This window comes from Siphateles boraxobius, unplaced genomic scaffold, assembly GCF_051911475.1.
Source record: "Siphateles boraxobius isolate OS27281-9 unplaced genomic scaffold, OSU_SipBor_1 18, whole genome shotgun sequence".
Lineage (NCBI taxonomy): Eukaryota > Metazoa > Chordata > Actinopteri > Cypriniformes > Leuciscidae > Siphateles > Siphateles boraxobius.
The window spans coordinates 8465038-8525985 of record NW_027508788.1 but is presented as its reverse complement, the minus strand read 5'-3'; the positions used below and the strand labels follow the sequence as shown (position 1 = coordinate 8525985).

The window sequence follows — 60948 nt, the reverse complement described above, 5'->3', positions numbered from 1 at the left end:
TTGATATCTGTAATTGTATTTTCACTAGTGAAATGTCACCATAGGCTGCCATTCAAAATTAATTGTTGATATCAACAATTGATTTCTTACTAGTAGAAATATAATTTTTCATATCAATAATTACATTGTTACTAGTAAGAATGTGAATTCCTGATATCAATAATTCAATTGTCACTAGTTGAAATGTCTATTCTTGATATCAACAATTTAATTGCTACTAGTAAAAACTTTCATTTTTGATATCTGAAAATGTATTTCTGATATCAATATTATTTCTGATATCTAAAATGGCTTTCTTACTAGTAACAATCACATTCATGTTATCAGAAATTAACATAGTCACTAGTGAAAATGGAATTATTGATATCAAAAATGAACATTGTTACTAGTAGCAATTCAATTGTTGATATCAAGAATAGACATTTCAACTAGTGACAATTGAATTCTTGATATCAAAAATAAAGGTTTTTACTAGTAAGAATTGTATTTCTGATATGTGAAATTGGAATTGCAACTAGTAAGAAATCAATTATTGATATCAACAATTGATTTTGAATGGCAGCCTATGGTGACATTTCACTAGTGAAAATACAATTACAGATATCAAGAATTATAGTTTTTACTAGTTGAAATACAATTCTTGATATCTAGAATGAGCATTTTAACTAGTAAAAATGTGATTGTTGATATCAAGAATTATCATTGTTACTAGTGGAAATGTAATTTCTGATATCAAAAATTGCCATTGTTACTAGTATAAATCTAATTCCTGATATCAATAACTATAATTTTAACTAGTTAAAATTGAATTGTTGATATCAAGAATTCATATCCTGGAAATGAATAAAAGTTAAAACGGCTTGCCATAATCCACGGGTTATTTAGTGCTGCAACACACACAGACAAGTTTGCCTTGTCAGAGTTTTTCAGTATACAAGTAATTCGGGTTTAAAGGGATAGTTCACCCAAAAATGAAAATTATGTCATTAATGACTCACCCTCATGTCGTTCCAAGCCTGTAAGACCTCCGTTCATCTTCGGAACACAGTTTAAGATATTTTAGATTTAGTCCGAGAGCTTTCTGTCCCTCCATTGAAAATCTATGTGCGGTATACTCTCCTTGTCCAGAAAGGAAATAAAGACATCATCAAAGTAGTCCACGTGACATCAGTGGGTTAGTTAGAATTTTTTGAAGCATCGAAAATACATTTTGTTCCAAAAATAACAAAAACTACGACTTTATTCAGCATTGTATTGTCTTCCGGTTCTGTTGTCAATCCGTAACACTTGTTACTTTCGTCCTGCTGCTAATGAGGTGATTTTCTCTGTGTTGCAGAGTGTATTAAAAAATGTTTATGTCATATTATACCAACAGAATATGCCAAGAGTGAGGGTCAGAAAGACAGACAGAGGTCTAATTCAGCTCTGGTCACATGAAGCATGCACTGAGGGTGCAGAACATTATATCTGTCACAACTGTGACCATGAGTAGACCTAGGCTAATGCCTTTTTTATGTTCTTTTTTGTTTGGTTAGTTATGGTGTTATTTCTTTGCTGGTTTTGTTTCTAGGTTTCACTTGAGGAACGTTGAGGAACAGCTGATTTCGGTATGTCACCCTCACATTTAGGTTAGCCATACATACCTTACATACAGACCAAATCTTTTCCACCTCCACCAATGAATTTGCAGTGATTCCATCCAGATGTTTTTATGCATAGTTTGATTTTGATTATTTTATGCTAATTTCGTTAAATTTTCATATTGTTCATACGGTTGAATGTTTTATAAAATGGTTTGACATTGCCAATAAAAAGATATTCTAATCAAATCAAGTTTGTACTGTCTTATTTTTGAAACATTTGATGAAACTGAAAATTAAAATGAAAATGTAATTTAAATTTTTTTTTTGTTGCAAAGATAAAGGACAAAATATGTTTGCAGTTACATATTAACAAAGTCATAGTCAGGTTTATTTGATGAAAACAAGAGTAACACAAAAAAAATCTAGCTTGTATTGTTCTGTTACTTTTGACCCACCTGTGTGTTACTTTCGTCCCTATCTTACGGGGTCGAAAGTAACAATATGCAACTTATGTTCTAAGTGAAATTATACTTAAGTCAGCCGACATTTGTACAAAATACCACCTGGTATTGATAGACCATACTTGTGAGTTATTGACCACAGCAAAAATATAGCTCTGTCTAAAACAATATATTTTAAAAAGTATATATACTAAAAACTTTTTTCTGAAAAATGGTACTTTCGCCCCCGCTCTCCCTATAGTAAGAAAGCCATTTTAGATATCTGAAATAATATTGAGATCAGAAATACTTTTTCAGATATCAAAAATGAAATTTTTTACTAGTAGCAATTAAATTGTTGATATCAAGAATAGACATTTCAACTAGTGACAATTGAATTACTGATATCAGGAATTCACATTCTTACTAGTAACAATGTAATTATTGATATCAAAAATTATATTTCTACTAGTAATAAATCATTTGTTGATATCAACAATTAATTTTGAATGGCAGCCTATGGTGACATTTCACTAGTGAAAACAATTATAGATATCAAGAATTCAATTGTTGATATCAAAAATGTAATTGTTGATATCAACAATTGAATTCTTGATATCAAGAATTCATATCCTGGAAATGAATAAAAGTTAAAACGTCTTGCCATAATTATGCGCCCAATATGCTTCCACAAGTCCACTATGAAACCCACCCTATGGGGCTTGAACCCTATGGCGTAAGAAGCAAGAGCCAAATTCATGAGGTCGCTGAGGCAAAGACTTGAGATGTACAGCACATGTAGGTCTACAAAGAGTTAATTTCTCAAATAAACAGCCTAATATTCTTCTTAAATGTTATTTGATTAGGAAAAAGTAAATTAAAATACCATCATTTTCGTTTTACAACCTCATTAAGGTGCGATATTATCTGTAGACAGAATTAAAAGAGATATTTAGCTGCATAATGTAGCCTAGTTTATTACTCCCTCTTCTGGCAGTGACTGGAACTTTTTCATATTGTCAAAGACTCTGTACTTTAAACTCAAGAGAAACCATTGAAGCATTGGATATCGCTGATAAACATAAGTTTGAGATAAATGGTCTCAGATAAAAATTGGATTTTTATGTTTTGGTCTCCTTTGTTTTTTCAAACACAAAGCACAGATATAACCAGGAATCATCGGGGCCTTAAGCACCATGTGGATGATTAGCGATTAAATTGAAATGCATCTTATGATGGGGTTTCTACAGCAAAGTCAATCTTAAATATGTTGATAGTTAGGGTTTGATGAAACAGCTTAGAGCATCACAAAAGCGGCAACTAAGGGGCCATTTACACGACACCATTATCAACAAAAAAAGGTAAAACTTTTTTATGCGTTTTTTTGGCCATTAACGACAATGGCGTTTTAGGGAGCCTGAAAATGCAAACATTTTAAACGGTATTCAAAATGAAAGTTTTTGAAAAATAATACCTTTATCATCTCTGTGTAAACTGTGACGTCACGCGCATGCATATTACGTAGGCCTCTTCATAAAACGTAGTTTTTCTTTACAAAGTGACATCGCCAACTACTGGCCTGGTAAGCATAATACAGTGTTTTTAATCGTTTGCGTGGATCCGTGTGAACTGTGAATGGGTATTAGTTTGACAATGATTTTGGCTGTGTGCAAAAAATACAAAGGAAAAACTTTTCTGTTTTTTAATGTCATTTAAATACCCTAACTTTCAAAAGAAATCTTACTGTTAAATTCACCAAACAAAAAAACAACAACATAAAAATCATAATGTATGTGGTGTATTTTATAGATAAACCTAATATGATATATAGCCTACACTTAAAACAAGGATTTTTACTCTATCACACATGGTTGTGGAGTTCTTAGCAAAAACATCAATTTGCTTATTATAACGCCACCTTGTGGGCGATTTTTTTTCAAAAATTGGTACACATACATAATTTTCACAAGATATTTGAATATATTAACTTTCATAACAGTAGTTCATTTTGAATTGATGTTATTAGACCCTGAAATTTGATTGGCTGCTGGGGGTCATGTTTTTATGTAGCCATATTAGAGGATATGTTAGGATGTTTATAAAAGAAGACGCATACCCATTTTCAACATCACAGAAGATACGGTTATGGCATTATAAGGATTTCCAGTTGTAGCGCCCCCTATAGATTCAACTTCGATGCGACTTGGCATATGTGTATCAAATTTCATTAAGTTTAGACAATACTTTTTGCCACCACTGCCCCTAGCTGCTGTGTGCAAAACTTGGTGAAGACCAGACCAACAGCCAAGGAGGAGACCGAAAATATAGGTTTACAGTAAATTCAAAAAGGCCCGTAGGATTCCAGGGTTCAGAACCAAAGAGCAAATTGCCTAATTATAGCGCCACCTAGTGCCACACAGACGTTTCTTTCTTTGCGACTGAGTGGCGGCGCACAATTGGGACATCCTGCCGTGTTTGGAGGTGAGAAAAAATAAGAACATCAAACACAATAGAGTTCCAGTACCCCATAACTTTTAAATGCATCTTTGCAGTTTATTTGTTCATCACTTTACAATTCACTGCACATGAGCTTTCTGTACGTCCTATTCATATGGACAATCTGTGTCTGAATCCATGGCACGCATCATTAAAGGGATAGTTCACCCAAAAATGAAAATTCTGTCAGCATTTACTCACCCTCATGTTGTTCCAACCCCGTAAGACCTTCGTTCGTCTTCGGAAAACGAATTAAGATATTTTTTAAGAAATCTGAGAGCTGGATCACTCCTCCATACTAGTCCATAGGCTTCTTCACGGATTGAAATTTGCCAGCGCCGAAAAGTTATTAAAGACATTGTTAAAATAGTCCAAGTGACTACAGTCAGTTAACATAGTGTAATAGCGTAGAGCTACGTCACACGTAGCCTCACTATTGGCCGACGCTGGTCATGTGTGTGATGAGTGTGACGTATAACAACAGAAGTTAACGCTATTACACTAGTGAACTGACTAGAGGCCCACAGAGAAGGAAATTAATAGTTGAAATAAAGTCGTTATTTATGTTTGTTTTTGCGCACAAAAAGTATTCTCGTCGCTTGATAAACTAAAGATTGAGCCACTGTAGTCACTTGGACTATTTTAAAGATGTCTTTAATAATTTTTCGAGGCCGGCAAGTTTCAATCCCTGAAGAAGCCTATGGACTAGTATGGAGAAGTGATCCAGCTCTCAGATTTCATCAAAATATCTTAATTCGTGTTCCGAAGATGAACGAAGGTCTTACTGGGTTGGAACAACATGAGGGTGAGTAAATACTGACAGAATTTTCATTTTTGGGTGAACTATCCTTTTAAAGCCAGCTTGAGCTCTGAAAGGAAATCAAAGCCATCCATGTTGATTGTGACATTGTGAAATTAATGCCAAAACAAATTCTTTATGTGGTGCAGCTGGATAAAGACAAACAGAAACAAATAAAAATCAAAAAGATAAACCAGGCACTTAGTGGCATTCATTAAAACATGAACAATTGCCTTGTGAAGTCACTCTCTCTTAAGACATCTCAAGCTAGTGTGCACAGTCATGCTGACGTTAACAGGAATGTCTACCACTATTTAACTACGACTTAGCAACGCATGTAGTGTATTTGCAAAAGATATTGCTCCATAATCCATTTTAATGCATGTATTTTGCTGGTCTCTTATTGATGCAAAAATATCATGCTGATAAATATACAATCAGCTGTAACATAATGGGGCATTACAAGCTAAAAACTCCACTATCATAACAACTCATCCCTTTATATACCTGCGCATAGGTAAATTTGTCTCAAACCAACATTTCTGCAACAAATTCACTGTCTTTATACTCAAGAGCATTCAAAACATTCAAAAAATGAGTGCAAAATTTATGTGTCCTGTATAATTGCATACACGGAATTTTGAAACAAAGGACATTTTGACATTCTCAAAACAAATCCTCGTAATATTTGAAGGGGGAAAAAACAAGATCTGAAATGTTACTCCGATGTAAATGTGCATGTCAACATGGCTCACAACCATAACAAGTTCAGTTGATTTAGGAACAGAAAACAGTAGATAAACCAATAAATCTGCCTGTGTATCACTATATCACAAACTGTCACAGATTTAAAAAAACACTCAGAGTGCGAGTCTCCTGCCAAAATGGATGAGCACAGCACATTTCTAAACAGAGAGGCCATCAATCTACCTCTGTTCCTGAATATGATACAAGTAGTTACAGCTGACACGCTCACCAAGCAAGTTATATGACCGTATAACCCATTACGGCAGATAGAGTGCATGGGTAGAGAATCATCCAGCCCAATGAGTAGTGCAAGCCTTTTCAAAAGGCACTGGAGTGTACTGGAAAATATAAATCATCCAAATGTTCAAAAACACACACAAAAAAAGAGAACAATCCAAAGTTCAAACATGCAATTACTTAGAAATCTATTGAAATTTACTGATATTGTAGTTAAAGCCACTATCTGTAGCATGTGTAAAAGGCACCTAGTGTTAAACTGATGAAGCATCCCATAGGAAAAGAATAGAAAGATAATGTAATAGTGATGCTTTTTAAGTCCTTGTATTTCTGGTGGCATTACAACCTTATTACATGCTCATCATTTCATTATTTAATAATTCTGAAGGCACCATCTGTATCTGAAATATCCCTTAATACCTTGCATTTCTGGCACATATTTTTGGCATGTGAACAAACAAACACAGTGTCATGTGCTTGAAAGAGCCAAACAATGTGTGGTATTAGTAAACACGATTTGAGGTGTACACAAAGTCAAACTGGCTGATTCAAAAACAAGAAAGAAATATATTAATTTTAGAAGCACACTATATGAGGTTTGGTGTACATGCATGCTTCAGTGAGAGCTGCAAACTGTTCGTCCAGATCCTCCTGCTCCTGAAACAGAGGCTGGATTGTTCTTTCACACTTCCTCGTAGAAGGCCATCTGAGCCATGTAGGCAGAATTTCTCTGCAACAGACACGACAGAATAAAAACATTGTTACATTCTTTTGGGGAATGTGAACTATTTCATGAAAAGAATTAGGGAAAAGCAGTCATTACTCCAATCACATGATCCTTCAGAAATCATTACAATATGCTGATTTAGTGCTCAAGTAACATTTCTTATTATCATCATCAATGTTGATAACAGCTGTGATGCTGAATATTTACTTTTCAGGATTGTTTGAGGAATAGAATGAAGTTAAAAAGTACATCATTTATTGGAAATAGAAATTTGACATTTTGTAACATTAAGTCTTTACTGACACTTTTGTTCAATTTAATATGCATTTGTTGAAAAACTTTTGAACTGTTTAACTAGTTTATGTTTGGTATATTACATAACTATGTAACAATGTCTATTTTCCAACAAATTATTTCCAATGAATACCAGTATGCGTGAGAGTTTCTTACATTGCTGTGGGGAATATAAGGAGGTTCTGCGTAACTCCTGAGGTTGTAGATTCCAGCCTGTTGCTGCTCTTCCAGCTTAAGGGATTCAATCTCTGATTTGAGCTCCTTCAGCTGGTCTTGAAGATGTTTGCTCTTCTCCATGTACTCAAGCCTGAGACACACACACAAGGAGACAGCAGCTTGAACCCACCTTCGTTTTTCAATAGTTTTTCAGAAATAACATGATAAAAGTGTGTACCTTTCTCTCTCAATCTCCATCGAAAGTCTCTTCATATCAGAGTCTTTGAAGTCCATTCGGATGGAGCCGCCCATGTCTACAGCCAAATCTGGATTCTCTTGTCCAGTGGGTGGAGGAGGGCTAGAGTATGCTGCTATTAACTGAGCACATGACACAAATGACATGTTTTAAAAGCATTATGTGGACAATGAACAGCAGAATACTATTGATACACGTTGTAGCATAATTACAGGATATGTTGTTTTGGTGATTTCCACGAGTTTCTGCTTTGCCCTCCGTTCTGCGTCTTTAGCTTCATTCAGATCCTGTTTCAGGTGGTCTGCCTCCTTCAGTCTGAACGCCACAAAAACAAGACGAGAATTAAACTTCTTTCATTAAAAGGCTCTCTGTGAAACTGGATTCTGATCTGTCAATCATGGCACAGAGGTCAAATATTTTAGTATAATAACTGAGCATTTTTCAAATGTATTTTCTTTTGTGTAAAACTTTTTTTAATGAAGAAAAATTGAGAGCAACTAAAATATAACATTTCTTTATTTACTAGAATAATTAATTGAAAACTTGAAACAATGTTAATTAACAGAGAATAACTGAAACCATTGTTTTCATTTATTTTGTTAATATGGTTGCACTTATGTGTACTTACCTAAGAAAGTACTGAGTAACTACATGGGTTAAGGTTAGGTTTAGGGGTAGGTTCAGGGTTAGTACATAGTTATTACCCAGTTATTGTAATTACTATAATAAATACATAGTATGTACATGGGGAAAATAACTCTATAAAATAAAGTGCTACCGTTAATATTTATATTAATATTAAACTTTTGAATTAAAAATTGTGTTCATTAACATAATTTTTGCTGTGAAGTAAGTATCCAGAATGATGAAATTTCACTGGTACTAGTATTGGTATCAACGACTGACAACTGTAATGGCCCACCTCCTCTCTGATTGCTCAACAAGCTTAACCGCCAGTTGTTCTGCTTCTCTCATCTTCTGCTCCATCAGTCTCTTCTCTTCTTTGGTTTTAAGGGCTGTGACCTCCAGCCTCTGCCTGTCCTGTTCTGCCTCAGCTGCTTTGTGGGCCAGTAGTTTGGCCTCCTCCTCTGCGATCTGGGCTTTCTCCGCCAGAAGGTCGGCCGTCTCCTCGGAGCGCAGCTGCAGAGAGGGAGACCAATAAGAGAGGCTTACGGGATCAAGCTCAGGGAGTCTCAGTCAGAGCATGAATAGAATTCTAATGGGGGTCCTGGACAATGGTTTACACCTTAATAGCTCTGCAGTTCATATCAAATTTACATCTGGACCACATACTTTTATACTGCTGGGGCTCTGAGGACATATATTACAAGCTGGCAGGGAAAAGAGACATCACTGACATCATTGACATAACTCAATTTCAAGCTTAGCAAAACCCTCACTAGAGCTTCATTGGCCATTCGAGCCTCGTCCTGTAGCTGGAACAGACGACGCTCCATCTCTTCTTTCGCCCGCTCCGCTTCCTCCCTCATCTGCTTCTCCCGCGCAAGAATCTGACGCTCAACCTAAATTTACACACACATAATAAGCCAATGGCAGAGATCAGGCACAAGATAATACAAGATGAGGTAAACATTTTAATATAGATTAAAAATGACATACATATATATATATATATATATTTAAACTGTTTAATTCATGTACACTACCAATCAAAAGTTTGGTGTCGGCAAGTTTTTTGTTTTTTATTAAAATTTAAATGTAATTTATTCCTGTGAAAGCTTAATTTTCAGCCTCATTACTCCAGTCTTCAGTGTCACATGATCCTTCAGAAATCATTATAATATGCTGGTTAGGAGCTCTAGATACATCTCTTATTATAAATACTTGAAACAGATTGCGATGCTTAATGTTTTTGCAGAAAACATAAAAAATTTCAGGATTTTTTGCTTTATAAAAACAAAAATCTTACTGACCCCAAACTTTTGAACGGTAATGTACTTTATCCTGCCCATACTGAAGCTAAACATGTATTGCATAGGTTAGTTTATTAAGCCTCTGTTGTATTAATGTTTATAGCTGTAATGTTCATTATATTTAATGAATCTTTGATTAGCATCATAGAAATTAAACGAATAAAGATTCATAAGAAATGCAATACCACACAGTTCTATTGTTAATGAAGAAGGTTAATGATAATAAACATTAAACTAATGAATGGAAGTAAAATGACCGACCTTTTTCCTGGCCTTCTCCTCTTTGGCCTGAGCCTTCATCTGTTGCACCTCTATGGAATCCACCTTCCTCCTCCTCATGAACAGGTCATGGTTCCCAATACACAACTGTAATATCTAATATATACAAATGACATGAGCAACTTCTTTGATAGGCTATTACAGAAACACTCATAAAAGCAACTCACCAGTTTGTTAACTCTAAGCTGAGACGAGTAGAATTTAAAAACTTCCTTTTTCTTGTCCAATGGTTTGATTGTAAACTGAAAAGAGACATAAGGTATGTTTGAACAATAATTTTGTAACAATTTTGGATTTTAAATTATGTTTTTGGCTCTCCCAACCTCCTTCTCGCTGTACGAGATGTTTCGGATTCCACTCCATGGGAAGGATTTGTTGGGGCTGAGCTTGCTGTTGGGACAGTAGATGTGAAGACCCTGAGCATCAACTCCAAGAAGCAGCTCTGTGTCCCTCTTATTTTGCTGTGTAACACCAAAGTGGCAGAGATTTAAAGGGATAGTTCACCCAAAAATGAAAATGATCCCATTATTCACTCACCCTCAAGCCATCCTAGGTGTATATGACTTTTCTTCTTTCAGCCAAACACAATCGGAGTTATATTAAATACTATCCTGGCTCTAACCAGGTTTGTCATGGCACTGAATAGTGAATGAGTTTTTGAAGCTCCAAAAAGCGCATCCACGGGGTGGACAAAATCTTGTTTCATGATAAGATCAATTTTATTTCACGAAAAACGATATACATCACGATATAGCTATTTTTGTTATTTTATTTTATCTAGGACAATAGGACAAATACAGTAATGAAAATGTGAATTAAACTTTATAAGTTTTTCAGGTCCAATAGGTTTATTTAACATGTAGTTAGAAATAGTACAGAAATTGAATAATCATAATGTAAAAAACAAAATACTGCACAGTCTTCACTCTATGAATTATATATTATTTTTTTCTTCAGGAGCAGCAAGTTATTTTCCCTTTTGTTTGATTAACATTAATGGCACAGAGATCAGCAGGTTTATTAGGCTACTGTCAATTTAAGACTGAATGCACAGATCCAATAAACTGATACACATTCACACCTAACTGTTTACTTTCACATGAGACATAATCGACTGTTCACATAAAAACTCCACACGATGGGCATTTTGACATATTTGTGTGTATCTGTGTATCCATAATATTTGTAAAAAGATCTGAATTCGTGATCAGTGTGTCCGTAAGTGCGAGCACCGCATTGAGTTCTTTTTCACAGCTTATTGCACTTAACTCTTTTAACTTTAAGCACCTCCCAAATTTGTGATCGCATTCTGAGAGGCAGCTTTGCACACTAACAATGTATGAGAGAAGATAGTATTTAATACAACTCTGATTGTGTTCGGCTGAAAGAAGAAAGTCATATACTACACCTAGGAATGGGTAAATATGGGATCATTTTAATTTTCAGTGAACTAATCCTTTAACTGTACATCATCTAAAATTTAGTGGTAACTAACTACACACAATATCTACGAAAATATACCAAGAGGAAATTGTTCCTTCCAAGTGATCTCAAAGTCTCAGTTTTGAGAAGCATTCATTTTCAGTATTCAGTAGTGTGCACCACTGAACATTCAGTTAGTGAGAGGTCAGCTTTCTTTCAAGCAGTGTACAAATGGAGAAATCTTTTAATAAAGGGAAATAAAGAGACTTACTGTAATAGAAAAGTAGCTAACTCCATACATCTCTAGATCCTGCGCTATTTTAAGATATTCCATCTCAGCCTCGTCCCTACAAAAACAAAACAAATGTAGCGTGTCTTTCATGTTGAAGAGAGTTTACATGGACGCAACAGGATATGCACAGTCTTACCTTGTGATGCTTCTGTGTTCAGCATACCAAGCGGTTATCTTCTCTTCCCACATGTCAGGTGTCATCTGATACTGCATCAGCACCTGGAAAATAAAACGCATAAATCAAATACACAAGTCATTTTAATGAATGCAAACGTTGGTTAATTCTCAAGTTGTACAGCCCTTACTCACTCTTTTAGGCAAGAGTTCATCTTGAGCTAAGAAACCTGGCTTGTGAAAGTTTGGATCGTAGTCCCCATACTACAGAAAAAAAGACAAAAAGGAAATATTTAATGAATACTATATAATTATATGCATTTTTGCACTAAACACTGATATGGAGACTTACCTTGGCTTGCACAGCATATGACGCCAAAAGAACAGAGGCTTCTGGAGAGCAAAAAATCTCCTCATCTAGTATCTGCTTTTTAACCTTTGTAAAGAAACAAATAGATACTTCATTTTAACTCTAGAAGAACTCTGCTCAAAGAAAACAAGATTAATTATTGCAAAACACCAAGAGGATTCTGTAGCAGGAAAGGAGAGAAATCATGCTCAATTCACAAGAACAACTCCCACATACTTGTAAGAAGAAGAGGTGCTGAGTAATTTCCTGAACAAGCTCATCCTCAACTTTCTCGGGGAAGAATTTGGCAAGAAAATGAAATGTTATCGGAGAGTCCTTTGGAACTTCTTGATCCAGAACCTAGATGGATTTAAAAATCCAACAAACTCATCAGAGTATTCCTATATTACTGTGAGAACAACATTATTCTCAGAACTTGTTCAGACTGCTCTGCCACCACATCTCACCCGTTTATCAGGCTTCAGCCAGGCATAAGTGTCTTTCACTGTGTATCGAAGGCCAAAAAACCACGTTTCCCTCAGACCGATGGTCCGGCACACCAGGTCAAACAAATCTTTCCCTTTCCATTTGACCTATAAGATGGAGATAAACATAAAAACGGTATGGTAACAAAATAGTAATACAGGCCAGAGAATTAAAAACACGCAAGTATGCATGTTCACATGTTTACCTCACAACTGAACTCCATTTCAGCATCCATAGTGCTGACTTTGACTTTAAAAGTCTTTGGTTGCTTCTTTTTTAGACCCAAAATCGACATTGTGACTTCTTAAGCACCTGCAAACATAAAGATCTACTGTAAAATAGTCAAGTAAAATATATCCCCCTGAGACCCAGTCATAGACAAGACCTTACAGCATGTTTAACAGGCATTTTGGGGAGACACAAGTAAATAGAGCAACAAATTAAATCAATATGTTCCTATGTAATATGAAAATGTTGCCAAGTTATAACTCCCATTAATACACTTCTTTTTTCATTATATGTTACCCCAAGAACAAATTAATATGCATAATTAGATAGTTACTATGCATAGATAACGTTGTATGGAACGGGTCTACCCATTTATGGCCATGTTTACACAAATAGGCAATTAAAAATAAATTAATAAATAAAAATATCACAACTTTTTTTGTTATGGTTCTCAGGAGAATTTTTTACATTTTGCAAATTTTAAAGTTAACATTTATTCATAAAGCACATTTAAAAACAACAGATGTACAGCTGAGGAAATATACAGGAGATAATATCTAAAACTTAAGAATAAATAAATGGAACAATTAATTTATATGTTAAAACTATATAGAAGTTATATATATATATATATATATATATATATATATATATATATATGTGTGTGTGTGTGTATTATTAATTAACTTATTGCATGCAGTATCATGAGTGCAGTGCTACTTTAAAATTGCAGATGCAAGAGACCGCAGGTAAGTCGCTAACACGCTATTAAACTGTTTGTTTACATACAATACTACGTAGATTAACTACTTCTATTCATTTTCACGGTACATATTATTATCATTCACCCTTTTTGAGTCAGATTTTACACAGTCTGCCATGTAATAGCGACCTAACATGAAGAATAGCCTACGACTTCACAGAACTTGAGTTCCTTTCTTAAATCCTGACATAAAAAGTACTCTTCTCCGTGTGCAGCTGCGCAATGGCACTTTAAACGGTAACGTTACAGAAGTCATTTGCGAGCATTTTTAAATATTTGGGAATGAAATCAGCTAAATAACAATCAGTTACCTTGAATAGGTTGTGTGTTGAAACAGGCCCAATCCACGGCTTGGAGTTTCCAGTCTGCTAAACCACAACAATGCAAACCGTATTTGGTTCGTTCCCCTAACTTACATGGAAATCACTATAAACAGACAGTCGGAAAGTGTATACAACTCTTAAAAATCGTCCATTTTCTTATTGAATCATAAGGTGGGTGGTTGTGGAGTATAACTCTTGATGTTTTCTTGAGTAGAATATGTTGGATAGGGAGTTAGCACTTAGCAGCACTTTGTTGTTGATTCTTTTTGCCGCCCTCTACCGGTACTTAGAGTAACAGTTTATTACTACAGTGATTTGATTTCTGTCCACTCTCTCAATAAATAAAATGTATTTGAATGAATTTTTTTAGTTCATTAATTTGGTTTATTAAGAAATATCATTTTTAGGATCTGATTTATGATCAAATATTGTGTCAGAATCTCAGTTTGCATATGTAAATTGGTAAGTTAGGCCAATATGTAGATTACATATAATAATAACATTACAATTATGCATTTAAGAAGAAGATTTTATCCAAATGTAAAGAGACATTTAACCTTTATATAAATGTCTCATGAAATGTGTATAGTAGATTATCTCTTGCCTTGTAAAGATGTCAAAAATATTCTCTCCTTAGAAATTGCCCTAAAGAGTAGGCCTACCTGTATCTGTGTAATTTTCCCCAAAGGAATGGCGAACACCAGTCGGACCTTTTCTGATGTGAGGAATGTGATCCTCTCGGCTCATAAAAACACAGGGGCCCAGGATAAGGTTGGCTTCTATGATACCTGGGCTGAGAACTATGAGCAGGTAAACTTAAGGCATCAGGAATTTTCCTAGTATTTTTTTGAAAACAATTTAATCTGTAATAATGTTGCTTTCTCAGGATGTAGCGCTGCTGGATTACCGTGCCCCTTTGTTAGCGGCTGAGTGTGTGAGCTCATTTTTCACAGGTGACAGAGAGAAGGCCACTGTCCTGGATGTGGCCTGTGGAACAGGCCTGGTCTCTGCACATGTAAGCATTGCTTTACTCGAATGCTGGTGGGCACAAGAGAATGTGATAAGCTTGCTAATGCAAAGAGTGATGTCATTTATTTTCTTAATCCCATTTGTTTGAGATAAGTTAGAGAAAGTGGGGTTCCATCACTTTGTTGGAGTAGATGGATGTTTGACGATGCTGGAGTTGGCAAAGAAAACGGGACTTTATCAGCAACTTAAGCAGTGCCTGCTTGGTCATGATGAAATTTCAGTTGAAGCTGGTAATGAACCATACCACACTGTGAACTTTAATGTTTTGGGCTTTTACTGTCTAAATATAACTGATTCATTTGTATTTCCTCATTGGTAATGTCTGTTTTAATGTCATTTTTCAGTTTCAGACCTTTGTTAAAATAAAACAAAAAAACATTAGCCTACACATTAATGTATATGAATGTAATGTTGTATACTGTAATGTTATTAAAACCAGAACTTTACTTGTTGATATTAATCTGCTCATTATACTACTGGTTTAATCTATAGGACAATCTGCACATAAATAATCCACATTTTGATTTCCTAAGTTTTAGCTGTAACTAATCATCTGAATCATACAACATGCTTGAGTCTTTTGTTGATAATGATATTGATATTTAAATTGATTAGCACTGTTGCATTTTTGACTTGATTCTCTCCTTTGTCTCAGAAACATATGATATTGTTATAATTGTTGGAGCTCTAAGCGTTGGGCAAGTGCCTTTGACAGTCATCAGAGAGCTCTGGGATGCTACAAAACCAGGTAACTTGTGCATTTCACATTAATAACACGAAATACATGCATGTAGTTAAATGCATGTTTAGTGTTGTTGTTATTAAAGGAGATCAAAATCAAAAATGAACATTAACTCACCCAACCAAATTGAAGGTGACTTTTTTCTTCAGTAGAACAGTAAAGAAGATTTTTAGCTGAAACCGTGGTTCTTTGTGATTCATATAATGGAAGTCAATGGGTGTGAGATTCAAAGAAACATATGCAGAGAAAACTAAATTAATACCTGTGGCTTCTGACGATACATTGAGTTCTTAAGAAGCGAAACAATAGTTCTATGCAAGAAACTGAAAATTGTCTACAACATTTTTACATGTAATCTACAGCCTCTGCAAACGGTCCTGAGTGTGTTTATGGCGGTCTGGATCGCAAGCTTCATGCCGCATAATGACATATGCGTGGGAGCAAACGCACACGTGAGCTGACGTTGTGTTTGTTTTCAACAGAGAGGGAAGATACGTATGTTGTATTGTTCATCAAAATGGTACATACAGTAATTGTGCTTTTCCTGGATGCCGAAACCTATATGAAAAATTAAAGGTAGGGTAGGCAGTTTTCGGCTAGGCTTGACATAGTGAGCTACCTTTGAAATCATAAGATCCCACCTTCACTTCAGAGCGTCTCCAAAACCACACCTCCTCCAAAACGCATGAACTCGTACAGCAGGGAGCAAACAAAAATGTCACGAGAGACGGCGTTAAATTACCTAATATCTCAAAGCATTATAATAATAATGGCAGGTAGGACATTGGAACGAGGGCAATGATTAGACAAACATTTTATGGTCCTACACCTTCCACAGACGAAATATACATACATTTAGACCACTTAGCTGAATGATTGCTATCAGGATGTGGAGACTTAGCATAACAATAATGTTTCTGGAACAAATCCCCTACCGTGCCGTTTAGATTACATTCGCTTGCTCAATCTCAATCAGGAAGATTGAATGTTCACAGCTTCCCAACATTTCCCACATACGTCATTATGCGACAGGAAGCTGCCGCTCCAGGACCGTTTGTGCTCAGGACCATTTGCCGAGGCTGTGGTTGTAAAAATGTTGTAGATAATGTTCAGTTTCTTGCATACACTGATCATTTTACTTCTTAAGATCTCAATGTATCGTCAGGAGTCGCGGGTATTAATTTTGTTTTGTCTGCATATGTTTTTTTTTACTCCTAAAATGACGGCACCTATTTACTTCTGTAATATGAACCACAGAGGACCACGGTTTCAGCTAAAAATCTCATTTACTGTTCTACTGAAGAAAAAAGTTACCTACATCTTGGATGGCCTGAGGGTGAGTAAATGAACAGCAAATTTTCATTTTTGGTGAACTATCCCTTTAAGGAACTTTAATTACGTTTTTTAAGTCGGTCTAATTCAATACAATGGTTTAATTGATATGATGTCATTGTTGAAGATTTGGTATGCATATAAAACGTGTAAATTTCAGAGATTCTTCCTAAACTCCATCATTCTGTGTAACAGGCGGCTACGTGTGCATGACTACAAGAGGGAACGCTGATAACCGGGAGTACAAGGCTGAGCTGGAGAAAATGATTAAAACACTTGAGGAAGAGCAGAAATGGAGCCGTGTGACTGTTGTTGAGGTGGAGGAATGGGAGAGAGCTGTTTCAGAACAGGAAAGCGGGTACATTCCAGGTGCCATTTATCTGTATCAGAAAAGATTTTAGGACACAAGGGCAACCCAGTTCTAGACCAAATCTGCACAGTAATCCACACACACCTATTCTACAGAATTCTTATTCCACCAGCAGGTGGTAGCATTTTTTCATAAATCATAGTATCACCTGTTTAGAAACTACTTTAGTTCCCCAGAGAAGCATCTGGAAGAAGATAAATGCCAAAACATGATCCATCTATGTGTTTTGGCACTAAATTATTTCACCTGGAACTTGTACACAGTGCAGTCACTTTAAGGTTTTTGTTCAAGTAAAGTCCATGAACCTAAAGGATTTTGTGAGAAAATGTCTGAGGTGTATCGTTACAAATCTACCATTCCCCAGTTACATCTAACCTTTCAGTTTGCCACTCCTCGATACTCTGACCGCTAGACTTTTCAAGCTGCCATTTCCGTTGGTGCCGTGTTACATAAATAAAACACACAAACAATGTTCGGTTTAGATTTTTGAGTGTATCATACGAACATGAATATTTTACAGGACACATTCCAGTTTAAAAGGTTGTTGTTGAATTCCAATGTCATGATTTTTGGGAGTTTTGTTGTTGAAATTGCATTATTCTATATGTGCATATATCAATACCTAACAGAGATCATTAAAATACATATGATTTTATGTCATTTGGACAATATTTCAAGCACTGACAGAGATAAATGTAAGCAAATAAACAGATTACAAAATTCCACAGTTTATTTATTAGCTTGCATTTCCCTTTAGAAAAGTTTAGAACTGACTTAAATCACATGGGTTTGACTAAACAAATATTATAAGGGCATACGTGAAGGCATTCAGGAAGTGTTGACTTCATACTTCTTAACTTGTAACAACTAATTTAACTTAGGTTTTAAGCAAAACAGAAGAATATTGAGATTTTTGTTTGTTGTTTTTATATGGAAAGCGTCACTATAGCACACTCCACTGTCTTTTTAAACACTCTGTGTCCTGACAACATGCAAAGCATTTCCATGAGGTGATACTTTCTGTTGAACCGGTTTGGCCTAGATCTGCCGTTTCATTCAGGGCTTGAGCTGTCACAAGAATAGCTAACAATGAAGAGAGTGTTCTTTTCCCTCTCTTGTAACATATGAACCAAACCATTGTCCATCTCTGTAAGACCACCTGTGTGGCCAAGGTCATAGCAGGGCTTTTAAATGCAACCAAAAATATGTTCATTTTAGATTCTTAGCAGGTTAAAACACTCTGAATGAAACTGACAAATTTCCATATGTACGTTGAAGCTGCGTCATTTTTTTTACATTACAAATGAGAACAAACTTTACATTACAAATGAGAACAAACTGCTAACTACTGACAGCCATTATGTATGTAAATAACATGAGGGGAAAACATTTTACCACATACAATCAAGAATATACATTATTTAGTGCAAATATATACACATTAAAGACAAAATGTATCAAAGCTATTAAAATGAACTATAAAACAATAATAATCTTGACTGTTGAGGTCTGAGTGTGATCAGTGCAATTCTTCATCTCAATCAGCTGCACTTCCTAAAGTGCTCCAATTCTCTAAAAAAATCGAAATAAGCAACTGCCATCATTATCAATTTTACATAACAATATTCAGCCACTAAATTCATAATTTTATTTCTTCATTTGACCAGTAATTCACAGTGCTATGGGAGGTATGTGACTGTCCAAGTGCATGTAAGTCCACCAATCAACACAGATCTTGCATTTTCAGTGTCTTCTTAATCAAATGTATGACTTTGGAGCATTTTCAGATGTCTCACTAAGTTCAGAGGGGCCCACCATTTGATCCATACCATCATCAATCAGCTGGGACTTTGTCCACGCGCCCCTGCCCTGCTCAGACCCTGGCATTGATTCGGCTCTGGCAAGCTGTGACTTTGTAGTTGATGGCCAGCTCTGGTGGGAGTCTGCGGAGAGTGGTCTTCCCTGATTCAGTGGAGCTTTCTGACTCCATTGGGACCTCACAGATGGACTGGCACTCTGCCGCGACCTCACGGAGACGGGCCGCATCCTGTGCGAGCCCGCCCTGCTGGACCCTGCCTGCGAAGAGCGCACGATCAGGTACTTCACTGAAGGACCTCTGTCATCCTCTGTTTTGTCTTTGCAGATACTGGTGCACAACATTCCTCCACTCAACATGAGGACAACAGATGCACCCCAACCAACATAAATGGCGGCACCAATCTCCCTGCGCTGGGAATTGGTCACCAGCGGGTCGTAAAACGCTTGAACCACGATGCCAGCCGACCAGGAGACAGGGATGATGCAGAGAATTCCGGCGACGATCAACGTCACGCCGGCCGCTGTGGCAACTCTGGCTTTGGATCTTTTGGAACTGTTCATGAAGATGGTGCACTTTCCTCCGATAAAGGCCAAAACAAGACCCACTGCTCCTAAAAGGACAGACATCACCGTGATTGCCCGAGCGGCCTGCAGATCTGAGCCTAGTGCGAGCGTGGACTCGTACGGTTTGCACTGCATTTGGCCAGTGCTTTGTATAACGCAGCTCATCCAAATCCCTTCCCACATGATCTCTGAGGTGACAATGGTGGTTCCAATGAAGGCTGTCACACGCCACATTGGCATGATGCAGGACAGGAGGGCTCCCGTCCATCCCAGTAAGGCCAAGGCACTCGCCAACATGTGCATGCCAAGAGCAGCCATCTCGCTGGGGTTAAATTATACACGTCCACAGCTATTCTGAGGCTTCTTCGTTCCTCTCACCGGTTAAAGACTTTTTGAAGGCCTTTTTTCCTTCTTCACTCATTCCTGTCTGCAGCTCAGCTTTCACTCTGGTGACAGTGATGAGGTGTTTGTATGCTAAAAAGAGAGAATGACCGAGGAGGCGTGTGCAGTACAATAGACCATGCCTCCATTAGTCCGCTTGCTACCAGACTAACCAGATTCCTTGGACAATGGGCGGGTCATGTAAAAAGAGGAAGATGGGAAACTGTTTTGATGGAAATTTGCATTGGACTCCGAAAAGATGTCCGTGCGTCACTTGTGGACAGGGAACCAGATGCAGTTTCGATCTCACGCTTTTTGTGTTTTTTCTGACCACCGAGGCAGCCCCTATATCCCATAAAAAGTTCATAATTGATGCCATAATTACTCTTTTATGTTAAAAAGACCATGTCAAACCAAAAGTTCAGCCAAAAATGAAAATTATACAATCACTGCCATGTCCAACTCATGGCATCCCTTTGAACTTGAATTGCTTTTTTTCTTCTTCCATGGTACATAATAGAAAATAGAAGACATTTTAAGACTGTTCACTTGCATTGTATGGACAAAAAAAAAAAGATATATTTCTCAAAAAATGTTCATCAGAAGAAAGTCAGTCACATAAGTTTAAAACAACATGAGTAAATAATGACAGATTTTTGAACTATAGCCTTTAAGAATGATTGCACTGCTTTACTGCCATTTATGTATTTATATTGCACATAAAATGTAAGGCAAGTGTGGTTAATTTAAAGGACTAACAAGTAAGTTTATAAATTGTAAAAGTTAAATAGTTATACAGAATATGAATTATTTGAATGCCAAACAGGATTGTTGCCATATTCACAATCTTGCTGCTCACCTGTTTGCTTAGTGACAAATGACTTGACATGATGAGTCATTTATGTTTTTTGAAAACAGTTTTCCTAGAGGTCTTAAAACAACAACGTAGAGAATGCTAAAATCGCTCATTACATTTAGATGTTGCTGTCATCATACCTAAGAGTTGACAGTAGTTTTGAGTCATTTATTGTACCTTGGTGGCATTTTGTGGAAAATACCTACCGGAAGGAAATGTGAGGTTGGTCTCTTCCTGTTGCAAAAAACACCAGAAACTCAAGCATACATTTATATACAGAACATGTTTATGTTGGCAAAAACCTTTACTATTTACATTTATACATGTATTGATCATTTTTGAATATTTATAAAATGATATTTTATACCAATATATTGATATTTTATAACACTTAATAACTTTAGATTATAAAGTTAATATTGTGTTTAGGGAAATACACACTTAGTCACAATGTTTGCTTTCAGTAATAATTTTTATTAAGTACACATTGCTACATGTCATATGGATAATGGTTATCAACTATAATATGAGGTAAAACTATGAAAATAACTTTCTGGATAATTACGTAATTTGATGACTGCATATACGAACAGATTAGCTACAAAGCATGCTTGATATGCTTTAATATAGAATAATGAAATGAAAAATATATATTGATTATATTTTTACATTACTGTTCAAAAGTTTGGGATCAGTACAATGTTTTGATTAAGATGCATTAAATTGATCAAAAGTGACTGTAAAGACTTTCACATTGTTGCAAAAAAAAATCCATTTAAAATAAATGCTGTTCTTTTCAAATGCTGAAAAAAGCATTATTTTTTCCACAAAAATATTGAACACATCATCGGTTATTCTAAATACATTTAGAATAGAAAACGGTTATTTTAAAATGTAATGGTATTTCACAATACTACACGTCTTTACTGCATTTTTAAATAAATTCAATGGTGCGCATAACCCTAATCAACGTTTCAGTAGCCTTTGCACATCCATTTCTTTAATTAATATACAATGAAAAAATATAAACACGTATAATGCATTAATATTTTGTGGCAATGGACATTCCAATACTACATTAAGCTTCATTCATTTGAAGAAATTACATTTGAAATTTGTATGTAAATCAGTTCCTCTTCAACATTTTTTGTTTAGTTGATCTCACACTTTTTATACATAAGCTTTGCTGCTGTCCACAGACCTGGCTTGAGAATACTTCACATCACTGGGAACATCCTCACTCGGTGGGCAAGAGCTGCAGAGGAGACCTCCACCCAGGAAAAGCAAGCCGGCTGAAGCCCAGCCGATGTAAAGCGATTCCCCAAGCTCCCTCCTCTGGCTGTCAACCAACAAAGGGTTGTAGAAGTCCCTGATTATGGTATTCGCAGTCCAGCAGACGGGAATGAGGACAAGAATTCCGGCGATGACAAAGATAACACCGCTAGCGATAGCGACCTTCGCTTTAGACGCCTCGTCGTCCACGAAGTTGGTGCACTTTCCTCCCACGATGGACAGGAGGACTCCAAACACCCCAGCGATGATGGCGATGATCACCAAGGCTCTGGCGCCCTGCAGATCTTGAGGAAGTGCCAGCAGAGAATCATAGACCTTACACTGCATCTGTCCTGTGCTCTGAACCACACAGTTCATCCATAACCCTTCCCAGATGGTCTGCGCGGTCACAATGTTGGCTCCAATGAATGCTGTCACCTTCCAGTTGGGCAAGCCACAGATGACGATGCTTCCCAAGAAGCCGATCATGGCCAGGCATATTCCCAAGATTTGACTTCCTGCGGACACCATGTTTCTTTACCTCTCGCTTTGAAGGAATGAATGTCAATGAACCAGCCGTTAGATAAATATCTCTGTATTGTCATATGTAACACTCACTTATGTCTGGGGGACGGCTTAATGTCTTTCCAGCTAGACTTGTTTACTTCTACTGGTCATGGCGTTTGTTTAGAGAAAGCTGTCAAACCAGTTTTGTTCAAATGGACCCACATCAAATGTTGGAATTGTTTTGTTTTAAAACTTCTTTTTTTTTGAATGTCCCAAGCCTGTGTTAGGCCTATAGAAAAATAGAATATTTTATCATATTAATTGAAACATCTCTTTAAGTGTAAATTATAGTAAAGGTTGTCTACAAAAACAAATACTATTACAGATTTGAAAACTCAAGGCACCATTTACTGAAAAAAATGGATATCATACAGTGGCCAAGTGTTACCAGACTACCAGACTTTCCTAGTCATTCCATAAACAACAAACTCAAACATGTGCTTTGAAAACAAATATGTTTATTTCATTTTTTTCTAAAATCAACTCAAAATTTTATAAAAATGTTTTCTCATAGGTATGTGCCCTATGTGATTTATTGTGAATTCGGTCAACTCTAACTGGCCATAATCAGCAGACTGGTTCTGACTTTCGCCAACTAGCGTTGACTAGTCCAGACTGCAAATCGAGGAGAAAATCTGTTGTTTACTGTATTTTAGCCTTTAGGGTTGTTTATAAGATTTTATAATGGGATTGCAAGGTTTTCTAGGCCAAATGACATCACTTCCTCAGTTTAAAAAAAAAAGGATAAATACTAAACTATTTTGGTAATATTTCAAATTAAATATTTAATATTGTCTTCCTTTAATGTAAGACATAAAATAAACAAGACCAGTTTTTAAAAGCAGAAATGTGAATCTTTACATGATTAGTAAGCATTTTTATAGCACCTCAAACCAGAATGTATGGCCTTTTGTTTGAATAATATAGTTTGCAAAAAGAATGCCGTTTCTGCATCCACCTTCAAGAGTTTACTTTTTGCTCAGTGAAAGATGCTGTGTTATCAGCACACAAAGTACTTTGAATGTTTAAAATATACTACATTTGGTGAATATGATGTATTAAGACATAGGTGGCATTAAGGCATGCATCTATCATGTCCTGTGTGTGTTCATTAAATAACTTATCTTATGCGAAACCAAGCTTATGGTATATGTCTTACCACAAAAGATATAATCAGCTCAGTGGTAGAGAACTTCTAGGTTGCCATATTTGGTTGTGTAAATGTTTATTGGATAATACTGTGTATTACAGCCAGTGAGTTTTACCCACCATCATGGGATGTCATCTTTTGATTTTCTATACTTACTTAGTCAAATATTATTTCAAGTATTCTATCCAATAATCTCCTAAATATTATTTTGAATAATTATTCAGTTAAACTTGTTTCAAAAATTAGTTTGTATTCTCTTTGTGGTCTCTGCATCAGAAAAGTAAATCACAAATTAAAATATTGTACATAAAAAGAGCTCAGCAATCATATTCATTTTAATTATTTTATTTTACAAACTATTTATTTGACATTTTCACTTTTCTGGTCACATTTATATGAATTAAGATCAAACATTATAACACTAGTTGGTTACTTATGGTAATATCTTGAAATAAAAAAGGTAGATATGGAAAAACGAAAATTCTAAACATTGTAGCTTTATAACTATAAACATCTCTGAACAAAAAATGGAACACTGTAAATATATAGACATAAAACAGATTAAAATAGTGGCAGCTAAACACATCTTGAATTCTTCTTTCATTTGCATTTTCACATTTGCAAATGAATATAATTTATTTTTTCAGGATTATGACAAAATTAATAAAGTTATTATATTATTTTTAATATTCTAAGACACCAATCAAACAAGCTAATTTGTCATTAAACAAATTCATTTGTACACACAGTCAGATGTTCTTTAAGGGTGATTCCATTCCCCCCCAACAAACATATAACCAGTCCTTATATCTTGGCAGCTCTAAATAGAGCCAGTGAGACTTTTCATCTTCCAGGAAAGAGATCCATGTCACTTAACTTAAGGCTTAATACGCACATCTGGTCAACATCTGTTGGAGTATGTGCTGATGAGCAGCCCACCACCTACAATCAGCAGAACACCGGACACCCATCCGACATAGATGGAAGCTCCCAGCTCTCCTTTTCTCCCCGCTATTGCTATAGGATTATAGAAGTCCACAATGATGACATACGCCGACCAGCTGACAGCAACAAGGCAGGTTACACCTGCAACTATATAGACAGCACCAGCTGCTATTCCAATGTTGGTCTTTTTAAGCCGCTCTTCTCTATAGAAGGTTGTGCAATTGGCCCCAACAACCGACAGTCCAATGGCAACCAGACCGACAGCGATAGAGGCACAAATCAAAGCTCGAGCTGCCTGGAGATCTTGAGTCAGAGCCAGGACGGAGTCAAACGCTTTGCACTGCATGTGACCGGTGCTCTGCAGGACGCAGTCCATCCACAAGCCTGCCCAGAAAACCTGTGCTGTCACTATGTTTGCTCCCACGAAGGCCGTCACTTTCCACATAGGCAATGCACATACTAGGATAGTACCACATAGGCCTAACACAGCCAGACATACAGCCAAGATCTGTCGACTCCTCATCTTTTAGAGAACACAGGCGATTCATGTGCAATAAAAAGGAGGAAAGCGTCGTAGTTGTGAGAGCAAACGACTATTGACAAAGTGAATGCTCTTCCTTGTGCCGTAGGTATTGGTATATTTGAACAAAGAGAAAGCAAAGCAAGGGGAGGAAACCTGTATCGAGTTTCCTGCTTGACTTGATTCTTTTACTTAGTCCACATTCATGGAAAAAGAACACAATTAAACTAAGCAGTGGCTGCCCTTAACTCAAAATTCTGCAATTACTTACTGTTTATATCAAAGATATATTTCAACCAAAAATGAAAATTTCGTCTCTTTATTTTCTCATGATGTCATTCCAAACCTGATGCTGTTTATTTTATGTATTATTTCCATAAAACAACACTTGAAGGGATAGTTCACCCAAAAATGAAAATTACCCCATGATTTACTTACCCTCAAGCCATAGGTGTATCTGACATTCTTCTTTTGGACTAATACAATCGGAGTTATATTAAAAAATGTCCTGGCTCTTCCAAGCTTTATAATGGCAGTGAATGGCTGTTTCTGTTTCGAAGTCCATCAAAATGCATCCATCCATGATAAAAGTGCTTCACACGGCTCTGGGTTAATAAAGGCCGTTTGAAGTGAAACGATCCGTTCATCTAAGAAAAATATCCATATTTAAAACTCTACTGACTAAAATAACCAGCCTCCGGCAGACGGCCGTACGCATTTATTTAAGACGAAAGAGTAACACTTTGATCTGACGCATGACATATTGACGAACGCAGAAGCGCAGAGGATTGAGCAAAACAAAACACCGGTCACGAATTAGAAATCTACAACGAGAATTTTTAAAGTGAAATGTCAGAAGAGTTTGAGTTTGTTGACCAGCCCTGTTTGTTTGAACCGCGAGAGGCGTCAAAGCTTACACTACTCCTATTTCCTACGCCACTTGCGTACGGCCATCTGCCGGAAGCTAGTTCACGAGTTAACACTTACAAACAATTAGAGGGAGTAAAGTTTAATGCGTATTTGGTGTGTTGTCCAGGGGGAGGGCTCCGAGCTCTGGGTTCGGGCCGAACTCAGAGCTCGGAGCCTCCCGAACTTTGTTAATAAAACATAATTTATTTTAGTTGATAAAGTTTTAAATATGAATATTTTTCTTACACAAACGCATCGCTTCACTTCAGACGGCTTTTATTAACCCAGAGCCATGTGGATTACTTTTATCATGGATGGATGCACTTTATGGGCTTCAAAAATATGCAGCCATTCACTGCCATTATAAAGCTTGGAAGAGGCAGGACATTTTTTAATATAACTCCGATTGTATTCGTCTGAAAGAAGAATGTCATATATACCTAGGGTGATCAACCGTCTCGCTTTGCGTTGTACCGCACAGCATTTTCACCCCTTGTCCCGCACGTCGCATATTGAGAAAATGTCCTGCATTTTCATCAGCCTGTTGGTTTTTAATGATCATATTAAGAAAACATGCATGCTTTCTTTTGCCTTTTAAAAAAAACATTTTATTTATTCTTTTTGCGCCGTAGTTTTTCACCTATATTTAACAGCGCTTCGTCAGAAGTACAAATAAAACAGCTGTTTTTAAAATCCTATCCAACGGTTGAAACCAGAGGAGTAAACACGGTCTCTAGTAGGTTGTGACGGCCGTCAATCAAAATGCGGAGCGGTGATTCGTTCCATGTGTTTCTGTCAGAAAACAAATAGATAATTCGGTAAATTAAATTTTTAATTTAACAGAATTTATCAACTTGCCTGCTGTGGTTGTTTTAATTCACATTCTTTCTAAAAAAATATGAACGTTTTTGGTTTAATATATTCTTAATATATAAGACTGTCAATGATCTAAATTCATGTTGGCTTATATTTTATTTGTTCATTATTTATTTTGTTTTAGTTGGACTTGGTCAGAACTGTTTCAAAAATAGGGATCTGCATGATGCCCGCTGCCTTTGGGCTCAGTGATGTTGACTTTAAATGTCATGTAAAATAAATACATGTTATGTTACATTGTGATGTACTGTAATGGTGTTTTCTGGAAGGGACTAAAGAACAAAGAATTCTTATCAGCTGAAAGGTAGAATACAAATGTTTTTATTAAGTTAGATAAACATTATATAACAGTTTCAGGTTATGTTTTAGTGTTGGGTAACATGTCCCACATTGTCCCACACAAACTTATAATCGTCCCACATTTGGTTTGTGTGATGGTGGTCACCCTATATACACCTGCTGATTTGAAGGTGAGTAAATCATGGGCTAATTTTCATTTTTGGTTGAACTATCCCTTTAACAAGACTATGCTTAAAAAATGACAAATAAAAAGCTCCATGAAAGTATAAAACTCTTATACTTTCTAAGTTTTCTGAAGTGAATAAAAGTTGCTGGCTTAAATTATTACGTACAATTAACGTGAATGTTTAAGTCATTACAACTTAAATTTACTTGAAAATGAGTTGAATCTTGTAAAACTTATGGCTATTTAAAAATGTTTTAAAATTGCTTAACTTATTTTGATGAGTAAAAGCAGTGCAAAAACAGTTGTTGTTAGAGATACACCGATCGATTGGCTGATGACCGGAATTGGCCGATTTTCACGTGATCCCCATGATCGGCGACCGGCCGGTCAGTCTGACTTATGACGATTTTATGCCGGTCAAATACACTCGGGCGCCGCTGCCGCATGATTAACATCGCGCAACATCAGCATCACATGCAAAAATATTTATAGAAAATGTACCCATTTAAACTTGTTTTTATTATTTCCCAATCTTTCCTTGCACTTGCTCCACTTGCGCGAGCTTGGCGCTTGTTTTGCCTGGCTGGACATGTGGCAGACGAGAGAAAAAATGTTTGCCAAATAAAACTTGAAACTTGAAAAATGGTTCTTCCATACCATAACACTGCACTTAGATATGTGTGAATTTCCCACCCCAGGAGTAATAATTTATATGGTTCTATTTTATTTTATTTGTTCAAAACATGTTTATGTAAAATTTTCTATTAAAGAAAAGATAGAAAATAAATGTGTTTACTGTAAAGTGGTTAGAAAAAATGAAATCGGAATCGGTTAAAATCGGTATCGGCAGGCCAAACTCATGAAAAATCGGAATCGGCCTAGAAATTTGTAATCGGTGCATCTTCATATAATTTTTAAAGTGCGTTTATGAACAGACTACAATCATTATAGAGCGCTGCAATGAAAAGTTATTTGTAGGACAACCCGGAAGATGGCATCCCCCTGATCTCTCGACAAAAACCCAGCAGAATTTTTACTGGCTTTTGGATTAATCACAGAAAAATAAGCTGTGACCAACAAACATTTGATTCTTACAGAATTGGCAGATGTAAAAAGCTAACTGGGTGTTCATACTGAAACTTGTTTGTGATGGTCAGCAACAGTGGTAGGCTATATGTTTTACCACAAAAGATGTAATCAACGCAATATAAGGCCACCACACTTAACACCTTTCCATAAAATATGACCAACTAAAGTTTGATTCCTCACTTTGATAAACATCATAGACGTAAAAATTTTAGGAATTGAGACTGAATACAGTCGGCAGATATAAAAGCTAAAATGAAGCACCAGTGTTGCATGATTTCAACATCACCATTACACTTCTGAATATTTTCAGTCTCTATTTTGGAACAAAGATTAAATCTTTCTTTTAAAGATTAATTTAGAGTAGTTAGCAAGAACACAGTAATAAACAAAGCCATGAAAGCAGCAGACCAGCGATAGAAGGGTTTCTTTTTGGTGACCCTGAGCGAGCTCAACTGAGCATGCGCATAGGTCACATGTACAAATGGAGTCATTTAGACAGTGTAAAAATTTCATTTATTGCGTTAAAATAAAACAATGCAAGACCAGAAAGTAAAACTTCATCTCTCTTCCTTTACAAGCAGGAGAGTCATTAGTCCAGAAAGTCTGAGTTTCACACATAGGCCCCTGGAGCAGACCTCGGAGCGGAGTACTTGACGGAATAACCATTACCCTTACTCTTTGGGCACTGGCAACAGAGAAGCGCGCCCCCAATGAGCAGCAGACCAGACGCGCCCCATCCGATGAACAGCGACGCTCCCAGCTCCCGCTTCTGGGCCTCAGACAGAATGGGGTTGTAGAAGTCTCGGATGACGGTATGTGCACACCAGCAGACTGGGATCAGGCAGAGAACACCACCGACCAGGAAGAACACCCCAGCCGCGATCCCAACTTTGGCCTTTGCATCCCGGTCTTCAATGCAGTTGGTGCACTTGCCTCCAGCGACGGCCAGAAGAACTCCCAGGAAGGTCACGAGGATGGAGATGATAACCAGAGCTCGGGCAGCCTGGAGGTCTTGCGGTAGAGCCAGCATGGAGTCATAGACCTTGCACTGCATCTGTCCCGTGCTCTGCTGTACGCAGTTCATCCAAAGGCCTTCCCAGAAGATCTGTGCGGTCACGATGTTGTTGCCAATAAATGCAGTCACCTTCCACATTGGGAGCGCGCAGATAATGATTTCTCCCAACCAGCCGAAAACCGCGAGGGCAGTGGCCAAAATCTGAAGCCCAGCAGATGCCATTTGGTTCTTGTGTGTAAAGTTTCAGAGTCTATCACATGAATGAAAGATACAATTATTTATAGTGGCTTTTAGAGGCGCGGTTTCTAAACAATGTGATTTGATTCAGCTGGTGAGGATTTACCTCTTTCCTCCTAATTGCACAAGGCTCATTAGAACTAACAAGGACGTTGAACATGCTTCACTTGTGGGTGGGAGCCATTGAAAAATTTCTAACCTCAGGCCTACAGAAGGCATTTTCCTAACCCACTTCATAATTTAATTCAAATATAGGCTACATATAATAGCACCGGTCAGAACATCAGAGGATTGAGCAAAACAAAACACCAGTTACGAATTAGAAGTCTAAAACGAGAATTTTTAAAGTGAAATGTCGGAGTTTGAGTTTGTTTGAACTGCGAGAGGCATCAAAGCTTACACTACTCCTACATCCTAAGTCATACATCGTCATGTGTTACTCTTTTGGGGTAAGTCGACTTGCATACAGCCGTATGCCGGAGGCTAGTTATTTTAGTCAAAGTTTTAAATATGGATATTTTTCTTATTACACAAACGCATTGCTTCACTTCAGACGGCCTTTATTAAACCCAGGGCCGTGTGGATTACTTTTATCATAGATGGATGCACTTTATGGGCTTCAAAATATACAGCCATTCACTGCCTTTATAAAGCTTGGAAGAGCCGGGACATTTAATATAAGTCAGATAGTATTCTTCTAAAAGAAGAATGTCATACACCTGATGATTTGAAGGGGAGAAAATCGTGGGCTAATTTTCATTTTTGGGTGAACTAGCCCTTTAACAAGACTGCTTAAAAAAAATGACAAAAATCTCCAAGAAAGTACATAGGCCTACAAATCTTAAATGATTTTATTTAAAAAAAAAAAAAAGATGTTCACTATGATAATATTTACAAATAAACAACTTTTCTGAATTTTAAAGCCTAAATGCAACTGGTAGAAGTAAAAAGCTAACTGTGTTCATACTGAAACTTAGCTTGTGAAAGTCAGTAACAGCTGTAGGCTATACGTTTTACCATAAAAGATGTAATCAGCGCAATATGCTGACACCACACTTAACACCTTTCCCTAAAATAGCTATGACCAGCTAAAGTATGATTCCTCACTTTGGTAAACGTCACAGATGTAAAAATGTTATGAATTGAGACTGAAAACAGTCGGCAGAAATAAAAGCTAAAATGAACCACCCGTGTTGCATGATTTCAACATCATTATGAATACTTTCAGTCTTTTTTGGGAACCAAGATTAAATCTTTCAACTGAGCATGCGCATAGGTCACGTGTACAAATGGAGTCATTTAGACGGTGTAAAAAAAATTTTTTTATTGCATTAAAAAATAAACATGAAAGACCAGAAAGTAAAAGTTCATATATCTTCCTTAAACAGGGGAGTTATTAGTCCAGAAATTCTGAGTTTCACACATAGGCCCCTGGAGCAGACCTCGGAGCGGAGTACTTGACGGAATAACCATTACCCTTACTCTTTGGGCACTGGCAACAGAGAAGCGCGCCCCCAATGAGCAGCAGACCAGACGCGCCCCATCCGATGAACAGCGACGCTCCCAGCTCCCGCTTCTGGGCCTCAGACAGAATGGGGTTGTAGAAGTCTCGGATGACGGTATGTGCGCACCAGCAGACCGGTATCAGGCAGAGAACACCACCGACCAGGAAGAACACCCCAGCCGCGATCCCAACTTTGGCCTTTGCATCCCGGTCTTCAATGCAGTTGGTGCACTTGCCTCCAGCGAAGGCCAGAAGAACTCCCAGGAAGGTCACGAGGATGGAGATGATAACCAGAGCTCGGGCAGCCTGGAGGTCTTGCGGTAGAGCCAGCATGGAGTCATAAACCTTGCATTGCATCTGTCCCGTGCTCTGCTGTACGCAGTTCATCCAAAGGCCTTCCCAGAAGATCTGTGCGGTCACGATGTTGTTGCCAATAAATGCAGTCACCTTCCACATGGGGAGCGCGCAGATAATGATTTCTCCCAACCAGCCGATAACCGCAAGGGCAGTAGCCAAAATCTGAAGCCCAGCAGATGCCATTTCGTTCTTGTGTGTAAAGTTTCCGAATCTATCACATGAATGAAATATACAATTATTTATAGTGGCTTTTAGAGGCGCGGTTTCTAATGTGATTTGATTCAGCTGGTGAGGATTTAGCCTACCTCTTCCCTCCTAATTGCTTTCAGGCCAGGGGCGGAGCTGGGGGTTGATTTATAGTTGAAAAGTCATTGATTTATAGTTGACCGGGAAACGACGCAGTGTTGAAAAGTCATCGACATATAGTTGACCGGGAAATATGATTGAAAATGCATAGAGTTGACCGGGAAATATAATTGAAAATCAATAGATTTTTGGTTGCCCGGGAGATCAACGGGTGTTATACCAACGTACTGCACTGGATACAGCTCATTCTGGACCCTTGGCACAAGCGTAAAGGTAAGCTTGTTTAATGTTTGATGTGAATGCATTGTACCAAATCAAATACTGTTAGACTGATCGTTAACATGATGGTTAGTAACCGACTCAGTGCTGCAGGAAATAGATTTTTGTTTTACCGCTGTGTCAAAATCTGCCAAAAGTAGCCTAGGCCTACTTTGTAGTTCTCTTCTAGATTATAAAGTTAGCAAAATCTGCGAGTCCAGCCTATTTTTGTGACATTTACCTCAAAATACATGTCTGTAGCCTACCCATTGCTTGTGTCGTGAAATCTATTAACACAGCACCGCTATTTCTTCTGACCGCCGGAGAACACCAGCAGAACCAACGCTAGCAGTGCTCCACCTAGCGCTGCCCACAGAAGTGACCGCGGAAGACATGACTGACTTTACTTTATTCAATCCAGAACTGTCTCGAGTTGTAACTGGGAATGCCGATTAGACCATCTCGTCGTAATACAAATCCAAAATATGAATGTACTAGTGCTTATGCGATATCACGATTTTTGCGCGCACTGTTAGCGCCTGACAGCCATGCCTGGCGTCAAGGGGGGGCTTGGGAGGGCTTAGCCCCACGTTACATAAGCTAGGCCTACTTCATCTCGCGGCACGAATGTACCAATACAAATAAATATGATCTCCTGTTTAACTTAAATGCATTTTTTTTGCATTGTGATTTTTGTTTTTTCTGTTTTAGTTGCTTACTCAGCAGATGGGGACAGCCGTCACCCAATTCACATGTGACAGACCGGGCAGGAGGGACTGGACGACAAAATATTCAGGCGTCAGAGGACATTGAAGTGTAAATAAAGAGTAGCCTACAATTAATCAAATAAAGTCTAATAAAAATGAATTTGTTTGTGTGGGGTGTTCAGTGTTTTATACAAGATTTCAAATGTTCCGTTACTTTTTAACATCCTGGGTGTAGATAAAGCAGGCTATGTAATTTATGGCATTAAATTTAAAATTAACTTTTAAAAACGATTGAAATTCCATTGAAATCACGTTGATCCTTAGTTCAGTTGAAATTTACACATTGTTTCAATATTCCTGATATTTGAAATACCATTTAAATTCTGTTGATCCGTGGACAGGATTTCAGTTGTTTCAATATTAAAACAGGGTGCAAAATGATGTAGAATCAACATCAGAGTTCGGTGTTGATTCAATGACTTAATGTTGACAACGGAATGGTGATTTAACATAGTTTCAATGACTGTTTGCTGTCTGGGATACTTCCACTCACACACTTGACTACTGGTATATATGTTTGAATACAACAAGTGATATAGAAATCATTACTATAAAACTGTTTTAAAGCATATGAAAACAAACTGAGACTGGTTTTTGTTTTCTAGCACTTTCTCAGACAGTTCAGAAGACATAGCCTACTTTGAGAATGTAGAGGAGCCAACTAACCATACTGACCCAATTGGACCTCCAGGTAAACTACCTATCACACATATCTTGATTATAAGTGTGAAAGTCTTATTTTCAGGTTTATTAAAGAACCTCAGTCAAATGTTAGGTGTAAATGATGGGGAAAACAGTATAAAATTAAATTATTTTTCTTTCTTTATATTGCTAATTTTGGTTCTGTCATCCTTTTCTTTATTGTTCTAGACATTTCCACATCAAGAGCTAATGGTCCAGTCAAGCCACACCTAAAAGTCTTTCCCAGGACTCTCCAGGGTGACAGACGAAGAAACTTTCAAGCCTCATGGTACATTTTACATCCATGGATAGAATACTCCCAGTGCCAGGTCTCAGGGTATTGTTTCTCTTGTAGAAACTTTGGCCTTCTAAACACAGATTCAATCTTTACATCTGTTGTGGGATATAAGAATTGGAAAAAGGCAACATTTAGAGATGGTGGATTTGCTGCGGATGCAAAGTCTGAGGCACACATAAATGCAATGATTGCTTGGAAGGAATTTGAAAAAAAAAAAAAAGACTGATTCATCTTTAATGACTATTTTAAATAAAGAGCACAAAAATCAAATAGAGGAAAATCGTACATGCATAAAAACTGTAGCAGAAGTCTTGCTGTAAACTGCCACCCAGAATATATCCCAGAGGGGTCACAGGGAGACCGCTGATGCTGACAACAAGGGAAACATTTTAGAAATATTAAATGTCATTGGCAACCATGACCCAACTGTTAAGAAGAAATTGGCGGGGCCTCAAAACGCAAAATACACAAGTCAACATATTCAAAATGAAATTTTGGACACATTGGCAGAAATGGTGCGTGTCTCCATCATAAATGAAGTCAGGGAAAATAAGGTGTTTGCCATTATGGCTGATGAAACTAAAGATACCAAAAAAAAAAGAACAGATCTCTTTGGTGCTAAGATACTACTACCAAGGAGCAGTTAAGGAAAGCTTCTTACATTTTGAAGCTGCAGAGCGCCTTGATGCTGCAGGATTTACAGAAAAAATAATCCATATCCTTGAAAGATATGGCTTGGATTACAGGAGTAACCTGGTTGGGCAAGCCTATGATGGTGCCTCCGTAATGAGGGGCAAGCACTCCGGCGTTCAGTCTCGTATTAAGGAGGTGGCAAAGCAGGCGTTTTATGCACATTGCAATGCCCTTTGCCTTAATTTAGTGTTAGTTGAAACTGTGAAAGCAGTCCTCCAAGCTGAATGTTTCTTTACAATTTTGCAGAGACTGTATTCATTCCATAGATTCATTCATGTCAGGCTCCTATGTTCATATCAAATGGCTTAACATACAGAAATAAATGTATGATAGTGCACCCAGAGTGCTGCAAAAATTAAGTGACACAAGGTGGGCTTGTCAACATATGGCTTGCAATGCTGTACTCAAACGATTACATGCCGTAATTCCTGTGCTAGAGGAAATATCTTTAGAAAACAGTTGAGATAGAGCCATTGATGCACGTGGACTTCTTGCTCAAATGACCTGGAATTCATTGGTCTTTTAGGGACCTTCACTGAGCTATTTGGTGACACAAGATGTCATTTTGATATTCATCAATCACCAGCTCTTGATTTGGGTTCAGCCCTGGATCTAATTGAAGCTCTTATGCATCGTTTTCATTGTTACAGGGATGAATCCTACTTTGAAGGACTCTGGAAAGATGTTTTAAATGCTGCTGAACAATGCAACATTGAAACAGAGCCAGCTCCAAAAAGAAAGACTTAACAGAGCTCAAATCTCCATGGATATGTTACAATGTCCCAATAAGCTGGCCGTGCCAAAAGTCCTAAATACACTTTTCGGACCAGTATATTCTACCCCGTGCTTGACAATATGCTGAGTGAGTTACAAGGTAATTCTCGTAAACGAAAACTGGAACTAAGACTAAAACTATTGGTCAAACTGAAATGGCCGTAAAATTAATTAATTAATGAAATTAAAATTAATTAAATTTCAACAAAAATGAAAAACCCAAACTAAACGAAACTAACAACAGTTACTGAAAAACTAACGGAAATAAAATAATAATTAGCAAAAATAAATTATGGTTTTGTAATTAATAAGCTCTCATCCTGTACCGGACAATCACGTTTTTCCATTCCACTGCGCTACTTTATTTTTCAGTGTTTGGCCGTTGAGCTCGAGTCTCGCATTTTTTGCAGCGTATCGTGCATGACACAAGCGGCAACATTCTAATCTGAAAAATGAAGCCTACCCGGAAGTGCGGAACACTGCAATACATCAAAAATCCGCTAGGGGCAGGTCCCAAAAGGGAGCAAATGTCCATAGACCCCCATGTTAAAATATCCGTTTTCACAGTATAAATTCATGTTTTTATAGGTTGGTCCCATGGACTTTAATTGTATTTTTCGATAGGTTCCGAGTGCCTGACAACTGTGAGGGGGGTGGATTTTTTTCTAACTCGTTATTTTAGATCGTATTTAGATATAAAATGTATGACAAATAAGGGCGTGGTTAACTTTGATTGACAGCGTGATTGACAGCTGATAACGGGCTGCGCCGAGTGGGATTCCTGAAATTTGACGTCTCGGCCATGATTCAATTCAATTCAATTCAAATTTATTTGTATAGCGCTTTTCACAATACACATTGTCTCAAAGCAGCTTTACAGAAATTGCATTTCGGAAATGTACATAGAAAAATACAGTTAGTTAATCATGTATTAATTTATGGCATAACATATCGCTGGCTTTGAGTCGTCTCTTCACAGGCGTCGAGTCGTCTCTTCACAGGCGTTGGGGCATCTGAAGTCTCCGTGAGAGGCTGGATACAAACTGGAGCTGACGAACGCTATTTACCTCGGGACTAGCGTCCCGAGATAACAGCAGAAAGGCAGATGGGAAATAATTAGCATAGCTGATGTTCATAATGTTAATGCATTCGAACTGATTCAGCAGTAGTACCAAAGGTTAAGCATTAAGTGAATGCTTGGTTAAAGAGATGCGTCTTTAATCTAGTTTTAAACTGGGACAGCGAGTCTGAGTCTCGTACAATATCAGGAAGGCTATTCCAGAGTTTAGGAGCTAAATGCGAGAACGCCCTCCCTCCTTTAGTGGACTTAGATATCCTAGGAATGACCAGAAGCCTCGAATTTAGTGATCTTAAAGAGCGCGATGGATTGTATGGCGATAGAAGGTCTGTTAAATACACAGGAGCTAAACCATTTAGGGCTTTATAGGTCAGTAGGAATACTTTGTAATTGATACGTAACTTAATAGGTAACCAGAGTAGAGATGATAAAATAGGTGTTATATGATCATATTTTCTTGATCTAGTAAGAACTCTAGCAGCTGCATTTTGCACTAACTGTAGCTTGTTTATCGAGGATGCAGGACAACCAGCTAATAAAGCATTACAGTAATCTAGTCTCGAGGTCATGAATGCATGAACTAACTTTTCTGCATCAGAAACAGATAGCATGTTGCGTAGCTTAGCAATGTTTCTAAGGTGGAAAAAGGCTGTTCTTGTAATATATGAAATATGATTTTCGAAAGTCAAGTTGCGGTCTAGTATAACACCCAGGTCTTTTACTGTAGTGGATAAAGTAACAGGACATCCTTCTAAATTAAAGTTGTATTGTAAGGGATTTTGTGGGTAGTTTTTTGGACCAATAAGTAGTACCTCCGTTTTATCTGAATTTAATAGCAGGAAATTACACGTCATCCAGCATTTTATATCATTTAGACACTCTGTCAATTTAGATAAGTTATTGTTTTCATCTGGTCGTGATGAGATATATAATTGAGTGTCATCAGCATAACAGTGGAAATTAATTCCATGTTTTCTTATAATATTACCAAGTGGCAGCATGTATATTGAGAATAGCAGAGGGCCTAACACCGATCCTTGCGGCACTCCATAGTCTACTGGCGTTATCTTTGATTTTTCCCCATTTAAACAGACAAAATGGTAACGGTCTGATAAGTACGATCTAAACCAGCTTAATGCCTGTCCCTGAACACCAGTGTAGTTTTGTAGTCGATCCAAGAGTATTTTATGATCGATAGTATCGAACTCAGCACTAAGATCGAGTAGAACTGGTATTGAGATACAGCCTTGGTCAGAAGCTAAAAGTAAATCATTTGTAATTTTAACTAGCGCAGTTTCTGTGCTATGATGCGGTCTGAATCCCGACTGGAATTTTTCATAGATATCGTTTTCTTGTAAGAAAGAGCACAATTGAGCGGACACAATTTTTTTCTAGTATTTTAGACATAAATGGAAGATTTGAGATGGGTCTGTAATTTGCTAAGTTATTTGGATCTAATTGCGGTTTCTTAATGAGAGGTTGTATTACTGCCAGCTTGAATATTTTTGGAACATGACCTAAAAATAAAGACGAGTTAATAATATTAAGAAGAGGCTCTTCGACTACAGGTAACACTTCTTTCAGTAGTTTAGTGGGTATTGGATCTAATAAACATGTTGTTGGTTTAGATGCAATGATAAGTTTATTTAGCTCTTCCTGTCCTATAGTTGTAAAGCGGTGTAGTTGTTCTAGAGGGGCCATAATTGAGGCTGAATCATAAGACATCATAGAGGATTGTATATTTACAATTGTGTTTCGGATGCTTTCTATTTGCTCATTGAAGTAATTCATAAAATCATTACTACTATATTGTAATGGAATATTTTGCTCTGGTGATGTTTGTTTATTTGTTAGTCTAGCCACGGTGTTGAATAAAAACCTTGGATTATTTTGGTTATTTTCTATTAGTTTGCGGAGATGCTCAGCCCTGGCTGCTTTTAGAGCCTTTTTATAACGTGACATACTGTCTTTCCACGCGATTCTAAAGACCTCTAAATTAGTTTGTTTCCATTTACGCTCTAAGTTACGAGTTTCTCTCTTGATTGCATGCGTAGCACTGTTGTACCATGGTGCTTTAGTTTTCTCTCTAACCTTTTTTAATCTAATTGGTGCAACAATATCTAGTGTACTAGAGAACATGGTGCTCAAACTGCTAGTCATTTCCTCTAGTTCATCTGTTTGTTTGGGTGCACTGCGCAGCTGAGATAGATCAGGTAAGCTATTTGAGAATCTATCTATATCTATCTATCTATGATCTGACACAACACATCATACCACCTCTGTATCCTTTCTGAAAACATTTTCCAAGATGGCATCAAAACCGTTCTTCAGAAAGTCCATGGGTGACGTCACAGACGCTTTGTCCATATTTTTTACAGTATATGGCATGACACGACGTTCTAAAAACGCAGCACTCAAGTTAAAATAAGTTCAACTTTTAAAAGACGGGTCTCGAGACACTTTGCGCTTTTTACCCATTCCACTGCCCGCGTCTTTTAACCAGCCCTAAGAAGCAGAAATGGCCAAATACGTATCCATCATGTCTAGATCTTAGGCTTATGCAAATTACAGCTGTACCTTAATTCCAAGTAAAATAACCGTTTCATGTGAAACTAAACAAGATACCACACATATTAGACAGGATACCACTAATCACACTGAGCAGAAAACAGAGAGAGAAAAAAGCCTATATGTCTAGCCCACAAATAATAAAGTAATAAAAGTAAACGAAATGTCTGGTCTGAACAGAACAAATGAATATGAGTAGGCTATAACTATGTGTAGGGCCTATATGATATTAAAATATGCAATAGACAAAAAGCATAAATGGATCAATACACAAATAATGTTTGAAAGGATTAGTCATAGAAATAACCATAAAAAAGAATCATAATAATCATACACACATTTTTTTATTTATCTTATAAACCTTTTTTAACAAGATTTCATTTTTAATATGATTGAATATGAATTAATAATATTTACTTTTAATTTGCATTTGTTTGGTTCTTTGTTCAATCTCAAACAATTATTTTATTTTTTAATTATTATTATCAAGAGGTTTGCACACAAGTTAATAAACAGCCAACATTAAACTTTGCTGAAATTAAATGTATTTAACCGGAAGTGTTCTGTTAACTTTGCTAAACTACTAAAACTGAAAATAAATATATAAAAACTAAACAGAAATGTGTTCACAAAATAAAAACTAACAAAACCATTAATGAAACTAACTAAAACTAAACTGAAATTTATAGGAAATCATATTAAAATAAAAACTAAATTAAAAATGCAAAACTATAATAACCTTGGTGAGTTACACAGATGATTCTCAAAACCAAACTGTGAAATTATGATGGGAATCCAAGCTCTGAACCCCACTAGTGCAACATTTTGCCAGGTGGAAGAACTTTTCCATTTGCCTCTATCTATTCATGCAAACATATATCACCTAAGACATGAACTCCACCAAATGAAAAGAATTCTGGAGAGAAAAGTGTAAGCTGGCATACAGAAGCCCAGTAGTGTTGTAGATTTGACTGTGCTCATTGAGCCATTTAAAGAGGTATTTCACAAGCTCTTTAGACTGTTGCCATTCCCGTGAGTACAGCTGCATGTGAACGCAGCTTCTCTACTCTCAAACTGGTAAAGAGTTACCTGCGCTTAACCATGGATGATGATAGACTAGCAATCCAGGTGTCTTAAGTGGAGTCCAAGAGAGCCAAGTCTCTGAACCATGATGAATTTGTGAATTTCTTTGCTTTAAACCACAATAACCATAGAATCCAACTAATGTAGGTTGTTTGTACTAGTGTAACTAGTGTCATGTAATTTTGAAACAGCTTGTAAGTTTGCTGAATTTTCAGTTTGCACTTGAAATAAAATTCACTTCAGAACATAATTGACATGATTTTCTGGTCCTTTTTAAACTGTTTTTTTTTCAGCATTGGGAGATATGTATTCCGTTTTCCTAAGATTTATTTGATTAAATAACTTGAGGGTGAGTAAAATCATGACACTCAGTTATTTGGTGAACTTTAATAAAAAAATGTAATTTTAAATTTACAATACTTTAAAAAGTATTTGTAAGTTTGGATGAGTGCCATGTTTGTTTGCAAAATAATGTTTTTTGTGCCACCCCACAACATAGATATCCATAATAAAGGCTAGATGTCTCGTCCGCGCTGTTAGCCAATGGAGGTCGACGTCACATCTTGTCACAGGCAGCTCGCTCACTCGTAACATTGTGTTTTAATGGTGCATGCACTTTTTAATTAACCATAACTTGCTCAATTTTCTACCGATTTTCAAAAGGTTTGGTTTGTTATAAACGTCAGAGATGTAGTTATCACACTGTATACTTATGAATAATAAGTGTATAAAATAAATAATAATAGCCACGTTAATAAAGTTTGTAATAAACCAAACCGTTTGTAAATCCGTCAAGATTTCAACGAGATAAGAGTATTTGTGTTCGTGCTGATCACTCATCTTACATCAGGTAGGCCTACCACAGAGCCCTCCAGAAAGCTTGCCTGTGACAAGATGGCCGACGGTGATGACGATAGAGACTCCGCCGTAAGACATCTAGCCTTTATTATATCTATGCCCCAGAGTACCTGCTGGCCTCTGCCCGGCCACTCCTATGAAAAATTCCTGGCTCCGCCACTGTTTCAGACACAAGGCTCATTAGAACTAACAAGGACGTTGAACATGCGTCACTTGCGGGTGGGAGCCATTGAAAAATTACTAACCTCAGGCCTACAGAAGGCATTTTCCTAACACACTTCATAATTTGAGTCATAGGCTACATTCAATAGCACTGGTAAGAACATCAGAACATGACTAAACTTTGCCATGCACGCACATATCGGGATTTATAATAAAAAATATAAATATGTGCACATCGCTGTGGACCACGCACTGTTTTGACGGTGTGATCGACTGTCATAAAAGCATTTGAATAGTAGCCTATACTATTACAATTAGGTCTCCTCATGGATATTTACAGAAGATTATTTGTTTATTGTTTTTAAAAAATGACCCAGTTTAACCTTGTTCGAGATTGAGTTAAGTCTATGAATATATTTCTTAGAAAAGTGAATTTACTTAAATGTTTCAAGAAAATGTCCATATTGTTCAAGTTTTCGGCCCTGGTCTGAACAATTTCTGATCTGTAAATAATTAGAATAAAAATTATAAAAGAAAGCAATTTATTATTAATAATAATATCTATTTGAAATAGCCTACTAATTCCTTTTGATTAAGTGAAAAAAAAAAAAAAAAACAGAAACAAATTTATGTTTGTCATTTTTGTTAAATGAGGGTTTGACCAAAACATGGAAGACTTTTTTTTTTATTACCACGCCCATCCTGACTAGCATTTTCTGATCCAATAAATATATATTTTCAGAAGTCTAGGCGACAACAGTGTAAGTGAAGAGCTTGATATGAAATAGGCATTCGGGTGTGTGAAGACAACAGAAGGGCAAGGTAAGCTATCAGAATATACTTTTGTTGCTTTTTACTGTGCATCAAGCTGTAATACTATACATATGGCCTATAGGCTATGACTAATTTTGTCACATGACTCAAAATGTATAAAAATATGCTATTATTTAGGATAGCCTATAAATGGTCATTATGAAATTAGCCATAGTAAAACAAAGGTGTTTTCTTCCAAACAGTCTTAGAATTTCCATCAATAAAATTTCTACCATAATGTAGCCTAATACATAATTTGAAATGTACATTTCAAACACATGAAATGTAAAAATGCTCCTTAAAGAGATTTGTACAGCTGCATTGATAATTAAGGGAACGGCTAGAGTGTGAAAATAATAGCCTACTTTAAGACACTTTAATTAAGATTTATTGCATCATGCTGCATAAACACATCAAAGGATGTGAAGTGTTTCAAGGATGTCCATATGACTTAAAAAAAGTGACCCAAATAGTTAAACAAATGCATAAATAAACTAAATGTAAGCCAGCCAGAAAAAAAAAGAAAAAAAAACTTGAGACCCCCTTTTTTGCCTTCAAAGACCATGTCAACCAACGTGTGGGTAGGAGCTGCATATAAATGCCGTAAAGTCAGTGAAGTTAAACGGAAGGGATGACTATACAAGAGGAGCATGGCATCTTTTGGGTTGCAGATGTTAGGATTTGCCCTGTCTTTTATTGGGTTTCTGGGGTCTATCATAACCTGCGCCCTACCGATGTGGATTTCTACAGTCTTCTTTGGCCGTAACATGGTTACGGTTCAGGTCATTTGGGAGGGACTGTGGATGAATTGTGTGATTCAGAGCTCGGGGCACATGCAGTGCAAAGTGTATGATTCATTATTAGCGCTGCCTGTGCATATGAAAGTGGCGCGCGCTTTACTCATCATCTCCATCTTGCTCTCTGTCAATATTATCTGTCTGCAGTCCCGGAGGCTGCATTTTCAGGACCCCACTTCTAGGACCGCATTTCTAAGACCCTAGTTTTTTGTGACAGCGCCACCTACCGAGTTGGAGAACCGCAGTCCCAGGAACGCATTTCCAGGACCCTAGTTTTGGAGGACCGAAAAACGTGCCACCAATGCAATATTTCCACCCAGTTTTAACTACATTAGAGTGTTTTTTTTTCTTTCAAGTTTTATTACACCCAAATACTACTTTCTTTATTGCAATTAAACCAGGTTCCTAGGAATGTTGAGAAATTATTGGGTCTAAGTAGCATATAATAACTCAAGTAAAATAAACAAGGAATCATTTTATAGTCTTTTCAGTCACTATGGACCACATTTTCAAGTACAGAGGGAAGACAAGGATGACTCTGGGGGTAGATTTAAGATTTTGTATTTTACAAAATAATATAAAACACCTGAACTTGAACACACAAAATATTTTACAAAATAATATATAACTGAAATTGAACACACAAAATATTTTACAAAATAATATATAAAAACTGAAATTAAACACACAAAATATTTTACAAAATAATATATAACCACTGAACTTGAACACAAAAAAAAAACAAATTTGATCATGACCTGAACCACATAGACAGAACTTCAATGGATGTACAAACACATGGACAACATCATCACTGACTCCTAAGAGAGAGAAAGAGAAGTGATTTAAATAAGGAACATTTAGTTGACCATGTTCTACTCTCTAATTTTAAATTTCATATTTGAAAGATCTTAGTTACCACAGAGTAATGATAATGATAAAAATAATGATATCAATCTCCATACCAATTAATTTTCATAATACAATTGTTGCATACTGTTCAAAGATTTGAAAAAAAAAATGATTTCGATGTTCTCGGAACAAAGGTTCTAGAAACACTCATGTCGTTTCTTGAAAAACATTTTTAAGTTAATTTCATATAAATAAATAGACATAAATTTGGCCTAAGCCTAGTGCTTAACCAATTTATTTATTTATCTTTTGTCGTACTATTGCCTACCCTGAGCTGTGTCCTTGATAGCACTTCATATAGAGTACAGTATACAGTAAATGACACAATCTAACACGTGGGATTTCAATTATTATAATGGCCTCTCGGATATGTCTGACTATTAAAATGTCATATGTCTCAACCAACTTTATAAAACCATGTCAAAATGAAGAGACGTACACATAACATGTATTGTGGGTAACGTTAAACAGGCTGACTGTGAGCAGGTGACAGTGAAAACATTAAGATTATTTTAACTGAATTAAAATGGAAAAACAATGAGTAATAAACAAGCTTTCAGAACAAACATGCTACAGTTTATTGTGCTGTAAATAAGTCAACACAGGCTTATCATGCAACAGTTCCGTTAAATGAACGTGCTAACAATTCATTTTCCAGCATTAGAGGCTAATATATGATGGCTATGCATTCAAGACTGTTTAGCAAATCACCAGCACGTTGGCAACGTTAACTTTCCAATGAAATGCATCAAAATTGTTTTTAAAGTTAAACAAATAAAAATTGATTCGCATTTGATACTCACACTCTGAATGTCATTCATCTTCGCTGGTCCTCTAATTCGATAGGTGGCGTTGTCACTAAAAACCTAGGGTCCTAGAAATGCGGTCCTAGAAGTGGGGTCCTGAAAATGCAGCCTCCGTGTCTGCAGGCAGATGCTACTCCTCTCTGTCGTCGGCCTTCTCCTGGCGGGTGTAGGAGGGAAATGCACCACCTGTATTGAGGACAAAACTGCGAGAGCAGCATTTATCATAAAAGCGGGGGTGTTTTCATAATCGCCGGACTGGTGTGTCTCACACCTGTCTGCTGGTCGGCGAACATCATCGTCCTGGATTTCTACAATCCGTACTCCTTGAGACGGGAGTTCGGGCCGTCGCTTTACACGGGCTGGTGTTCCGCAGGGCTGCTGCTCACCGGGGGCGCGATACTCTGCTGACAGCGTCCGTCGAAACACGAACGAGCATTCGTCGCCAAAAACCCCGCACCGTAATCAAACGACTCGGAAAATGAAATTGAATGAAGAACATTTAAAAGATCAGAACTTTTGTCGGATTTTGTACTCAAGGTTTCTATAATGAACATATGGGTTACACTTTTGACGGTATGGACTATGATGAATTATCCAATGTTTGTATGGATATTTAGTTGTAATAGACCTATAGGCTATATAAAATTTAATTGCGGTAAAATGAAGTCAAAATAAAAGCTTTATATTCAATTGGTCAAGTGACGCTCTTTTTTGTCTCTTTAGTTAGGCCTACAAGAAATGCAATTCATACAAAAATTCTAAATGAACACATTAACATCTCTTCTCTGATGAACACATTTTCAATTTCTATCATTGTGATAAATTAGGCTATGTGTGGGGTGCAGAGCTTGGTGACTGACTGTCCAGAGATTTTGGCAGTATTTTTTCTTTTTATATAAAAAATTATAACCACCAATTTTAAAAATGGTGTATGTGGCATTTAAAAAAGTGGAATCCCTTTAGACCTTACACGACTGGCTGTGTGTAAAGGTCATTCATTTATTTTATTTTTTATCAATATATAGCCTATTTTGACATTTATGTTCAGGTCAAATTAATCAATTAACTTAATAAAAACTTAATGTAATTTATGTGCAAGAAAAATATGTTTTACTTGATTTTTAAGTGTTTATTTTTTTAAAAAAATATCCTTTTTATCATCTCAGTCATCCTTACTTGTCGTTGACCTACAAAAGCAACACTTATTTGTCATATTAGTGTGGTATAATTCCTGGTCAGAGTTTTCATATGCTTGTTTAAAACATGTAGCAAGGCTCTGTTATTAATGATTGAGCTTGTCTAATATTGTGCAGTAGTTGGAGTGAAAAATGTTTCTCCTCGACAACGAAAATAACTTATACTTTGTGTGAGTGCATGGGGAAAATCAGCAGCTATGAAATGATCAACAGAGGAGTGTTCACTCAGAGTTAAAAAAAAATTCAGGGCTGACATCTATATTTCATGGTCAATCACACACAAACACAATTTTATTTTGATCACATTTTTGTAAATGAACATTATAAACTCATAATCATCACCTTTCGTTCAGTAATTTTCAAGCATTTAACAAGTGACAAAGTTGTAATTTACGTGACGTGTGAGTCATTTTGCACAGTAGCCTACTTGCCATATATCTTCAAGTTATGCTTGTTTTCTCACACGTAATCCATTGCTGGGGTCACAGATCTTGCATGGGTGTATGCCATGTAGGGCCTACTATCATTGGACGGGCAGTTCCAACAAAGAAGCCCACCACCCAACAACAAGAGGCCTCCAGATCCCCAGCCTATGTAGAGACATGCCCCAAGCTCCCGACGCTGGCCTGCGGTTACTAAAGGGTTGTAGAAGTCCCTGATAAGAGTGTGTGCAGACCAGCACACAGGTATCAGGAGGAGAAAGCCAGCGATAATTAAAACCACCCCTGAGACGATGCACGCTCTGGCTTTGGCTGTTTCGTCCTCCAAGCAGTTAGTACACTTTCCTCCAAGCACAGCCATCAGGAATCCAAAGATGCCCACCATGATGGAGATGATAACCATGACTCTGGAAGCCTGCAGATCTTGTGATAGAGCCAACATGGAGTCGTAGACCTTACACTGCATCTGCCCAGTGCTCTGCACGACACAGCTCATCCACAAACCCTCCCAGATGATTTGTGCCGTGACGATGTTCGTTCCAACAAAGGCTGTGACTCTCCACATTGGCATGACACAGGTGATGATGGTCCCCAACCAGCCTATCATGGCAAGCATGATGCCCAGGATCTGGATGCCTTGAGATGCCATTGTTGTCGGACACAGGTCACTTCATGGATGGTTGCGCAAAGCGTCTGTGAAGTTTTATTTGTCAGGGTTTTATAGCCCGTAAACTTTGGGCGGAGTTCTTGCCTAAAAAGAAAACTGGACATTTGATATTCTTTGACTATTGTGTGAGTTGTATGAAGAGACAACTTGAGAAACCACTTGACAATACAGATGAATTAAAAAAAAACACTAAAAGTATACTGTTGAAATAGCTTCACATTATTATGGGTTTTGTGTGATAAATAAGATTTTACTGTTATTTTGTTGTTTGTAATCAGGGTTGGGCAAAATTAAAAAGGGAGAGAAATTGTAACATGTTGAAAATTAAAAGATTTATCTTGAACTTTAATAATCAAGTAAAAATGAATTTATAGGAAATTTATTTATGATAAGCCACATTGGACCTAGCCTGGTTGACACCTGACCCTTCTCACTTGTAACTGAGAGTGGGTCTGGGGAAGGTTCCTTCACAGCACATTTCCAAAGGGGCCAACGCACTGATCACGTTCAAATGCCTCTAGGCACAGTTGGATAGACCTAAAACCAATCAGAGCGATGAAGGAGATGATGTACAAAATCTGCTTCAACGTCGCTGCGCTATCGTCATCGTGTAAAGCCCGCCTCAACGTTTGTGATTGGTACCTCGGTTTGGAAAAATTGAAAATGGGCTTGAATGGGCTCTTGGCCAGACGGACTCAAATCTGGCGGAAGTTCGTCAGGGTTTTCCCAGGCTGAATTGGACCTGCGGTTTGAAAAAAAATAATGGATGAATGATTCAGTGGCAGATGGCATCTTCTGGTGAGACGTGGGAATTCATTCGACGTGAGCATCATGGGTATTCTCTAGCCGTTGAGCATACACCGGTTGTAGACTTGTTATTGCGGTGCATTATGGGATTAAATAGTAGGCCTACACTCAATAACGTCCACTATAGTTTCAGACACCACTATGAATGGCTGTCCCCTCAAATAATGCCCTATTTAAGGCCATTAATCAATTAAGTCAATCCGTTGTTCATTTAGTTCCCTCATTTAACTCTGTGTATTTACAGCCCTCAGTTTGTTAAATTTTTTGTCTTGTTTATGCTGCCACGTGTTCTTCCTATGAGCTTCTTCATTGTGTTTTGTTATTGCTGTTATTATTATTAAAGTGCTGCAATTAGATCCTTTTTGTTTTGCCTGACCAGATAGATAGATAGATAGATAGATAGATAGATAGATAGATAGATAGATAGATAGATAGATAGATAGATAATTTCAATTCTGTGTAATTCTTCTTTCTTACATTAAAATTCAACTTGCAAAACTGTTTGCTGTTTGCTCTCACAAATTCTAAATGCACACCCCAGGTTGCTATAGACTTTCACAATTAGGCTACATTTGTTTAGTTGAAAAAGAAAAAACAAATTGCTTATAAATACTAGCAGCTCTGAGTAAACACAAGCCAAACCTTAGATCGTGTTTAGTCTTGTCGAATTTGTGGACCTGAAAAACCACACCTCTTTGTCAACTCCCTTTGAGAATGTTTTGTACACTGTTTCTCTTTTAAAGTCTAAGTTCCACAGGGTAGGTGACACATAATGGAGGGCTGTAACATGACACCCATGTCAACACCCATGCAAATGCATTTAATACAGCTGACAGACAGTCCAAAAGACTGGTGTGATACAAACATTTTTTATTTTTTTCTCATTTGGCCAGACGTTTATATCAGGGAAAAAATTTTTTTTTTGCAGTACAAAACAGTAATATTTACAAAATCAAAAAAGTTGAAAAATACTTGAAAAAATGAGAATACATTTTGAAATACAACAAAAAACACATGACCACAGTACATAACAGTTTGATTGGAAAATTTGATCATACTTAAAACAGATTTCCAGATTAGTCTCCTTTAACTGCAGATAAAAAAAAAGATGTGGTTCCCCATTGTCCTCGTTGTCTCTGTGTTGAATATATATATATATATATATATATATATATATATATATAAAATTTAGAGAACTTTTAGCATCAGTGTTTCATTGACTGGTTTTCAAGTCCTCATGATACCTGCTGCAAACTCTTTTTGACCCGCTACATCCTGGACAAACCAAGTCTGTAAACATTATAGGCACTGTAGAGTCCATTTTCGAGTAGATTATTTAAACAAAGTTTCTGCCAGAGGGAGCAGAGGCTTCAGAGCGAGGGGTAGCATTATATTTGGCGGTGTATTTTCCTTTTTCTTCTTTTGGTGGGCAGTTGCAGCAGAGCAAAGCTCCCCCGATGATCAAGAGGGCGGCAGCCCCCCAGCCGATGTAAAGCGCTGCTCCCAGCTCTCTCTTTTGGGCTGCGTTCACCAAGGGGTTGTAGAATTCCTGGATGATGACGTGGGCTGTCCAGCACACCGGGATCAGACACAGCACCCCAGCAATGATGAAAATCACACCGGCAGTGATACCGACCTTGGTTTTGGAGCTCTCGTCCTCAACGCAATTGGTGCATTTGCCGCCAGCCATCGCCAGCATGATGCCCAGGATCCCAATCACGACTGCAATGATGGTGAGAGCGCGGGCGGCCTGAAGGTCTGAGCTCAGGGCCAGCATGGAGTCGTAGACTTTACACTGCATCTGTCCGGTGCTTTGCACGACGCAGCTCATCCAGATTCCCTCCCATGATGTCTGTGCCGTGACGATGTTATTGCCAATGAAAGCTGTAACTCTCCACATGGGTAGAGCGCAAACCAGAATGACACCAATCCATCCTATGATGGCCAGGGCGATGCCCAGTAACTGAAGCCCAGCGGACACCATGACCTTTCTCTCTTTTTTTTGTTTTGAGGAGGCTTTCTTCGCAGTGCTTACAGGTGTGTGCCTCAGAGGGAGTGTGCTGATGCTTTAAAGAGCCTGTGTTTTTGGAGGCGGGACATCTAATGAATGACCTGCTCTGCTGGTTTTGTGGTTACTTCATGGGATCCAACTGAACCTAGACTTGAATGAGTCACTCCCTTGACATTTTTTTATTGCGGACACAGCACCTTATATGGTTTGCTCTTTTGTTTACATTTAAAATTTAAAAATATATATGTAATAAAATCTATGGAGGAGTCTGTGAAATATATCAAGAACATGTGTACTGCACAAGTAAGAAAAAAATGCCCTTTTGATATGGATTAAGGGACAGAAAGACAGGAAGTGCCACTGACAGGAAGTGATTAGGTTATCAATTTCCTAAAAAACACACACAAACACACACACAAGCACAAACAATATACTGGAAAATGTTGTGGGATGATGTGAAATAAAAGTGCTGGCAGTCGAAACTCAACACTAAATAAACTAATATAAAACGTAAAAAAGGGTTTAATTAAATTATTTTAATTATGAAAAATATTTATTTTACTTAATTTATTTTACTTAAAATAATTAATTATATCAAATAGAAATATAAAAAGACTAAATAGCCTAGTATTTTCTCGTAAAATATACTTGAAAAATCTTTGAATTATTTACAACTTCAACAAATATTATTTTACAGTGTGGGATTTTGTTCTAGGAAAGCACAGTAAGGACCTTGATAATATTTCTCTGTTTAAGTTAGTTTGCTCTCCCTCATGGTCAACAAAGTATCAAGAAAGTTGCGGCTGGTTTCATATGACACAATAGAGCGGACGTGGAGATTTTAGGAATGTTTTCCTTATTTGTGGAGCACTAACCATTATCTCATCGCACTCCATTCAGGTCAAAGATACATCGAGTAAAACGTTTTGCTTCTGGGGGATATGACACATGTAACAAATATGCTATATTTACAAAGTTTTTTACTCAATACGTTCGCAATTCCCATGGCAACTATTTCTCAAAAGTTCGCTGACGCTGTGGGGAGGAGCCGCCCAGAGGCACCTGTAGCCTACCTGGAACTGGCCAAACTGGTTTCGCCGGAGAAGAGGTGAATTTTGACAATTTGCCTGGGCAAGACTGAACAGCTCAGATCGTTGCAGCAACAAGTCTGTTTAACTGACAATAACAGAGGAATAATAATAAAAGATCAAATGTATATAGGCTATATAGCAGGAATCACAGATGGCGTTACACTGTGAACAACAAATATAAAATATCTGAAAGGAACAAAAACATATCTTAACGGAGGATTGAGAGTAACGTTAATGTGATGTCCCAGGCAAAGTGTGTGTGTGTGTGTGTGTTTTCCTTGAGTGTTTAAATCTTACCCTGTTTCAAATATCACATTCAGAAAAAATAACATGATGTTTGAGTCAAACAGAGACACCCTCCCTCCCTTCGTTGATATAAGGGGCTGTTTCACATGGGATTGGTTCTGAGAAAGCTATAAGCCTTGAACTTGACTCACCATATAATGCTCAACCATTTCAACTGATGTGTGTTAATTATATGAGCAACATAAATATAAGCAACATTAAATGATGTAGGCATACATTACATTTAAAAACACTTGTGATAGGCTACTTGTTACATGTGTGTGGCAGATGTTTTGTATGGTAAATGTATGCCCACTAGTGGCTACATATTGTATTGAAGTTTCAGACGAGTAGCCTACAGTGAAGTGACGCATTTTTCCGACGGACCTTTTCCGCGGTTTATTGATTTATTAGTCATTTTCTATTACATAGAGTAGGCTACATCGAAACTCGCAATGAGAGTCTGGTTTTTACCCATTTGTTTAACAACCAGGAACTGGAAGTGGAAAACTAGGCTACTTTCAAAACTAAGTTAATGTTATCATTTGTCGAGACGGGAAGTTGCCGTGTCTTCAGTGTGGCTTTAACAGCATAGATAGCCTAGCCTATTATATAGAGACGTCTATGTTTTACACCCCCTTTGCACGCGAGTTAGTTTTAGCGGAGAAAATGTATGTCTCGTGTGGCACTGGCAGTTCAAAGTCTCTTTATGTTCAGAAAACTTAAACAATAGAATGTAAAAAAATGAATAACGTGATGTCTGAGGCTATAGGCTACTCATGTTCAGAACATTTTTCTGTTTGTCTCTGTAACGTTTGATTTTGGTTTATATTTTAATAATAGGTATAGGTTTTCTAGAATATTTTTAAAATGTTATTGCCTACTGCCATTAAAAAGCAACATTGTGAAATGTTGTAAAAATGTTTTGTACTCGCTGGTTCGTGGATGTACAGAGGCTATTCAACCTGTAACCAAAAAAAAAAAAACATTAATTCAACTGAGGAAATAATTAGGCTACAAAAAAATGTGAAAAAAGGGGTGGCCAATGGAGTGCCACAGGAAGCTCTGGCCACTCCCCCTCTGTCACTTTAAGAGAACAACATCTTCCCACTGAAACTCATTAGTCATGACCACTGCCGTGCCTCACAGAAACTCATTTAAATATAATCAGTGTTCTCCGAGAAGGAAGTTGCAACCAACACACTGCTGATGATGTCATACTCGCCTATCAAACACAGACCGGTTTCGGGCTGTATATGGGTTTGGGATTTTGTGCTACAACACTTTTCAATATCTTTATTTAGCTTCAGGTTCTCTGGTTGTGTCCAGATTCATCTTTGAGAACGGGATTTTATTGAATGTCCAGTAAAATGTTTATCAAGTTCCTTGTGTCAAATAGGTTATTTATCAACTTGGTGGACTAATTTATTGTTAAATGTTTACTGGCTCAGAGTCTGGTGTAAGACATGTCAGTGATGTATTTACACTCGAAATCTCCCCCGCACATTCACTGCAATGCAAGTGTTTTCCCTGTAAAGAAACAGTGTAACTGCTTTACTGACGTATTAAACAGGCGATCCCTGCTCTCTTATGTTGTTGTTGTTATCAGGAATGCATAATTAGTTAATGTTGTTTAGTAAATACACAAATCCTGTATCAGAGGCCAAAAGATAAACTAATACAACATAAAACTAATATAGAGTAAATAAAGTTATGATTATTAATTTGATATGAAAAAATGGCACACAATTTAACTTAATTCATCTCCGTTCCCATGATAATTTTGTGAAAGCCATAAACTAAGATTTTCTGGGGCTGTGTTTATGATAGTATCAATGTAATGTAATCATGCATGAGTAAAGTTTTAGTGCTTTGGTTTAACAATTCTGTTACTGATACTTTTGTAAGCAGCACAACTAGCATTCTCTCACGAGAGTAAATTCTCATTTTCAACATTGCCACATACTCCTGCTTTCATAAGTGTACACATCTGAAGAATCATGTCTTTTTCTCCCAAGTAAACAAAGCTTGAACTGTGGGCTACTACAGATACTGACATAATATAATGGTTTACCACAATATCACTTTACTTGTCTCTCTGAGCAGTTTTGCATTTTTTTAAACTGAAACTTGCATTTTAACTTCACCTAAAGACAGCATCGTCTAACCTTCCTAATTACACACATGGATGTAGCGTATCAGTTTCTTATAATTTCACTTATGTATACACTTGTTTTTTGGTTGTGTCACTAAATGTAATACTTTACTTTCAACCAGGAAATGGAAATCTGAAATACTCTAAATACATACATGTTTTATGGTTAGACTTTATGGCCTGCAATCGCAGGTGACCTAGATTGATACCAGGACTTTGAATTCAGTAGTTAGTATGTTTAAGTATACTGCTTACTAATGAAGAAGTGAGACAGCATAAATCTCTATTTTATTTCATTGAGGAAGTTTATAAACAATAACAGAAATATTTATTTGATTAGATTGAACAGATACTGCGTATTTTAAGTTTCCAGGCATTTTCCATATCCCTTGTAGCTCTCACGCCTTTACATATTAAGAAACATATAAATTTAATGATGGCATTTTGGCTGTTTTAGGACAACTGTGAGATGTGTAAACTGTGATATGTGTGTATATATATATATATATATATATATATATATATATATATATGTATGTATATATATATATATTTATATACATATATATATACATATATATATATATATATATATATATATACATTTTCATGAGTCATATAATATATGGGCTTTTCTGGAGTTTATTTTTTTTAGCACCATCACATTTTTGAAAGGAAACGGGGGGGGGGGGGGGGGTATTTTTGAGTGAACGACTTCAGTATGCATGCATAATGGCCTAAACTAAGGTGTTTACATTGGTGTTGTCAATGATTGTCCATTAAAGAGCAATTTTTACACATCTACATTGGGTTATCTATTAACAATGGTAAACCGTCCCAACCTTTGGTTTAAACAAACTTTTACCGGAGGCTACTTTGTCTAAGTGCTAAACAGAGAGCAGCTCCCCTTTTTATGAGGACGCTAACCAATACTAAGATCGTGCCTTATCATCTGATGTCAGAACCCAGGTAACTCAACCCTTTTTCTCAGAACAAGGGCAATTTCTACCAGGACAGAACATTCCAGCCGTCCTTGAAGAGGAGATTCAGTTTGTCAACACCCACCTCCATGCTTGACTGGTCTTTTGGTGATTTTGGAGATTCCTGATGTAATTGTCTCAAGGACTTCTACAGACGAAGTGAAAGCCTCAGTGAACAGAGAGAGCGCAAGAGAGATCCAAGCGAATTTGAAAGCAGAAAGTGCGAAGACATGGCAGCTTTTGGTTTGGAGTTAATAGGCGTCACGCTCTCGGTTCTTGGCTGGCTTCTCAGCATTGTGTGCTGTGCTTTGCCCATGTGGAGGGTCACGGCATTCATCGGCACCAATATCGTCACAGCACAAGTGTACTGGGAGGGAATCTGGATGAGCTGTGTGGTTCAGAGTACTGGACAGATGCAGTGTAAAGTCTACGACTCTATGTTGGCTCTTCCTGCGGACCTACAGGCGGCTCGCGCTCTGGTGGTGGTGGCCATCATCGTGGGTGTCCTAGCGCTCTTCGTAACTATAGTGGGGGCTAAGTGCACCAACTGCATTGAGGATGAAGGGGCCAAAGCTCGTGTGATGATCACCTCTGGTGCCGCCTTCATAACCGCTGGGGTCATGCAACTTATTCCTGTGTCATGGTCAGCAAACACCGTTATTTTGGAGTTCTACAGCCCAGTTGTTCCAGAAGCTCAGAAGATGGAAATAGGGGCTTCGCTGTACCTTGGCTGGGCCGCGGCGGCTCTGTTGCTGGTCGGAGGCTCCATTCTGTGCTGCAGTTGCCCACCTAAAGAAGAGACAAGGTACCCGCCACAGAGTCGTATAGCCTACTCAGCCCACCACTCAGTGGCTCCAAGCACCTACAACAAGAGAGATTATGTCTGAGGACTTTTGAGTTCTACTGTCAGTCTTTCATAGAAAGATAATTGTGACCATATGGGTCGGAGGTAACTCAAAATCTCGTTTACTTTTTCTCCATGTGAACATTTCTACATGCTTTTGTTTTGTTCATTGTCCATTATCACTCCAGTTTTTGTTAGCATATTTTTATTTTATTTGTTAGTCTATTTTAGCATATTTTAGAAAGTTGCAAATCATCTGGTATGTTTTAAATCAAATTGTCAGTTGTTTCATAAAGGGAGAAAGTCTGTGGTTTTATTTTTGTAGTCTTGTGTGTTTTTATTTACTATTTTTGCTTTATTTTCTTTGACAGTTTTTACACTTTTAACATAGTTGTTCGTGAATTAATATTTTTTATACTTTCGCTTAAAAGAATAAAAATGGACTATCTGCTAATGACTCAAAACTAAATGGAAAATCTTGTGTTGTACCAATATGTTTATACTTTGCCTAAATTGTAATCCACTCTGTAAATGTTTAGTTGTGTTTAATGTTTATTTCAGTGGCGTTCTCATTCTTATTCATTGAAACTCTTTAGCAATGAACAACAGCCACGTCTTTTTTTTCCTACAGTCTGTGTACGTGCTACAAAATACAGTACAATAAGTGGATTTGAGAGACTCAAACACGAGACTGGATTCAAGACCTAAGTTCAAGTTCCACTGGACAACACAATGAGACTATGTGCAGGCACCTCCCAAAGTTTCGTCAGATTAAATATATTGTGCACATTTGCGTGTCTGCTGTTGTGTTTAATCACTGAATAATTAGAATATATATTTGAATAAGTATAACTGAATTATAATTGAATTCCTGATTATTATTAAAAACACAAATATATTAAACCTGTATGTCTTCATTTCAGATATTTTATAATTTGTTGAGTTTGATAATAGTTATTAAGAGATTTCCAGACTGAGCGCTTAACCCTGGGTAAGGGCCCTATCTTTTTAAACTGCAGGTAAAGGCCACTTTAACCCCTAGGTTATGGTTAAGCAACGTTTTAACTGAAATGTTGAAAGATGGTTAGAATGGTAACAGTGTAAAACAGTGGGGTGATATAATGTTTCAGTAACCCTTCATAAACTACAGAGAGTGCTTACCTCGTTACATTTTCTTACACTTTGTTCTTGTATGTCACAGACACGTTCACTTCTATAAAAAAATAATGACATGCAGCGATGGACTATGCGTAAACTGAGGTGAAAAGACTACATTTGTTTAAACCATTGTAGGTTTTGAGCGATTTAAACAGCTACAGTCTATTTATGTGGAGAAATTGTACAGTCAAGCGGTTTTTAAAACCGCCAAGCCCCAGTCACTAACTGTATTTGTCCAGTCAATATTATTGACCTCATAAATAGCCTACACAAATAAGAATTTTAAAGTCACCATGAATGCAAAATGGACAATTCTCATTATTTTTTATGGAAAAATTGCAGTATTTATTATGTATGCTGGCACAAGGGATGGACAACCTGTCACTCACCAGTGTTGGGGGAAGTTACTTTAAAAAGTTATGCGTTATTGTGTTACTCCCTAAAAAGTAATTGCGTTACTTAGTTACTTTTAATGGAAAGTAATGTGTTATTACTTTTACGTTATTTTTTCTCACCTGGGCTGGGCTTACTTTGTTTTTTAATCCAATCTATTAAAAAAACATTTTTAAAAAAAAAAATTAAACGCCCTTTCACATCAAAAGTGAAATGAATAAGCCTAAAGCTGAAATGAAATGCAAATCCACACCTGTACAGACGCTGCAGCTCAAACAAACCTTTCAGCTGTGCTGACATTCTGAATGCAGAAGAAGAAAGTTTAAAACTTACTTCAGCATATAAAAATCAAAAACTTTAACACACAAGTGATGTTTATATAAAGTCGTTTTTGCTTAGTATGGCTGAATTGGATCATCGAAGGACAGCTACAAAGACATTGGTTAATAAAGTGAGATTAAATATAAGTACATTTGTGTAATTTAACAATTAATTACTGCGGGTTTGCGTAATATTTGAGTTTGCATTTCATTATTTTTATTTTGAGTAACACTAAATCTGTTTTTCTGCAAGTGAGCTGAGGAAATTGCTCACAATTTGTCTAAAACTACAATGTTTACACTAAGCACAACGCCTCTGCACTTCATCCCAATTTCTCTCAACATGGGGACAGATAAGGTGTCAGTCTATATATAGGAAAACAAGTAACTTGCGTAACTTGCGAAAAAGTAAATCATATATTTTATTGTAAATTTAAAGGTATTGCGTTACTTACTAGTTATTTGAAAAAAGTAATCTGATTTCGTAACTCATGTTACTTGTAATGCATTACCCCTAAAACTTGTCACTCACAATGGTCCTACGATCTGAATGGAGTAACCAAGAATGTTATGTTAACTAAAATATTTTTTTATTATACAAATCATAGAAAAGCCAATTCTAAGAATAACAGAATGACTTTGCAAATAATTCGCAATAAATAAATAATTAAATACATAGACTTAGCAGTGTTATTGCTATTACCGCTTAGTTGACATTATTTGGCTAAAGGGGAAAGGGAGGCCTAAACTTTTTATAGTTTATAATTTTTGGAAGACATATTTTCAATGTTTCTGACAAATATGCAGGCTTTTTTAATGCAACTGCCGCTTATCACAGCCCTCCTCAGTTGAAATGAAAGATAATTTTTCTAATAACATTTGAGTGTTGTCTCTACTGAATGTTAATAGCTTTAAAGACATCTTATCATCCATACACTAATATAGCCTCTTAGTTACATCAGCAAAGCTCATTTCCCCCTGTTTTATGATGCTGAAGTCTAAGAAGAGGAAAAAGAATCAACAATAAGTTACAATGGATTATTTTCTGTTAAAATCCCAATGACCAATATAAAGTCAGTCAATAAAATCCATTAATCAATGCTATCGTGAATCCTAAGAATGTTTGAGATCCAATGCGACATCACTAATAAATTCAGTGTGAAACATTATCCCTCTTTTCCACCCCATTGATTACTGACCTGTGCTTCCAGGTTCTTTTTCCTGACTGAGCCTGTTTCTCTACTTCACACAATGTAAGTAGGAATTGGATTTCCAACGAAAGAAAAAACCAACGCATTGTTGATCTCCCCGCAGTGGCCATAGCAGGCAGGTGACGTGTACAAACCTGTATTACATCCACCTATGTCATCAAGCTAAGATCCTCCTCCAGTAGCACCTGTCTCTTTGGGAATATAAAGACTGCTTGGCTTCAAAGCACCTTCGCAGGCAACACAAAGACAGGAAGGATTGGGACGTTTACAGTACATCTATTGACATCTCAGCACTTGGTAAATTATCTTCTACCCTTTTTAAAACTTCTAAAGTACTGCTTTTATTTGTGTATGAAATTCATAACTAACCAATATCTCCTTTTCCTAGGTAACAAAAAAGTACACCTAAAAGGCATCATGTCGATGGGAATGGAGATCGGGGGCATTGCCCTGGGCATTATCGGATGGATCATTAGCATTGTCGCTTGCGCTCTCCCTATGTGGCGTGTGTCTGCCTTCGTTGGCGCAAACATCGTCACGGCACAAAACATCTGGGAAGGTTTGTGGATGAATTGTGTTGTACAGAGCACCGGACAGATGCAGTGCAAGATCTACGACTCCATGCTAGCACTGTCGCAGGACATGCAGGCGTCCAGAGCCATGTCGATCATCGCCATCATCTTGGCCATTCTGGGCGTGTTGATCTCCATCATGGGCGCCAAATGCACCAATTGTATCGAGGATGAAGCAGCCAAGGCTAAAGTCATGATCGTCTCCGGCATCCTGTTCATTCTTGCCGGCATCCTGGAGCTCATTCCAGCAGCCTGGGTTGCAAACCAAATCATTCGTGATTTCTACAACCCGTTGCTGCCCGCCGCTCAGCAAAGAGAGATCGGGGCATCGATCTACATTGGGTTTGCTGCTGCGGTTCTGTTACTGATTGGAGGAGCATTGCTGTGCTGCACCTGTCCTCCACGGGAGAAGAACTACAAGCCACCGAGAATGGGCTACTCTGCTCCACGCTCTACTAATGGTGGATACGACAGGAAGGACTATGTTTAAAACATTGGTTTCTTGTAGAAAGAAAAAAAAGAAGAAAGATTTGAAGATCTCACACAAAGGGTGAAGATACTTCGGACTCCGCAATGAAGGGTCATACGATGCTGTTAATATTTGCTTTTTCGCCTGACTGGTGTGTGTGTGTATGTATGTGTGTGTGTGTGTGTGTGTTGGGCTGGTTTTGTAGGTTTACTTGATGGGGATTTTTGTGTTTATACATTTCCTGTTTGATATTATTTGTATTTGCTGTGGTTTAAATGTACCCGTTTTTGTTCAACTGTTGTCCTTTTTTGCTTCATGTCATACCAAAATGCATAACTAGTGTCAAATGTATTCTTTGCTCTGTGTAAGCAAACTTCAATAAGTAGAGATGTGCAAATCTTTTATATAAGTGGTCGCTTCTCTCATCTGATGGCTTGTCTATCGCTAATCTATGTAGACAGGAAGAGGAAGACTTTAGCTCTTTACATATATTTGCTTAGGAAAATTCCACTGGACACAGAAACGGAATATATATATATAGACACAATATATATATATATATATATCTTTCTTTTAAGCTTCAGTTTTGTCTATTCTTGAGGACATCACGTTTTCTGAATAGCTCCCCATGTTTTGTACAATTGTTTTATTATATTTTCTACAGAGATTAAAGATTGAATTCATTTTCTAGATTTTCATAACCATTTTAATACTGTGACTAATATTTGTCAGTTGTATTGCTTTTATATCAACATTGATTGTGGAAATATGAAATAGTACAACAGCTGGTAAATGAAACAAATGGTCTGTTACAGCAAACAAAAGACTGTTGGAGTGATTGTGAAGGGCCTGTTTGGCCCTTTGTTCTAGAATTGGGGCAGTAATGTGAAAACACGTTCTGAGAGAGAGACCACTCAGCATACAAACCTTGTGCAAGCTGTACTGTTTGCCATTGGTGGTGGCAGACAGATCCGACCAAAACCAGTCTGAATAAATGGCAAGTCGAAGTAGGATGGGGATTGAAGGCACAAAATGTTTAGTTTACTATATGTACAGTATATGCCTGTATTTAATTCCATTGTAATTTCAACATAACTGCAATAAAAACAGAATTAATGCTCTAAGTGTTGATTAGATTAATTTAGCTGATACACATTGAGCAGCAAACAAAACATCAAGGAAGTTTGAGCTTTTAGATTTGATTTATTATGTTCGACACTGCATTAAGCACAAGTTGCATTATTTTTAGTAAAAGGGAGACTTAGATTGAAACAGAGACTCTTGGTTATGAATGATATTGCAGTCAGGCCATGAAACCATGGTAAGTTGCAAACAAAAAACCCTAAGGGATATTAGCACAAGCCAACATTCTATAATGCTGTTCCCATAGAGACAATGCTTCTCAGGGATACGCCTTCTTCTCCACCTGTTGGAGAGGGGGAGGGGAACTCCACGTAGGAAAATGACTCACCTGGTGTGTTTGCTGTAAAGTTTCCTTTCGATTCAATCCTGAATTTAATTCTCACCTAGTGTGAATATACAGAACATTCATGTATTTATGCATTTATTAT

The 60948-nt window shown here is 37.2% G+C and overlaps 9 protein-coding genes and 1 pseudogene across 10 annotated transcripts; 4 read left to right on the top strand and 6 right to left on the bottom strand.

Moving 5' to 3' along the window:
• Positions 1-4551: 4551 nt before the first annotated feature.
• On the bottom strand, positions 4552-14203 carry nf2b (NF2, moesin-ezrin-radixin like (MERLIN) tumor suppressor b). 2 transcript variants are annotated; one of them, XR_013204920.1, is made up of 18 exons: positions 13914-14203; positions 12817-12923; positions 12593-12718; positions 12363-12485; positions 12129-12212; positions 11972-12040; positions 11799-11881; positions 11642-11717; positions 10272-10409; positions 10116-10190; positions 9931-10044; positions 9136-9258; positions 8658-8875; positions 7948-8050; positions 7718-7857; positions 7480-7630; positions 5469-7032; positions 4552-4799 (listed from the first exon to the last, which is right to left on the bottom strand). XR_013204920.1 is itself a non-coding variant. In XM_077233223.1 (17 exons), the coding sequence occupies exons 2-17, from the start codon at positions 12904-12906 to the stop codon at positions 6985-6987; spliced, it is 1761 nt and encodes a 586-aa protein (XP_077089338.1). In that variant the 5' UTR covers positions 12907-12923; positions 13914-14203; the 3' UTR covers positions 4552-6984. The 2 variants fall into 2 exon arrangements, 1 of the variants encoding a protein (XP_077089338.1); XM_077233223.1 differs by having other exon boundaries at positions 4552-7032.
• On the top strand, positions 13542-22438 carry mettl27 (methyltransferase like 27). Its single transcript, XM_077233238.1, has 7 exons — positions 13542-13588; positions 14614-14735; positions 14812-14940; positions 15049-15184; positions 15610-15702; positions 17224-17386; positions 22217-22438. The coding sequence occupies exons 1-7, from the start codon at positions 13573-13575 to the stop codon at positions 22311-22313; spliced, it is 756 nt and encodes a 251-aa protein (XP_077089353.1). The 5' UTR covers positions 13542-13572; the 3' UTR covers positions 22314-22438.
• cldn30 (claudin 30) lies at positions 19031-22889 on the bottom strand. The gene is made up of 3 exons (XM_077233247.1): positions 22345-22889; positions 22244-22253; positions 19031-20098 (listed from the first exon to the last, which is right to left on the bottom strand). Exons 1-3 carry the CDS (start codon positions 22818-22820, stop codon positions 19157-19159), a joined length of 1428 nt encoding a protein of 475 aa, XP_077089362.1. The 5' UTR covers positions 22821-22889; the 3' UTR covers positions 19031-19156.
• Positions 22890-24829: 1940 nt separating this feature from the next.
• LOC143741012 (claudin-like protein ZF-A89) lies at positions 24830-30103 on the bottom strand. Its single transcript, XM_077233248.1, has 2 exons — positions 29540-30103; positions 24830-25469 (listed from the first exon to the last, which is right to left on the bottom strand). The coding sequence occupies exons 1-2, from the start codon at positions 30046-30048 to the stop codon at positions 24908-24910; spliced, it is 1071 nt and encodes a 356-aa protein (XP_077089363.1). The 5' UTR covers positions 30049-30103; the 3' UTR covers positions 24830-24907.
• Positions 30104-31454: 1351 nt separating this feature from the next.
• On the bottom strand, positions 31455-32124 carry LOC143741008 (claudin-like protein ZF-A89). Its single transcript, XM_077233245.1, has one exon. It carries the CDS (start codon positions 32105-32107, stop codon positions 31481-31483), a length of 627 nt encoding a protein of 208 aa, XP_077089360.1. The 5' UTR covers positions 32108-32124; the 3' UTR covers positions 31455-31480.
• Positions 32125-42833: 10709 nt separating this feature from the next.
• On the top strand, positions 42834-45333 carry LOC143741014 (claudin-like protein ZF-A89; annotated as a pseudogene).
• Positions 45334-46235: 902 nt separating this feature from the next.
• On the bottom strand, positions 46236-48400 carry LOC143741007 (claudin-4-like). The gene has a single exon (XM_077233244.1). The coding sequence runs from the start codon at positions 47061-47063 to the stop codon at positions 46434-46436; it is 630 nt and encodes a 209-aa protein (XP_077089359.1). The 5' UTR covers positions 47064-48400; the 3' UTR covers positions 46236-46433.
• Positions 48401-49074: 674 nt separating this feature from the next.
• LOC143741005 (claudin-4-like) lies at positions 49075-49954 on the bottom strand. The gene has a single exon (XM_077233241.1). It carries the CDS (start codon positions 49870-49872, stop codon positions 49225-49227), a length of 648 nt encoding a protein of 215 aa, XP_077089356.1. The 5' UTR covers positions 49873-49954; the 3' UTR covers positions 49075-49224.
• A 4471-nt stretch (positions 49955-54425) lies between these two features.
• LOC143741004 (claudin-3-like) lies at positions 54426-56157 on the top strand. The gene has a single exon (XM_077233240.1). It carries the CDS (start codon positions 54641-54643, stop codon positions 55295-55297), a length of 657 nt encoding a protein of 218 aa, XP_077089355.1. The 5' UTR covers positions 54426-54640; the 3' UTR covers positions 55298-56157.
• A 2282-nt stretch (positions 56158-58439) lies between these two features.
• cldn3c (claudin 3c) lies at positions 58440-60501 on the top strand. The gene is made up of 2 exons (XM_077233242.1): positions 58440-58633; positions 58725-60501. The coding sequence occupies exon 2, from the start codon at positions 58754-58756 to the stop codon at positions 59396-59398; it is 645 nt and encodes a 214-aa protein (XP_077089357.1). The 5' UTR covers positions 58440-58633; positions 58725-58753; the 3' UTR covers positions 59399-60501.
• Positions 60502-60948: the final 447 nt, after the last annotated feature.

Bases quoted from the DNA above. Each gene is read 5' to 3' on its own strand.
- nf2b (XM_077233223.1), bottom strand. From the start codon at position 12,906: ATGTCGATTTTGGGTCTAAAAAAGAAGCAACCAAAGACTTTTAAAGTC. The intron at 12,486-12,592 runs GTGAGATGTGGT...AAATCCATCTAG, and splicing joins GGCTGAAGCCTGATAAACGG to GTTCTGGATCAAGAAGTTCC. The intron at 9,259-9,930 runs GTCGGTCATTTT...GTGTAAATTTAG, and splicing joins AGGAGAAGGCCAGGAAAAAG to GTTGAGCGTCAGATTCTTGC.
- mettl27 (XM_077233238.1), top strand. The intron at 14,736-14,811 runs GTAAACTTAAGG...TTGCTTTCTCAG, and splicing joins GGGCTGAGAACTATGAGCAG to GATGTAGCGCTGCTGGATTA. The intron at 15,185-15,609 runs GTAATGAACCAT...CCTTTGTCTCAG, and splicing joins TGAAATTTCAGTTGAAGCTG to AAACATATGATATTGTTATA.
- cldn30 (XM_077233247.1), bottom strand. From the start codon at position 22,820: ATGGTGTCCGCAGGAAGTCAAATCTTGGGAATATGCCTGGCCATGATC.
- LOC143741012 (XM_077233248.1), bottom strand. From the start codon at position 30,048: ATGGCATCTGCTGGGCTTCAGATTTTGGCCACTGCCCTCGCGGTTTTC. The intron at 25,470-29,539 runs GTCTGGTCTGCT...CTAAAAGATGAG, and splicing joins CTGTTCATCGGATGGGGCGC to GAGTCGACAGATCTTGGCTG.
- LOC143741008 (XM_077233245.1), bottom strand. From the start codon at position 32,107: ATGGCATCTGCTGGGCTTCAGATTTTGGCTACTGCCCTTGCGGTTATC.
- LOC143741007 (XM_077233244.1), bottom strand. From the start codon at position 47,063: ATGGCATCTCAAGGCATCCAGATCCTGGGCATCATGCTTGCCATGATA.
- LOC143741005 (XM_077233241.1), bottom strand. From the start codon at position 49,872: ATGGTGTCCGCTGGGCTTCAGTTACTGGGCATCGCCCTGGCCATCATA.
- LOC143741004 (XM_077233240.1), top strand. From the start codon at position 54,641: ATGGCAGCTTTTGGTTTGGAGTTAATAGGCGTCACGCTCTCGGTTCTT.
- cldn3c (XM_077233242.1), top strand. From the start codon at position 58,754: ATGTCGATGGGAATGGAGATCGGGGGCATTGCCCTGGGCATTATCGGA.